The 71892-nt window shown below is 40.7% G+C and overlaps 1 protein-coding gene across 1 annotated transcript; it reads left to right on the plus strand.

Moving 5' to 3' along the window:
- The first annotated feature begins 1007 nt into the window (after window positions 1–1007).
- On the plus strand, window positions 1008–57619 carry WDR11 (WD repeat domain 11). Its single transcript, XM_027596166.2, has 29 exons — window positions 1008–1150; window positions 2126–2237; window positions 7120–7273; window positions 8201–8374; window positions 10416–10602; window positions 12715–12880; window positions 13561–13675; window positions 14535–14730; window positions 15206–15309; window positions 18337–18513; window positions 21940–22024; window positions 27412–27518; window positions 29407–29482; window positions 34050–34158; window positions 35957–36081; window positions 36772–36919; window positions 40982–41088; window positions 41717–41831; window positions 42133–42304; window positions 47909–48017; window positions 49107–49169; window positions 50374–50439; window positions 51225–51402; window positions 52433–52528; window positions 53044–53209; window positions 53692–53789; window positions 54240–54385; window positions 55341–55420; window positions 56660–57619. Exons 1-29 carry the CDS (start codon window positions 1065–1067, stop codon window positions 56815–56817), a joined length of 3675 nt encoding a protein of 1224 aa, XP_027451967.2. The 5' UTR covers window positions 1008–1064; the 3' UTR covers window positions 56818–57619.
- Window positions 57620–71892: the final 14273 nt, after the last annotated feature.

Below are 71892 nucleotides of genomic sequence, written 5' to 3' on the forward strand. Positions count from 1 at the left end.
CCCCCTCCTGTTTGGATCCTTGGACCACCAGGAACTTCCGACTTTTGTCAATTCCAACTCCACCACCTCCTGGAATGCATCCTTCTATTTTGAACTGAAATAAAGATAATATAACACCTGTTAGCTAAAGAGCTAAACATATATCAGATGGTCACTGTAAACTCTTCCAGCACCAATCTCAATTCTTTCCAAACAAGTATGTAACCTTGCGGTTTTTGCCTTTTTAAGACTGAGCTCCCGCTCCCTGGCAACTCAGAAAATACATTTTATTGCAGCAGACTCTGTGCCCCCAGGGATTACGATCCGTAAAACCCCAAATAAATAATTTAGTTGCTTTACACGCTCTTCTTATTGACCGACAGTATAGATGATGGGCTGAGCACAGAGGAGAGGGAGGTGGAGTCTGATTTGAAGGAGAGAAAACAGAGGAGAAACTGCAAAATGAAAGCTGCCCCCGACAAGCAGCTGGCCTCAGAAGTAATGTATTTTTTCAAGTATTTTCAAGACCAGATGTGGAGTGATCCCCACATTTAGAAATTGTTTATATTAGAGCCACTCATCTCATGCATTCTATCCATTTCACCCAGTCCTATTCCTATATTTGTTCTATAAACTTCTTGAGAGCGGAGTCTTCGCTACACGCCTGCATGCCTACAACAGTGCCTGGCATTTGGTCGTTGTCCTGAGCTAACAGATTAAAGTCAGAAAGGCTAACGGGGACTTTCAGCTCTTGCTTTTCACGATTTCCTGCAGGGTACAGAGGCCTACGCAGTCCCAACGTGAAGAAAACAGACCCAATGGAAAGCAGCACCGCTGCCCCCAAAGCACAGCCCTGCCCTCCTCCGACTGGCAGCGCCAGCTGGGCGACCAGACCTTGAGCTAGGCTGAACGGCTGAGCCCGGAACCTGCAGAGGGCGGAATCCAAGGTGGTGGAAACTTGCATCCGACGGAACCAAACGGCGGCGCTCACGGAGCCACCCGGACTCTTTTGGTAACGGCAGCGCAGTGGCCGCCGCTTCCTGGTTGCCGGTGGGCGCCGAGGGCCGCCGCGTTGGGCTGAGGCGATGTTGCCCTTCACTGTGAACTTCAAGGTGTCGGCGCGCACCCTCACCGGGGCCCTCAATGCTCACAACAAGGCGGCGGTGGACTGGTGAGGGCGCCGGGCTTCGAGGACACCGGGCTCGGCCATGAGTGTGTAGGGAAGGGGAACAAGAGGTTTCACCCCCCGGTTCATTTGGCCTCGCCGAGCCTGGGTGCTGCCTTCGCGCTGGAGGTTTTCTTTTAAATGCTGGGTTTTTGTTGTTACTATGAAAAGAGTAAATGCCCCATGTGTGAACCTTTCCTGTGCAAATATAGTAGCCCTGTTTCTCCCAAATGTGTTTCTCTTTGCTCGTTCCCCAAGCCTGCCTTCGCATCCCGTTCGCCGGTCTTTACCTCTCCCCCCACATCCAGGCTCCTCCGCCTCCACCGTCAAATTCCCCTGCCCAGTGTCTCTTTCCCGGTTTGTCTTTTCCTTCTCTCTCTTTCATCTCCCTGTTTCTTACCTTTAGTCATTCCACAACCTGCCAGACCCAGTGCTAGGCGCCTGTACCCTCACCTGTCATCTCACCTTGACCTTTTCACTGTAAACTAACACTGAACTCTGAACATTCGTACTTAGATATAAAGCGGAATGCTGTAGCTGGGGCTGCTGGGAATGTTGGCAAGAGGGAGGACACCTCCTGTCCAGTGTTTGTCTTTTTATCTGGTTGGAAGGACCAGGACTAGTCACAGATGCCTGCGGAACATGATCTCAGGCACTTTTTTTGTGAGTGCTCAGGATTCGAAGTTGAATAAGACAAATAGACGACAGGGGTTGCTTTGTACATCTCCAGGGCTGTGTATGCATGTCTCCTAGAACCTTTTTTATCCACATGAAAAACAAATGTCAACATTTTTAGTTTAGCTAGACATTTTATTTAAATGGGATAAGGTAAAAAAAAGAAAAACTGGCTTTTGTGCTTCAATAATGATTTTATTAATGGTAGTACATATTAGATTTGTGACTTATTTTAGCATGCCTCTTGGCAAGAGAGAAGTTAAGTCTTTGTTTTGTACTTAAATTTTAATATCACTGTTTTGTTAGGGGCTGGCAAGGTTTAATTGCTTATGGATGTCACTCGCTTGTGGTAGTGATCGATTCCAATACTGCCCAAACTCTTCAAGTTTTAGAAAAACATAAAGCTGATGTGGTCAAGGTAAGTCAAATCCCACTTCCACCCTATAACGTATTGCCTATTCTGAAGTTTTAAATATCACTAGATTCTCATTAAGTCATATATGTAAATGTTGAATAGCTTTTAAACATAATAATTCATTTGGGGTAGCCTAGCATTTCCATGTATATGATTTAATGGCAATCCAGGATGAGCTATTAAATACTAGCTCTTAGGTGATTTTAAAGATGATGGATAACACCCGTTCTACCATTTACTCATTCATTCATTCATTTTGAGCACTTAGCATATGCTAAGGCTATAGAGATGAAAGCCCTCAAGCAATTCGTTGTCTAATGAGGAACAGTGAAAACATACAAATACAGTATACTAAGTGAATGCTTAGGGACAAAGGAAGCTACCTAACACTAGTGGTAGGGATCAGGGGAGGGTCCCAGAAGTCTTTCCAGTTTAGGGACTGGTAAACAGTAGTTAACCAAGTGAAGAATAGGGGAAGGAGCACCACAGATTAAAAGAAGACTGTACACAACGGTGAGTAGTGGGGTATAAAGATGGCTAAAAGTTGGGATATGGCTAGAGGGTTATGGACGAGGAGGCAGCCAGAGAAATTCGTCTGTCCTGAGAGTGTTAGGTGGTTCTGAAGGAATTTGGATTTTTTAGTAGGCAATTGATAAAGTCATATTTGTATTCTATAAAAACTTACTCTGGCAGCAGTGGAGGGTTTCTTGGAGAAAGGCAAGATGAGGCAGTGAGATCATTTAGGAGACTTTTGCAGAAATTTTGGCAGGAAATTCTAAGGGCCTAAAATAAAGCTGAGGCATATTCAGGAGCTGCTGAAGAAGTAAACTTGATAGCCTGTATAGTAATCAGTTTAAGGAGAGTCAGGGAGTAGAATGATTCCAAGTTCTGTTTCAATAACTGAATGATAGTGTTGCCATGACAAGGGGAGTAGGTGTGAAATCAGTGAGTTTAAGTTTTCAACATGCAAAGTCTGAGACGCCTGGTGCAATTGATTTACAGTGATCTGAAATCTTAGAGAAGATTAGAGATCGAGATTTGGGGGTTTTGGTTTGTTTGTTTTTGATAAAAGCTTTATTGAGATATTCAGACCATAAAATTCACCAGTTTATAGTGTACAATTCCATGGCTTTTAATATATTCATAGAATTGTGTAGCCAGCACTGCAATTTCTTTCTTTTTTTTTTTAAGATTTTATTTATTTATTTGAGAGAGAGAATGAGATAGAGCGTGAGAGGGGGGAGGGTCCGAGGGAGAAGCAGACTCCCCGCTGAGCAGGGAGCCCGATGCGGGACTCGATCCCGGGACTCCAGGATCGTGACCTGAGCCGGAGGCAGTTGCCCAACCAACTGAGCCACCCAGGCGCCCCTACCAGCACTGCAGTTTCATCACTTTGAGAAGAAATCCTACACCTGTTAATAGCTGCCCCCCATCCCCTCATTCCCTTCATCCTTAGGTGTCCAGTAAAATACTCTCTGTCTCTAGATTTGTCTATTCTAGACATTTCACATAAATGAAATCATACATTAAGTGTCCTTTTGTGCCTAGCTTCTTTCCCGTTCTTTCACTCAAGGTTCATCTGTGTTTTAGCATGTGTCAGTACTCTGTTCCTTTTTATTGCTGAATAATATTCCAGTCTACAAGTATATCACATTCATGTATTGATGGATTTAGGCATTCCCAGGCATTTTAGGCATTATGAATAATGTTGCTATGAACATTTATGTACAAGTTTATGTGCGAACATGTGTTTTCATTTCTCTTGGGTACATACAGAGGAGTGGAATTGCTGATGCATATGGTAACTCTGTGTTTAACTATTTGAGGAACTTCCAGACTATTTCCGAAGAGGCTGTGCCATTTCCGTGTCTGTTAGCTGTATGTGAGAATTCCGGTTTCTCCACACCCTCGCCAGCGTTTGTTATTATCTGTCCATTCTAGCCATCCTATTGGATGTGAAGAGGTTCTCATTGTGATTTTGGTTCGCATTTCCCTGGTGGCTAATGACGTTGGGCGTCTTTTCATGTGTTAATTGGCCATTTGTATGTCTTCTTTGAAAAGTGCCTATTGAATCCTTGGCCCATTTTAAATTGTCTTTTAATTATTGAGTTATTAGAATTCTTTGTATATTCTACATAGATGTCCCTTGTAAGATACATGGTTGGTAAATTCTTTCATTCTGTAAGCTGTCTTACACTTTCTTGTTGGTGTCCATTGACACACTGAAGTTTTTAATTTTGATGTCCAATTTATCTGTTTTTCTTCTGTTTCTCCCATTGTTAAGATTTACACCTTTGTTTTCGTCTAAGAATTTCGTAGTTTGAGCTCTTACATTTAGGTTCTTGATCCATTTTGAGTTAATTTTTATATATAATGTGAAGTAGGGAAAAATGCAGCCAATTTTTGTGTATTGACCTATATCCTGTGGTCTTGCTAAACTCATTAGACCTAGTAACTTTGAGGGGATTTTTTTATGTAGACAGTCATGTCATTTGCAGATAATGGCAGTTTAGTTTTTTTCATTGATAATCTGTATGTCCTCTGTTTTTTTTTTTCTTGTCATGTTGCATTGGCTGGGACCGTTACTATAATGAATAGGAATAGTGAGACTATACTCTTGTTTTGTTCCTGAGCCTGGGGCAAAGCAGTCAGTCTTCTACCATTAAGTCTTGTGTTAGGTATAGGGTTTTATCTTGAAAAAATATGTTCTCCCTCCCACCCATTTCCCTGATCTTTTTGGCATTTCTGGCATTTTCATTTCTTTGTGTGGATCCAAGTTTCAGTCTGGTATTATACTCCCTTTGCCTGAAGAATTTCCTCAAAGTTCTTGAGGTTTATATCTAATATAGGTTGATTCTCTTGGTTTTTATTTGTCTATGAAGATATTTCATCCGTTTTTCTCTCGTGTAATACTTGAAAGATATTCCACTATCTTCCAGCTTCCATAATTTCTGAGAGAAGTTCTTGTCTTTATTTCTCTACATGCAGTGTATGTTTTCTTGTCTGACTGCCTTCAAGATTTTCTCCTTATCCTTAGTTTTCAACAGTTTGATTATGATATGTCTAGGTGATTAAAAAAAGTACACACACGCACTGCTTGGGGTTTACATAAATGGAATTCAAGCACTTATATACATAGATGCAATCAGTTCTTATCCATGATAGTTTTATTCTGTAAAGTTGCTACAAACGCTGAAATTAGCAAATACTGAAATGTTGATTGCTCAGTTGATTGAATTGTTGATTGTAGGGTAAATACAGCTTAGGTTCTTGTGAACCTCTTGTCACAACATTTTCATCAACTGATCATTATATAACCTTGTTTTATATTTGTTTTGTTGATTCATTAACATAGAACTCACAGCCAATAGGATTAAAACTCATGCCTGAACAGGGCTTATCTTCCGTGTTTGTCCCATAAGGCACATCACAACTTTTTGTGCTTGGGACCACTAGGCAGCACTTCAGCACTGTGCATGGGGACCATTTTGAATTTGAACAATGAAATCATCAATAAAAAGCACAAAAATGCCTCCCCCCAAAAAAGTGGTGCTGACTAGACCACGAGAAGGACACTCGTTTGCATTATGAGAGCTGAAATAAGAACATTTTGTTTCACCTGGGAATACACATGTATATTGGGTGACTCAAATTTTTCACCACTCTGCATGTGTCCGAATGACTGTGAAAGCACTGCAAGTATTCATTTTTTAAGTAAAATCACAAATTCCAGTGAGTGGGCAAACACATCTGCAAATAATGCAGATTGACTGTATATACACACACTAAGTATAAATATACACACATTCAAACATGTACATATATGCGTATACACACTGTTAACACATTTTATTTTAAAAAATTTTGGCCTGAGGAAAAGATGTATTACAACAGAATCTTAAGGCTTATCAACACTGAAGTTCAGAAAACTTTTTGTTTCTGTCTTTTTTAATGAATTCTTTAGGAATACTGTAGGGAAGACACACTTCCCTGCTTTGGCACTAGGTATGAGTTTGTGTTTATGTATATATACACACACGTGTCTGTATACATATGTTTATATATGTATATATTTGAAGATTCTGTGGTGTTTGAGTTCATTCATTAAACACGTATTTGTTGAGCACTAGCTTTGGTGGTCTGTTAAGATCTGGGAATAGAAATGTGAACAAGTCCTGCATGATCTTACCCAGTGGAGCTTACAGTTCACGGGTTGGTGATGGGTCAAAACGGGGTAAATAAAGCAATTACAAATTGTTGTTTGTTAAGTGCTTTGAAGAAGACAAACTGGTTGCTGAGCTAGAACAGAGGGGAGGTTGTGGCCACAGAAGGCCATGGCTTAGGTGAAATGAAGACGTGTGTTTTATTCATGACTCTGTCAGTATTTAGTGCTCAGGAGTAACCTGATTTGTGCTGGAATCTTGTGGTTTTTATTGTAAAAACTCCATTCTTAATTATGTTGCTAGAGGTATGAAGCGTATTTCTTTTTTAAGAAAAAAACATCTTTTTTCCAGTTTTATGAAAAGGACAGCTAGAGGGTTTTTTGCTTGCTTTTGTTTTTTTCCATTTTTTTCCTCTGCAAGGCTTTGGTAGTTCTAAGTTGTCTCCTTTTAATTAGGAGAGTAGAGTACAGAAAACCATTCTACTTAGTAATTTAGAATTTTAGATGTTTTGTCATGATTAGATTTTATGATTGTATTGCAACTTTAAAAAAATACCACATAATAAAAGTCTGACTTTCGAGATGGAAAACAGTTTCCCTTTTTTCTATTTTTGTAACATAAGTGTAGAATGTAGTTTGGGTTCTGGTTGATGTTTTACGAAAATTGTGTTTAGTTTCATCCAGTACAAGTATTTACTTGATTTGATTTCTTCTTGATACTAGGTTAAATGGGCCAGGGAAAATTATCACCATAACATTGGCTCACCATATTCCTTGCGCTTAGCTTCTGCTGATGTCAATGGAAAGATCATCGTTTGGGATGTAGCTGCGGGAGTAGCTCAGTGTGAGATCCAAGAGCATGCCAAACCTATTCAGGGTGAGGAAAGTCTGTGCTCTGCTAAGTGTTTATATTAATACACTTACTCTTAGAGTGATTTTTTTTCCCTTTTAATTTCATCACTTCCCAGTTAACTCTTGATTGTGTTCAGCGTGTTTTATTGATCTGAATCTAGCTTTCTTGTCCTTATCAGTATATTTCTGTGCATATTTCCTCAAATCTCAGATGATTTGTGCTTTAGGAAATTGCATTAATTTTAGCATTGGCCTCAGTCAAGCATGAGAAAAGTTAAGCTGCTATAAAAGTCTTGTAATCTAAGCTACAATAAAGTAAACTTGGCTGAATTGCTATTTTGAATTAGCCCTCAGTGCTTACTTTCCATTAATAGAGATGATCCAAATTTTATTTTCATTTTCATATAAATTGTGTGTTTATGTTACTACTTAAAACCAATACAGTATTCTTTCGACTCAAGGCTTTGACTGAGTGGCTGTCTTGACTGAGTGAATTTTTTAAATGACTATTTAAATATTTTTTGAGTACTTTGTACTAGGTACTGAACGAGATATTTGTTCTCTTTATTATCGTGTAAAAAACATGAAACTCTGCAAAGTCCCGTTAAGTAATTCCACAAAGATGTTAGGAGAGCCTGACGTTGATCATGGCCAGGATAGTCTTTGACGCAAAGTTTTAAGTAATGATTAAGTGAAAATTGTCTTGTATTTTCTTTGAAGTAATTTGAAAACGTTGATCTTGAGATTCTAATGTCCAGACAGCTCATTTTAATATAAAACTACTTTTCCTGTGCAGTCCTGACATATATACACATATATGCAACATAGGGAGAGGGGAGGTTAGGATTTTAAGGATTGTGGGGGGAAAAAAACAAAACCCTAAATGTCAAGGACACATTAACCAAGTCTTCTGAAGTGATTTCTGAATTTTGCCTTTATCTGGTTTTTACAGATGTTCAGTGGTTGTGGAATCAAGATGCTTCCCGAGATTTACTACTTGCTATCCACCCACCAAATTATATTGTGCTCTGGAATGCAGATACTGGCACCAAACTGTGGAAGAAAAGCTATGCAGATAACATTCTTTCTTTTTCTTTTGACCCTTTTGATCCCTCACATTTAACTTGTGAGTAATAGATTCTTGTGGAAAATGAGTTCTTTATAATATAGTTAATGCTCTATACATAAGATATACACAACCCGTATCATACATCTAATATGTTAAAACAACAAAGTGGAGAAGTCCATATATCTGCAGCATCTAATATGGATACTAAATCATAATCCCATATCATTTGCAAGTATTTTGATGGCTAGAAATTTAAATCAGCAAGCTGTACCTTCACTGTGTTGAATTTGTAAATAGAATTCAATTAGCTGGGGAGAGAGAGTTGCTGTGCTATTCTAATTTGGGCTTAATTAAATTTGTTTTTCTAGGAACATATAAAGAGCCTGAGTCAAAGGTTTCATTTAGTATGTGGCCAAATTCAGTTCTTCCTTCTTAAAAATCATTTAAATTCATGCATGTGTTTTGAGTGCCATAAATAGATGCATGTGAGGCACAGAATAAGCCCAAGGGAATTTTTTCTTGCCGAGGTTTTTGCTACTGTGCTTTTGGTGTTTTCACTGAGCTGCTAATTTAAAAATTTGATTTGTTTTTAGACACATGTTTTTGTGACTGAATGATTTAGGAAATATTCTTCATTCAGTTATCCAACAGATACTTCTTGAGCTATTACTATATTCCAGGTATAAAGGGAATGAAGGGGAATGCGAGAGATGGGAATGGGCAGGTTGTTGTATTAGATAAAGTGGTCAGAGTAGGCTTCGTTTTGATATTTGATCAAAAACTGGAAAGAGATAAGGGAATTAGCTGTGGGAAAGAATGTTTTCCCTGAATTTGAATGACTCAGAATTCTTTTATCTACCAGCATTTGTTATTACTGAGTGTGTATTTGTATGCTGAAGAAGGAAGAGAAGTGTGTACACGCAGAAACTAAAATGGAATACGGCTGTGCAGTTACAGTAGTGTGTGGTTAGGCGTTGTGTGGATATACACATACACGGTCTGTGTGTACGAACATGTGCATACGTGCACTCACTCCTTAGTGTGCTATGAATATGAAATGCAGTGCTGTGGGAACACAGAGGAGGGCTGCTTTAGCTGATCCACTGAGTGAGGGAGGGCAACACAAAAGAAGAGGAATGAGACCTTGGAAGGTGAGTCTGTCATCTGAAAAGGAGACAAGGCCTCAGGCTAACTTACTGCATCTCTGTAATTTGGTTGATAAAAGCACAATGTATTTCAAAGTGTCAGTTCACCTAACAGCTTTGATTTACTCATATTGAATGTGTTAGGGCTGTCATAGCTCTTGAATACTTCTTTGCTCCCTGTGCTTAAAGCAGCCTCACTAACTGCAGGGAGCCAGGATAGATGAGATTTCCTGTTTAGATATCCTTGTATTAGCGTTGTTGAGGGAGATTATTTTTCAGTCATAAAAAGGCAGAATTTGTATTGCTAAATATGGTGCTGCATTCTTGAATACTTCTGTTTCCTGTACACTTAGTAAGCCATTGTTGGCACTCCACTCTGTTTTTACCCTAGATATAAAGAGAAAAAGAACACTCTTATACTTCCTAAGGTTTAATCTGATGCTCCAAAAAAGGAAATATGTTTAGACTGAGGAGCTCATGATAATCATAAAAAATTAGTATCACATCACATATTTAAACTTAGCTGAGTGTGATATGCAAAGCCTCTTATATATGGGATTTTTTTTTTCTTTTGTGAATTTTATATTCTGAAAAGTCTTTGGATTTTGAAGTTAATGGGATATAATGAGGAAAGGTTTTTAATGAAAGTCCGTGCACTGAATTTATTTGGAAGAACAAACATTTGTTCTTTCTGCTTTCTGCCAGTAACCTTCTGATAGCTTTTTAATATAAAACATTAATTTAGAATGCTGAGCTTGGAGGCCTCTGATGAATTGTAATGGACCACCTGTTTCACTTCAACTTGGAGAACATTCCGGTTATGTTATGACTACATTACACTGCCAATTCTATATTATTAAGATTATCATTACCTTGCTTTCAAAATTGTATTGGAATAAAACTCTGTGCTAAACTTGATTAAACTTTAATCAGAGTTTTGCTTCTCAATATAGTACTCACCAGCGAGGGTATTGTATTCATCTCAGACTTCTCTCCATCCAAGCCTCCCTCGGGCCCTGGGAAAAAAGTTTACATATCCAGCCCACACTCTAGCCCAGCTCATAACAAGCTGGCTGCAGCCACAGGGGCCAAGAAGGCTCTTAATAAAGTAAAAATCTTAATCACTCAAGAGAAACCTAGGTAAGTTACAAGTATAAAACTAACCACGTTCATCTCTTTATTTATCATCCATTCATGAAATGTCATTTTTGAAGTTCTACTAATATTGATTTTATTCTTTACCTCACGCTTTCTCATTTCCAGTTTTGAATTTATATGGAGGAGAATGTTCTCTCTGTCTCTTCCCCAAAGAGGAGATTCCACCTTTGATGTGGCTCCTTTGTTTCTAGTCATCGTGCTAACCTCTCCCCGACTGATTTTTACAGATCACAGTTTTTGGCTTCTGATTTTTAAATATGAAAATATGAGATGAAGATTCCACCGTTGGCAATTGAATACATTAAAAAATTGGGGACAAAAGCTGGATTTTCATTTTAAATACACTTTCCTGACTTAAGTGCTGTGCAGTCTCATTAGCTAGTAAAGTATGGGTGTTTTTCTTAGGCATGTAAAGATGTTTCTCATACTGATTAAGGACCAGGATTCTAGGGGAAATAATAGCTACATGACTCAGAAAATTCTTTCATCTTGCTCAAATTTCACTCTCCCAATCTCTAAAACAGCATTTTATAGGATTTTATATGGTTGTTGTGAGGATTAAAATACAGTAGCTTAACTACTTAATGTAGTGGCAGATAATTTGGTAAGCGTTTATTTGGTAAATGCTACCTATTATTGTTTATTTCAGAAATTGCAACTGAATAAAATTTTAAGTAACTAATTTTGTGCATTGGAAAAATAGATTTCAATTTTTTTTCCTAGAGAGCTATGATTGTTCTTATTTTTATTGCGTTGGCAGTTTTTTGGCATTCATTTTAAAAAGACTCTTATTTTTAATATGCTAAGATTATTCTGCCTAGATTTTATGGGTAATTACCTGAAAAATATATGGTAAAATACAGATTGCTCTACAAATATATTCTGAATTTATATATAAATATCATTTTTATGTATTAAACCATAGGCTCGTTAAGTTCACTAATTTATCCCCCACCCTGTGCTGAAATAATTTGATTGCTCCTTACGTTTTTTAAGAGAATTTTCTATTATTTTTCATTGATTCTGTGTTATGGCTAAATCTTTTAAAGTCTGAATTGTTTTATATTATGATTTGTATGTGTTATATCTTCTTATGAGTCATAACGTTCATTTTGAGTTTTGGGGAAATGAATTATTAATCCCTTCAAATAGAACTGCCCCAGGTGCTTTTATGTACATTATTACATGTGATCCTGCTACAGTTCTGGGCAGTAATACTGTGCCTATTTTATAAGTGAGGAAATTGAGCTCCACATTGTTTTAAATATGTTCCTCAAGCTTACCCAACTAGCAAGTGGCAGAGCCAAGATTTTAATGCAATCCATGTTCCTCTTTGTAGTCCTCTAATCTAACTTTATTTTATTTTATTTTTGGTACAAAATGGTTTTATTAAAGCACGGGGATAGGACCTGTGGGCAGAAAAGAGCTGCCTAACTTTATTTAAAATGTAAAACTTTGTAATCATTATGTAAAAAAAAAAGTATATAATTATATGTTTATTCCTGTTGATTAGGAATAAAATGAGTCTTGAGACTCTTGAACTATCTACAATCTTTATAAAGTTTTATTAATTTTATTTACACAGAAGAAAATGCTGTGATAAGTGAATAAAATACCCTGCTTTGTTTCAGAAAAGATTTAAGACAGCTTAAAAGTGAATGAAGACAGAGGGGATGAAGTGACTTGCCCAAGGCCATACAGTATGATAATCCATTGACTCCTGGTCCAAGGGCCCTAATTACCCAGATTGTTTTGTTTTGATGCTGAGTCTTGATTTCAGCAATCTGTTTGGTACTTCTGATTGCAAAATAAAAATAAAACTACTAGTTTTGTCACTTACCATCTTATAGACATTACTTAAATTTTTCAAAAATTTAGAAACATTATCCAACCTATGCAATACTATTGTCATAGTTGGCACAGAGATCTTAGTTTTAGATGCTAGTCCCTGTTGGTCATTTCAGGAAACAATTGTACCTTCTTATTGACAAGTTAGGTGGAAAAGGACAAAATTCAGTCCTTTATTAGCTTCTTTGATATGAATAAAGTCTTTGACTCATTTCTTGATGCCTAAAGTGTGTTTACCTTTTTCAGCGCTGAATTTATAACTCTCAATGATTGCCTTCAGTTGGCATATCTGCCTTCCAAAAGAAATCACATGTTGTTACTGTATCCTCGAGAGATTTTAATCCTTGACCTTGAGGTGAATCAAACAGTGGGTGTGATTGCAATAGAACGAACAGGAGTTCCATTTCTGCAGGTATCTATGATTTAAAAATTACATCCCTCCAAGTTGATTATGAATGTTATAGAGAGAAAAAACATAATCTTGCAGAAGTCCTTAGTTCCACTTTCTCTTTTCTATTTATTTAAAAATTAACAATGTTATTGTATGTTCCTATTTTTCTGCACTTTTGATTGATTTGATTTACCCTAGAAATTCTTCTGATCTGAAGATATTTATTGAACTATTTAAGTTACCTGGATAAAGACAAATTTTTTATGATTATAAATGGATGGTTTTTCTTTGTTTTTTAGAGATTTATTTATTAGAGAGGGAGCATACGTGCGCACATGCACACGAGTGCCAGCAAGCCGCGGTTGGGGGTTGGGGGGGTGCAGAAGGAGAGAGAATCCTGAAGCAGACTCCCTGCTGAGTGCGGAGTCTGATGGCAGGGCTTGATCCCAGGACTCTGAGATCATGACCTGAGCTGAAATCAAGAGTTGGCTGCTCAACTGACTGAGCCCCCTCTCCCAGGTGCCCCATAAATGGAGTTTTTGAATAATTCATTTAGTTTTAAAGCTCGGGATTATGTGTGTATTTTTGTTTTTCTTTTTTTTTTCCTGCCCATATTCTCTAACTATGCGTTTATGAGCTTCCCAGCATAAACTTTTTAATCTATTGTGTTTTTTTTAAATGAATACATTATCTGTTTAAAGGTAATACCCTGCTTTCAACGTGATGGTTTATTTTGCCTACATGAAAATGGTTGTATAACTTTACGTGTTCGAAGATCTTATAATAGTATTTTTACCACTTCAAATGAGGAACCAGGTGAGTTTATATCTCAGAATAATGTTAATATATTTTTCTTCAGAATTTCATAAGTTTTTATGTGACAAATACGAGCCAGAGCTTGGAGTTAATGGTAATCCCTGGCCTTAGGAAAGTAGAATATGATTGTAAAATGGGGCATAAAAAAGCACAAGCCCATGGTTAATTTCATGGTGTTATAATAGTGCTCCTCCTATATGCAGCAAAGAAAGTAGTATTTTGTAATTCCTTAATTATATCCATGAGCCAAGTAGATATTATCTTTGTGACTTTTTCTTCAGCACAAGTGGAACCTTGTAAAATACCTTTATTATTACACCCTGGACTTCTCTGCTTTAGGAACTGCCATTATAAAATGACATAGGTTAATAAGTCTCCAGGGTATTCAATTGTCAGTTTCAGTCTTATCCTGGAGAATAAAAGCACTGTTTTGTAAAACGATGTACTACCTAAAAGCAAAAGTGACTTTCACATCTTTTGTAGAGTACCATTATTTTCAGGCTTACTATAGGTCACTATAAATTATGATGACCTGTAGTGTACTGTACATTATTTAGTCATATCACTGTTGATCCTTTCTCAAAGTTATTTTCTTTGTTTTAAAATATTAAAAAACAAACTATATTGATTGTAGTTTTTATTTTGGAAACTAAACTTGGTGTAGACCACCATTAAATGAATTATATTTATATTCTGAAGAAATTAGTAGTACTTGTAAAAGGAGAAGGCAGTTTTGACAAACTGTGCTAGTGAAGGAATGATGTTTCTTCTAGTTGAGGTTTTATTTAAATTAAAGCAAATAGTAGTGATATTGCTGTGTTGCTTTCTGATATTTAAAAGAAAACAATACTATGTTAAGATCCAGATCCTGTCCAGGAGCTTACCTATGATTTACGAAGCCAGTGCGATGCAATCAGGGTGACAAAAACTGTCCGTCCCTTCAGTATGGTGTGTTGTCCTGTCAATGAGAATGCAGCTGCCCTCATTGTGAGTGATGGCAGGGTCATGATATGGGAACTGAAGTCTGCCGTTTGTAATCGAAATTCACGGAGCAGGTAAGTGAATCAATAGGATTCTTTTCTGGTTTGCTTTGTTTCCTCTTTTAAGAAAATTACTAGAATCAGGGGCACCTGGGTGGCTCAGTCAGTTAAGCGTCTATCTTCAGCTCAGGCCATGATCTCAGGGTCCTGGGATCAAGCCCCATGTCAGGCACCCTGCTCAGCAGGGAACCTTCTTCTCCCTCTCCCTCCGCTCCTCTCCCCTGCTTGTGCTCTCTCTCTCTCTCTCTCAAATAAATAAATAAAAAATTTTCAAAAAAAATTACCAGAATCATATGAAAATAACAGGGACTTTAAACTTTAGATTATTAGGGAATTATCTAAACCTGCTAGAAATATTTCACTGTGGTTAAGATTAATAAATACTATAAAAATGGGTAGAATGCCATGATCTGAAGTTAGTAATTTGGGTTACTAAAATGTGACGTAGGTTTTAAGTGTGTAAAAACATGTAATTATTATGTCTTTGCAGTAGTTCTGGTGTATCGCCTTTATATTCACCCGTATCTTTCTGTGGAATTCCTGTAGGAGTGCTACAGAATAAACTCCCAGACCTCTCCTTAGATAACATGATCGGTAAGCTATTTTTTTCCTCTAACATTTATGTTAGGTATTCTTCTTGAAGGGCAAAATTAATAGAGTCACTGATTTGCAGTTGTTATAAAGTCAAAGTTAATACTGGAGAAGACTAAAATGGATCATTTTTTTCCTCAGTAAATCAGAGGGTATGAAATATTTAACATAAATGCATATATTGGCATTACAGTTATTGGAATTAGAAAACATTCATTCATGAGAGACTCTTGATTTAAATGAAGGAGATGACATTAGGCGTTTGAATGCTAGATCTATCCTGTGTTGGGCTATACCCTGCTCCTCAGGACTTTCATGCAGCCTGGTCCCTTGGCTTGGAACTGAATACACACTTCCTCTTTCTCCCTTTCTGCTACTCCTAATTTAAAATTCAACTCAAGTGTTGCTTTTTTTAGTCTCCTTAGCTGGCTTAAATGTTCTTCATTTGCAGTCCCTAGTAGTTATCAGTTGATTGTAACTGTGATTTTGTTTGTTTCCTCCAGTAAATTATAAACTCTGTAAGTGTGGGACATGCTTGATTCCACTTTGTATCCCCAGCACTCGGCAAAGAGCCTTGTATGTTCAAGATGTGCAATAAACATTTATTGAAGGAATAAAGTGAGCAGTATTAGAAAAAGTTATTTTAGCATCTTGATGTACATTTTTAAACTTTCATGTTGGGGATTCTTTCAACAAATTTATTTACAGATAAAATATTGGTTCAGAGTTGTTTAATTATTATAGGGTCAGTATTTATTAAAGGAAGAATGTGGATTTGTGATTTCAAATATTGTACAACTAGAAGTTGTAAATATGCCAAGTAATTTTGATGTCTTAATTCTTTTAAAATTGTGGCTGTGGCTTATAAAGGATTTTCTTTGTCATTATTTGTTCTTTCATAACGTAATTGAAGATCAGTATTTAGTAGGTTTTTTTGTTTAGATGCTAGATAGATGATAATACTAGGAAGAGTATTACTAATCTTAATCAGAAATGACATTGGTGCTTAATATTGTGTTAAGTACTGTGCTAAATGCACTGTGTATTACCTTAATAACCCTGCAAAGTAGGTAATATTGTTATTTCTATTTTACAAAAGTGGGAATTGAGATCCAGAGAGATTCTAAAAAAACTTGCTCAATACTACACAGCCAGTAAAAGGAAGAGCCAAAATGTGAGCCCAGTCACCCCAATCTTGAGCCTCCTTGGCCATGACCTCTAGTCCTGGCTGCCCTACCATGATCTTAGGCAAGACTTGACCTCTCCAGGGCCTTGGTTTTCTCGTGGTTCTTGTCATTTGTAAAATCCTTCTGTTCAGTGACACTAACTTGTATATTTAAAGTTCTTTCTCTTCACCTTCCAGACATAAATCCATATGAGGAAGTTTAGACACATACTTATTTTGGAAAATTCGTTTTATCAGTAACACAGTTTTCTGAGTTAATTGACCTTGGCTCCCTTTAATATAAAAATGTTAAAGTGAAAAGAATTATAAACACTCATGCACAGAACTAATCAGTAATATGGAGCCCATAGGAGGTTGAAATTTTGTGCTGTTCAGGTGTCTAAGTGACATAAATTACATTTTTTTAAAAGACAAAAGGATACAGATTGTATACAGTTCCTGACAATGTAGTTGATTTAAAAGCATTAAATAAAGGTTTGTTACTTGAAAACATTTTAATTAAAACTTTTAATTAAACTTTTAATTTGATATTCACTGTGTCCTTAGTGATAATTGAAAGCAATTCAGTTAAATATAGAGGCTTGATTTATATTCATTGGGTGAAGCCTGCTGCTTTTTAAGGCCTAATCTAGCCTACCTTGTGATTTGCCTCTTATGGAAGAAGTTTGAAGAAAAATAATGGCCATTCCCAGTAGTAAACATGGTACCTCTCTGTTGAACTCCATGTTCCTGTAGACTCCATCTTTTGTTACCAAATGTTGAAATCAATCATACGATATCATGGGGTCATCTTATTTGGATTAAATTGATGGCCATTTTTTCTGTACAGCTTATGAATTTTAAAATAACATTGTTATTAAAACAATTTTATAGCCTCAGAAGGTTACAGGATTCAGAGTCCCCATCACCCACTTAGGTAATTATTTACATTTTTCCCTTTCATGGGTGTGTACATGTTGTGTGTACATAAACACACACTCATGTTTCCTTTATTACGTGTTTTTGAAAACTGTATCTCAGTATTCTAGAGTGGTTTATAGGTAGAAAATTTGTATACTCTTTAGTGAATGGTCTGGATTTTGTTGTACTCTTCATATTCATGTAGAATGGTTTTACTAAATCCTTTTAGTTTGAAACTTAATAACCTAAGTACAAATGCTGTATCTGAAAATAATGTCCACTTAAGATTAACTATCAACAGTGACAGCTTATATATTCTTTGTATTATGTATTTGTATATTCTTATTTATATATAATTTATTATATGGTAATTTATATATATTTATTTCATATACTTATATATGAAGTATTTAATTATAAAGCTTAGATTTTGTAATTACATTGACACATTGAGAAGATTTCTGATTAGAAATCTAAATGAGTTCTTTGAACCTACAGTTGGTGATCACCAGTTTCATATGTACTTGAGGAAGTACATCAGATGGAAAAGCAACCCTTTAGAAAGGCAGGCAGTGAGATGGGAATGTCCTGCAGCATCCTGCTCCATAGAAGCTGCTCTCTAACCCAGGTCCCCTGACTTGCCTTGTTTGGTACCTAATAGCAGGAACTTTGGCTGAAACAGTGCTTCTTAGATGACAAAAGTCCCTGAATTCTGGACAGCAGTCCTCCAGAGTAATCTATCCTTTGAGATGGCAGACAGTGCGATTTCCATCCCAGAGCCAAGTACAGAGCCATTGTTCAGCTGCAGCCCCTGGAGTGCCACCTGGTACCTTGTAGGTGTGAAGAGTATTTCTTCTAGACTTGAAGAGTATTTCTGCTGAAAAGTTTCTTTAAATTTCAGCATACATTGTAATGAATATATTTGTACTTTTGCTCCCAATCAGGACAAAGTGCCATTGCTGGGGAGGAGCATCCTAAAGGCCCCATCCTTCAGGAAGTGCACCTCCGCTTCCTGCTGACAGGACTGCTTTCAGGGCTGCCCTCCCCGCAGTTTGCTATTCGTATGTGCCCGCCGTTGACCACCAAAAACATTAAGGTGTATCAGCCGTTGCTTGCGGTTGGTGAGTATTGGACCTGTTCTTTTCTTAATCCTTCATGCCTGTTTTACATTTTATAGGACATTTGAGTTTGGTAGTTATTAGAAAATCTTTTCGGTGGCGCCTGGGTGGCTCAGTCATTAAGTGTCTGCCTTCGGCTCAGGTCATGATCCCAGGGTCCTGGGATCGAGCCCCGCATCGGGCTCCCTGCTTCTCCCTCTCCCACTCCCCCTGCTTGTGTTCCTTCTCTCGCTGTGTCTCTCTCTGTCAAATAAATAAATAAAATCTTAAAAAAAAAAAAAAAAAATCTTTTCTTTGAGGATAAGGAAGAAGAGGCCCAGTGAAATCATATATATACTCATCTTAAAATATTTTTCTTCTTTTTGTTTTTTTGTCCCTTTAATCCACCCATCTTTTTATTAATTTATTTTTAATCACAGTGTTAACTCATCCACCTGACACTGGGTGATAGAGACCCTGACCACAATGGGTACCCCTTTCTGAAATGTTAGGAGAAAAATCCCTGTGTGATGCTAAATCCAGATTCCTTGTCTTTTTTTGGACCACCCAGGGCTTATTCTGTGCATGTCATTCTGTATTGGGTTTTTGGTAACTAATGATATACATAGTTAGTAGTTTAATAATAGCAATGTTCATTTGCCAAGAATTGTATATTAAACATTGTTTAAAGTGGCTATGGTCTCTTTAAACTAAGATTTGCCTTTTGGGTTGAAATTGCATAGTTTTATATTGTAGATAGAAAATTGGTCTGGGTTTCAACTTGCTGTCACATTAAATTCATAGTAATGTGAGTAATTTAATCTCCATAGGGAAAAAAAAAACATTTTAATTTGCTATTACGTATATAAGGTTAAAATGAATTTCTTGAAAATTTTAAAAAGTAGTATATTCATTTGAAATTGTCAACATTTTTTCTTAAGATGCTATTCGTTGGCTTCGGGCTTTCACTCCAGGTCTATAACATGATTTGTGATTTTTTTTTTCTAAAATGAAAACCTGACCCACATTTATTTTGTTGCTAGTAGGTCTCAATTAGCTAACAGCCTACTCATGAGTACTAAAGGCTCACTTGGAGTAATTGTATTTGGCAGTATTCTTATTTTCCCAGTTTTTCCATTACTGTCTTCTGAAAGTGGTTTGCATTTTAATGTTTGGTAATCTGTGTGTACATGTGTCCAGATTTATATAAATGCAGATAGTTTTTGTTTTAGAAACTATTGACATACATTAAACCTCTTATAGAGACTTTAATTGGAATTTGTCAATGTACATTATATGTACATGTATATATAGTGTCAGTATACCTAAATTGTCAATTAGGATTTTGTCAATTTCTTGGAGAAAATTACTTCTTGCCACAGCTAGATAATTGGAGCTAAGTCAGGGTCTGAGATTTCTGTTGTAGAATAAGCTGTATTTTACTGGTATAGTGTGATGATCAAGTCATTTATCGAATTTAGTATAATCACAAAGTAAAAGGAAAAAATATAAAATAAGTGCCTAAACTTTTGTAGTCACTAGGGAAAAGAGGCCGAGTTCCACTGTGGAATTACTGCTCGTTGTGGTGCCCCTAGAGTATTAGATCATAGGTTCAGCATCATTAAAACTTACAGAATGTAGGAGCGCCTGGGTGGCTCACTCAGTATCTGACTCTTGATTTCGGGTTAGGTCATGATCTCACTGTCAGGGGAATCAAGCCCTGTGTAGGGCTCTGCTCTGGGCATAAAGCCTGCCTAAGATTCTCCTTGGGGTGCTTGGATGGCTCAGTTGGTTAAGCTTCTGCCTTCAGCTCGGGTCATGATCCCAGGGTCCTGGGATCGAGCCTGCTTCTCCCTCTCCCTTTGCTGTTCCCCTTGCTTGTGCTCTCTCGCTCTCTCTGTCAAATAAGGAAATAAAATATTTAAAAAAAATTCTCTCTCCTTCCCCCTCTGCCCCTCCCTTCCACCCCCCAAGTCGTGCAAGTGCGCAAGTGTGTGGGCGCTCACTGTCTGTAAAAAACAAAACACCAAAACCAAAAAAAAAAAACCAACCAAAACACAAAAAGCTTGCAGAATGTTAAAATCATTTTATTATGATGATGATTTATTAATTGAAAAGTTTTAGTAATTCTTTAGATATTGTCTCAGTACTAGAAGGTATTATCATGGAATAGATGATAAGTGTAAACAAGTATAATATTGTATTTTTCTAGAATAGCTTTGTAAAATATTTAATGAAGCTTTATTCAGCAGGTAAGCTAAAATTGGAACTTGCTTAGTCTTTTTATTTCTATTATTATTCTGTCATTTCTACATTCTATTACTCTGCATGAATCCATTAATTTTTTTAAAGTCATGTGCAGTGAGAAAATGATTGTCCAACCAATTATACTGTTCACTTTCTTGCTTATAAAAACATTTTAAGGACTGAAACGTTACTTTTCCAAGTATGGCCATGTTTCTTCAATTTAATTATAGACACACACTCTACCTGAGGCCATGAAAAGCTTTAGGCATAAAATAACTACAAACCAAACTACAACAATAATAAAAATAGTAATAAACATGTGCTTAGTTTGTGCCAGGTACTGTATTAAGTGTTTAAAATGTGTCTTCTCATTTACTCTCCAGCAAGTAAATTTTCTATTATTCCCATGTTAAAGGAATTAAAAACACAGATTTAGCGTGGGCAGGTTATTTTTTTAAGAGTGTAAGACAGTGGGGTGCCTGGGTGGCTCAGTCGTTGGGCATCTGCCTTCAGCTCAGGTCATGGTCCCGGGGTCCTGGGATCGAGCCCCGTGTCGGGATCCCCGCTCTGCGGGAAGCCTGCTTCTCCCTCTCCCACTCCCCTTGCTTGTGTTCCCCCTCTCGCTGTGTCTCTCTCTGTCAAATAAATAAATAAAATCTTTAAAAAAAAAAAAAAAAGAGTGTAAGACAGAGCCAGAGCTTGAACTCAGGCTAGTTTAACTACAGGATCCACAGTTAACCACCATACTTGACCATCTCTATGATTTATGTAATATAAAAGACAAAACAAAACAAAAATCTTTGTAAAGAAAAATAGAAAATATCTGGTTAATGAGTTCTGCTAGGTTGCCTTTTTGAGGCCTGGCTATTGTAAACATTCCAAATCTCAAAAAGTATGAGTTCCCATGTGTAAAAAAGCTTATAGCAAAGTGCTTCTTCAAATATCATGTATATTGAGTTAGATTTTGAAGTCTTCCCGTGAAAATCTATCCCTGGATTTAGGTAAGATCTCAGAGCACATGAGATTAGGCCCATTTTTGAGAAGCGAGAAGACCCAAGAAATTCACTCCTTCTTAACACATAGTTTGGGTCCCTTTTATAAAAGATAAATGTTATAAAATTATTAAAATCTTGAGAAAAGACTTTTTGGACAGATCTGGAACTATGGCTAGATTAATACTCTTCTCTTACATCATTTCAATAGGTACAAGTACTGGTTCCGTCCTGGTGTACCACCTCACCAGCGGGCTGCTGCATAAGGAGTTAAGCGTCCACTCCTGTGAAGTCAAGTGAGTATGCGTTATGACTTTGAGATCACAAACAGAAAGCATACTGGAAAAAAGTTCTGGGAGACTTTAGTACATTGAATACTTTGCAGTGGTGATTATTTGCCTGAAACTTTTAAATAATAAATATTCATGTTTAAGTAATGGTTACGTTAATCAAGCCTAAGCACTAATTGTTTGCTTTGTAAAAGGATATTACGCAGTGGAAAATTTTTTCTAACTTTTATTGCTGCATCTGATTTCTCCTAAGGTCTAGGATATTTTCTCACTGACTATCACTGTGTTCCCCTGTTCAGATTTATATAGTTTGTTTTTCATTTCTATAAGGATCCATCAGTAGGACTATTCCTGAAAAATTTGAAGTCATGTTAATTGTTAACTAATCTCATTTGTTTTTTTTAGAAAAGGACCAAACTGTATAGCATTTCTTCTTTCATTTTGAGATGTGATGTGTTTTATGAGTGCTGTGCATTCAGAGGTATCTGAGGGAAGAAGGTTGCTTTGTTTTGAAGTGCATGCATACCTGCTCCATAGCATTATTTTGTTGATGACATGTCTGCTCTCCTTTCTTTGCCCTAGCAATGATGGATTGTGAAGTTATGTGTGTATAATATAAATTTATTACATTTCCAGTATTTTTTGATGATCTTTTAACAAACATATAAGAAAGGCCATTTTCTGTCCTCTGTACATTATATAATTATAGGTCTCATGCATATGTTAAAATTCGTAGTTAATCCTTCGTGAACACGTTATTCTGAGTAGTTGTATTTTCTCAATGGGGAAAGGTTAACCCTTTAAGTATCACAACTTCTGATTGTGATGGAAGTACCAGAAAAGTTTACATTGCCTTATTCTTTCGAGTACATTGTGGTACAGCCCAGGTAGCTGACTATTGGTCTCCACCTCATGCTGGGCCCTCCAGGAGCTCCCTAAATACCTTTACATGGTGTCCTAATGTTTTCAGAGTCACTAGACCGTTGGGTGCAATGACACGGGTCTGTGTTTGGACCATGTCAGGCTGTTGTTCATCTTTCTCTTCTTCCAGGAGATCCTTCTGCCACTGCTTCTACCTGCTCTCTCCTTCTTTCCGGTCTACATTTCTTCCCTTGACGTTTCCTTTCACCCTTGGCTTGATGTATAGTGTTTCCTTTTGTGGCTAACACCCACCAATCAAACTCTCCATTTAATCAGTACTTGTTCCGGGGACGTGTTAAGTATTAATACTTTGCATGACCATTTCTTTGAGTCCCCACCACAACTTTATGTGGTAGGCACTATTTTTATTCCCAATTGATAGAAGAAACTCAGTATTATAATCTGTGAAATTTAATCTGGGCCTTTCAGGCTTCAGAACTGACCTTTATACTTAGAGTACATGTGCTACCTCTCCAGCTAAAAAAATGCACATAAGGCACATTTTGGCAATAAGATGAAAATGTTGACTAAGCCAGGAATCGTGCTAGAAATTTATACCTGCTTCTGGAAAATCAAATACATTTTCATTTTTTTCTGATCACTGAAATCTTTAATAAAGACTCAATAGCCAGTTTATCAGCAAGTTATTAATTTTAAGTAAGATTTGTTTTCCTGGATCATTCAGATGGTAGATGTCACTAAATACATGACTTACTCATGCTGTGATAATATTTGTTATTGAGTAATACTTGAAATTATAGTGTTACTTGGGATACCAAATAATGGATATGCTACTCAGGCTGATGTTGTGAGTGATCACATGGATGTGCTCCATTTTTTAATATGAATTTTCCCTCTTAATTGCCATTTTGAAGATAATCCACATTTTATATTCAGAGATGATGCCCAGGAGGATGCTAAAATCCTGCCATCTTTGTGTTTCAATTAATGTGATTATAATAATACAATTAAAAGTCATTATGAAAATTTCACAGATGTGTTATAAAAACTGCTGAACTTACTAGCAATAAACCCGACACATTCTAGATATTCATATGCAAATTTAAGGTCAACTTTTAAAAGTTGCTTTTACCTTGTGCTAGATATGTTTTTTAAAAATCACGTACTTGAATCTTAAGCATATACATAGGCAGGGACTGCCTAACTGCAAATAGTTTTGTCTGTGGGTTGTTTTTAAAATCATGATGTTTTAGCCAGTTATACATTACAAATCCATATTGAGCATCTTCTGTATTCCTATAAACATAACCTTTGATCCTTATAATCTAATGGAAGATACCAAGGAATAAATAAATGGTACATGGAGGTTTTCTTAGATTATGAGATTTTTTTTAGATTATTAGTTTGTGTCTTTGTCTAGTAGGCTAAGTTTACAATAATATAGCACAATACTCTTTTCAGTGTCAAAACTTACTAAATAACAGCAGTTTATATGGGTGTCAGAACTTGGACTCAGTATTCCTCTGAGTAAATTGAGTGATTTGTGCAAAGTAAAATAATAATCTCTGTTTTGTCTGTAAATTTGCAGAAGTTAGTTTTATAGAATTGTAGAACTTCAAGGGCCTTCCAGAGGTGGGTGCTCCCCGCAGTCCCCCAGGGTGGAGAAGCAGCCTCTGCGGCGGCCCCAGGAGAAGTCAGCAGGCCCAACCTGGGAACCTGTAGGAGTCAGAACCACAAATACCTGCTGACAGATTCTACGGTTACAGTTGTTCACTAGTTAAGAATCCAACAGAACAATCCTAGATCGAGTCAGAAAATGAGCTGCTGTGCTTATGAGATTTTTATAGAGCTCAGTGTGTAGTTAAACCCAGACGATACCTTTCTAATCCTGAGAGCCATGGGTGCTTGCTGTGTTTTCATTCTTTTCAAATGAAAGATAATCCCATCCTTATCTAATATTCTTTGAAGTCCAACTTGACTGGATTCAGATATGAAAGCTGCTGCTGGAATCTGCTCAAAGGCAACATGCTCATAGTGCTGCATTACAAATAAGCAGCCACTCCACGTTCTGTTCTGTCCTCAACACTGGGATGTCTTTGTCTTGTAGACAGCGGGGAAAGCAGGCTGAATATGTATGACACTAATAATCTTAAGGAGGAGTGCTAGGCTTTCCTCGGACATCATTCATTTAATCCAACAGAATGTACTGAGTGCCTTGCACATGCCTGGAGAGGCACGATGTGGTGTGCCTCCCTTCCAAGAGAGTGCAGTCAAGTGTAGTGGTTCTTAGCCAGCCACACTATTTCCTCATGTTGTTCAGGCAACACCCTCCTTGCCCTTTGGGTCTCAGTGGGCCCCTGAGGCCGGATTCTATGTGATTCTCACAAGCTCCTATTGAACTCTGTACCAGTTCTTTTGTACTAGGGAGTCCAGAACGCACTTTTGTAATGTCTTTTTTCTGCTAGATCTTAAGCTACAGAAGGATAGCAGTCAGATCATTCACAGTGGCACTCCTAGTGCCTAGCACAGTTATGGGTATACACTGGCTACTTCACCGATACATTTTTAAAAATAAGAATGGGCGGATTGGGATTCTTAGTGTCCAGAGATCATGGCGTTACTGTATGGAGTGTAGGTGTTCAGATTGCCAGCAGCAAGCCTTGGAAAGTATGTCTTTGGTTTCTATGGGTAAACAGATCTGATTGACGCTACCAGACTTACATAAAGAGCACAATAAGTTCAAAATGATTTCTCACTTTTTTTGTTCACTCTAAGTAGAAAACTTACTGAATATTGTTACGTTAGGGGAAGGAAAGAGAAAGAAGAGACAAAGGGACTTTTCAGTGAGTAATTCATCAAATTTATATTGTATTCACTATAGGGGTGGTTTGAGTTTTAGTAAATGAGGAGGCCTCATGACAAAAATAGGGCTTGAGTTAGATCTTGAAATTAGAATAATAATGATGATGATGATAATTGCTAATACATGCAGTGCTTACTATGTGCCAGGCTTTATGTACACAGTGTTGTTATTCCTGCAGTAATAATAGATAAGGACACCGATAGAGAACACAGAGCTCGAAGTGCTGGAGCTGGGATTTAAATTCAAATAGTATTTGAAGAGGGAAGGAAAAAGGTCATTCCAGGCATGGAAATTCTTAAGAGTACTCAGTTTTCAGCAGCCTAATCTGAGTGTTTCAACACAACTTTACACTTAAAGAGTTATAATCCTTGATAACTACAGCAATTCCCTGCTCTAACATATTATTTTTAGTTCCTTTGGGATTATCTTTGCCTCTCTGAGAAAAGACAACTAGATGGATACACAAGGGTAAGTGAGGAAAGTTACTGCAGTTAAAATAGCAGACAAGTTTCAGAGGACTGAAAAGTAAGTTTGGTTAGGTAGGATGAGGCAGGTGACCGGCAGGCCTTGAAGGTCACCTGAGTTTGGATATGATGCAGGAGCATATCATCTTGGGCAAATGAGGCAGTATTTAATGCTAAATCTAGCAATAGCTTTCAAATTGAAGTAGATGTGGATAAACTAGATCAGGGGTTAACAAACATTTTCTATAAAGGACCAGATAGTAAATATTTTAGGTTTTGCAGGCCATAAAATTTCTGTCACAACTACTCAACTCTGCCATTACGTCATGAAAGCAGCTATAGACGATACGTTGTTAAAAATGGTCATCCTATAATTCCGGTGAGCAATTGCACGTAGAGCAAAGGTTTGGACTTCCCTCCCAACCAGCCTCTATTACCTTGTAAGCAAGGCAGGGCAATAGTACAGTGTTTCTCCTTCTCATGATGCTGATGGTCCACTTATCCTGTGTCTCCTTCCCTGCCCCACCCCCTGCCTCCATTCTCCACAAGCCATGGCGGTAACACTCTGTAGTTAGTGTCAGTGGGAGAAACTGGACTCATTTGCTATCAGTCCTCAAAAAGGAGACTCTGAGGCATCTGGCTGATAGGTTGCTTGCTGTCTTAATCATTTCTTTGAGATTTTTCATTGTGCTTTTCTCTGATACACCATTTGGAACTGTCAGCCACTTCCATATTTAATAGCTGGGTTCGAATTGTTTACTTCAAGAATTTCTGCCTCCTAACCAAATAGGAAATTTGATAAATTCCTCAGTGTACCCAACTTTAAGCAATCTGGCTCAGAATATTTCAGTACCACTCTGTCTTAAGCAGTGGAATTCTTGGACACTACTGTGATGTGTGTCTCTCTCCTCTGCCAGATTTTGATAGTCATTTTAATGCTGCTGTGAATCCTGGTAACTAAACTGTCTCGCCCACCATAACATTTGGAGATAAAGTTTTAATTAGAAATAATTTCACATATATATTGGAAATGTATGATAATTTAGTCTCAAATTAAAGGTCATATTAATATTCTTAATTACTTGAATGATAGAATTTAGGTCTCAGGAAAAACTTATTTTTCAAGTAAGTTGCTCAACCAAAAAAAGGTATTTGACTAAACTTTATTTAATTTCTCATTTTAGGGGTATTGAATGGACAAGTTTGACTGGTTTTCTTTCCTTTGCTACTTCAACACCAAACAATATGGGATTAGTGAGAAATGAACTTCAGCTGGTTGATCTTCCAACAGGTTTGTGTATTTAGACTATTAAAAGATTGAAAATGGTTGGTCATATTGATCAAAGATGTTGCTATTTATAAAACATATTCCAGAAAACTTTCTTTCAACTTGGGAGGTTTTTTTTAATATCCTATTTGTATATTCATTTTGTTGTTGTTTTTCTGTAATAATTGCCCTGGAAAGGCTCCTGGTTGTTGTTTGTATGCAAATTGTGTTAACACAAGTGCATGGTAAATGGAGTACCATTAGTGTGAACAGATGGATTCATAAGTACATATGGTATCAGTTCTACTTTTAAGTACATTGTTATGGATAACCAAAAGTATGGTTTTAAAATAAATCTTTGTAGTAGGCTTTATTCTAAAACGTTTGGCCTTTGTTAGGAAAACCTTTATAAATTTGTCAGTAAGGATTGTCTTTAAGTGCTCAAATTTAAAACTTTTGATAGTCTCTGACTGAGAGCTTAAAGACTTTATAAGAGGAAGCATTCCAGTAAAGTAACTTGTTCAGAATTGTTTAAAAACCTACAACTCAATGAGTTTCAAAATGAAGAACTTGAAGATAGGATAAAGTGAGAGTTTCAAATTATTTTATGACACATGCATGATTTCCAATTGAATTCTTAACAAAATTTTGGTGAGTTTCTTTAAAATGGTGTAGCAATAAGAATATATGTAGATAGTTTGAATCCTAAGATTTGTGTGTGTGCACGTGTGTGTAGTAAATTGAGTATTTTCTCAATATGTATTTCCAAGATATGGTTGTTCTTACTTATCTGAGTATGTTACTAAACCTCAAGGAGTTAGCCCCCCTGGAATCAGTCCATTGTTGTTCTGGTCTCATTTGGAAGTGACCTGCCCAGTAACCCCTGCCCCTAGATTGGGGTCTCTCTAATTACATGGTAGCCCAGGGGCGAGCTGCTGTTTTCTAGTATCATTCACTTTAAAAGAAAAAAAAAAATCCTGTTCTTTTTTTCCAGTCAGCTCAGGACTGTTAGATAACTTAAGTCTTTTTTTTTACAGATTATTTTTGAGCAACAAATTTATAAGTCATAGTTACTAACTTGATTAAGTGGGATATTTGAGTTTATAGATTATAGACTTTTCTAGCCTGTGTTCTAAGGAGGGTCAGGAAAGGATGTGGGTGTTTGGCAAATAAGAACAGGGGCCTCATTTGACAGCAATGAGGAGCAGGGAGGCATGCAGGCGCTCAATTGTCTCTGAATTGAATGTGCTCTCTTTTGCTTAATGTAAATAAAAACGTGGGAAATGTTATTAAAATGTATTTGTTCAGATATAAAGTAGAATTTGCATTTTTTAGTTACATAAAACCATTTAGCTTCTTTGGCAGTTAACTAATTCTTATCATTCCCCAGTTTCAGTGAATAGAGACCTTTTGATAGGAACAGGTCAAAAGTATTTCAGTTGAGCAATTTGTAACTGGGACTGGAAATCAAATACCTGTTTAAAGAGTGTTTTCCCCACTGGTATTTGTGAGCATGGGAGTGTTTATGTTACTTTAAATATACCACTAGTTTTACAGTAGACAGTTCTTTTACCATAGATGCATTGAAACTTTGGAAATTGATATTTTTGAATTTTGGGAATATAACTATTTAAAAGAAACCACCGAAAGTATTCAAGAAACTCTGTAACAAAAGTAAATATCATTTTATAAAAGATCTTTGAATACAAGTAATAGGTTATTGGTCTTCAACGTGTAATACTTTTGAGAATACGTTTTGAATTTAGATTACTTGAAACAGCTTAGAAGCAAGTAGAAGAATGAAAGGGAGAGTAGAGGCAGTACTGATCAGATTCCATTGGTGTGTATAGCTTCTTGTGTCTTACATGTTTCATCTGATATTTCACATTTTCTCTAATATTTGCAATTAAAGGTAGGAGCATTGCTTTTCGCGGTGAACGAGGCAATGATGAGTCACCCATCGAAATGATTAAAGTATCTCATTTGAAGTAAGTGTGAACCCCCCCAAAAAAAAATGGTGTTATCACAATGGAATCTTAAGGATATTTTTTTAGTCTTTAAGAAAGTAAGAATATGCTAGAATGCATATAGAACTTCTTAGTGATAGTAAATGGTACTTTGCAGCCATTTCCAAGAAAATATTTTGATCACAAAATTAAACTGCTGCTGCTTTTAGTTTCTACTTCGTAAAAAGATGAGATAACTTTTGTACGAGTCTTAATACTTCATTAGATTGGTAAAACCACTAATCTGTTTTGTTCTGCTGTAGCTATATTTATGTAAATGCCTATCACCCACAAAGAAAATGTCATTTGTTATCTAATTAAATTCTTACGCATTTCTATCTCAGCATAAGTTTTTTGAGTCAAAGAACTGATTTTCTTTGTTTATAATTTAGACCTATTTTAATTTCAGTAAGTTTTTGAGTTTTTTGTTCCAAGGGAAAATACGTAAAGTAAGATTATTAAACATAGAACTTGAATGAAAATCAGAAGAACAAAGAAAGGAGTAAGCTTTCTAAAATAGTTTTCAAAATTGCTTTAGCTTTTCTAGGATCTTTGAATTTCCATATAAATTTTAGAATCAGTTTATCAGTTTTACCAAAACTTCCTGGGATTTTGATTGGGATTGCACTGAATCCATAGACCAACGTGGGGGAAAGAATTGACATCTTAACAAGTTTTGTGATTCGTGAACACAGTCTATCGCTCCATTTATTTAGGGCCTTAATGCCTTTCAGTAATATTTCTTCATTGTCAGTGTCAAGGTATTACACATCATTTGCTAATGATTTTTTTTTCTTCATTGCTTTTACACATGTTCTTTTTTTCTTTTTTTAATTTCAGTTACTAATTATTCATTACTGGTATACTGAAATAGTTAATTTTTGGTAATGGCCTTATGACCATGCTAACTTAATTATTATTTCTAGAAGCATTTTTGTTGGTTCTTTAGTATTTTCTCTGTAGACATACCATGTTGTTTGCCAGTAAAGACTCTTCTGCATCTCTGTTTTCTGGACAATGGGCCTTTTTTTCCCCCTTGCTTTGCTGTACTAAGAGGACTTCCAGTACAGTGTTGAATAGAAATGATGAGAATTGACATCTTTGTTCTGTTTCTGGATCTTATGGTGAAGTGTTCAGTCTTTGAACATTAAATATGTTAGCTGTAGATTTTTTGTAAGTGACCTTTATTACATTAAGTTTTCTATTCCTAGTTTACTGAAACTTTGTATCATTGAATAGGTGATGGATTTTGTCAGATGCTTTTTCTGCATTTAGGGACATCATCATAATGATGGGTTTTTGTTTTAAGTCGGCTAATGGGGTGAATTACATTGACCGATTTTTTGTATGTTAAACCAACTGTATTTAAATCCCTGGCATAAATTCTTCTTGGTGATGATATATTACTGGATTTGATTTGCTGATATTTTATTACATCTATGCTCATGAAGCATATTGATCTAGTTTTCATGTAATATCCTTGTCTGGTTTTGGAATCAGGGTAATGATGACCTTGTAAAATGAGTTGTGAAATATTCCCTCCTCTTCCTTTTTTCTGGATGAGTTTGTGTAGAATTGGTATTTTACCTTAACTGAAATAGGAAGAATTCACCAGGGAACCCACCTGCGCCTAGAACTTCCTTTGCAGAAAAGATTTTAAATACATACTCAGTTCTTTCATAGATGTAGAACTATTCAGGGTTGGTTGGTTTGTTTCCTCACTGAGCTTTGGTAGTTAGTGTCTTTCAAGTAATCTGTCCATTTCATTGAAATTGTTGAATTTATTGATTAAAAACGTGTTCATGGTATTCTCTTAATCTTTTAATGTCAGTTTCATCTGAATGATGGCTCTTTTATTTCTGATATCAGTCAATTATGTTGATCAATTTTGTTGATCTTTTCAAAGTAACACTTTTGGTTTCTCTCATTTTTCTCTTTGGTTTTCTATTTTCTGTTTCATCAAATGCCATAGGTATCTTTTTTTTTTCTTGTTTACTTCGGGTTTAATATGTTTTTCTAGTTTCTTAAGATAGAACTTTAGATGATTGAATTAAGGCTTTTCTTTAAAATTTAATATAAGCACTTAATGTCACATAAGCACTACTCTTTCTGTACCCTACATGTTTTGATATGGTGAATTTTCATTTTAATTCACTTTATAATATTTTTAAATTTCCATGGGATATTTATAGATACATTATTTAATTTCAAAATATTTAGGGGTTTTCCAATATCTTTCTGTTAAATTATGATTTCCATTAGAGTCAGAGAGCATATTTTATATTATTTTCATCATTTTAAATTCAGCGTGATTGTTATTTGGCTCAGACTGTGGTCTGTCTTGGTGAATGTTCCATATGCACTGGAAAAGATTGTGTATTCTGCTGTTACTGATTAGAATATTCCATAAATGTCAGTTCACATTGGTTGGTCGTTATTCAGGTCTCCTGTTCATACTGATTTTCTGCCTGCTTTTCTTTTCAATTACTGAGAGATGAGTGTTGAACTTTATTCTGGACTTACTTATCTTTTGAAGAGCTCATGTTCTTGCTTTGGGTATTTTAAAGCTCTTACTAGGTGTAGACGTATCTAGTATTGTTCTGTCCTTTCGATTGACTTCTTTATCATTGTGAAATAGCCTCTATATTTTTTAGTGTTTGCATAGTGTTATCTTTTTCTTACCTTTTACTTGTGTCTTATCTATGTCTTTACATTTAAAGTTGGTATCTTCTAGAAAGCATGTAGTTGGGGCTTGTTTTTCTATTTGGTAATCTGTGTTTCAAATTGCAGTGTTTAAATTATTCATATTGGGTGTAATTATCAATGCAGCTTATATTTAAATCTACCGTCTTGCTAGTTGTTTTCTTTTTTTAATTTAAAATGAATTAATATGGATAGGTTTTAATTTATTAGACTTAATTTCTGATATGCAAAATGTCAGTTATCAACCACGTAAACAAAAGTTCTTTGGGGCAGTGTCCTCAATAATTTTTAAAAGTGTAAAAGAGGGGCTCCTGGGTGGCTCAGTCTTTAAGCATCTGCCTTCGGCTCAGGTCATGATCCCAGGGTCCTGGGATCGAGCCCCACATCGGGCTCCCTGCTCGGCAGGAAGCCTGCTTCTCCCTCTCCCACTCCCACTGCTCATGTTCCCTCTCTCGCTATGTCTCTCTCTGTCAAATAAATAAATTAAATCTTTAAAAATAAACAAAGTGTAAAAGAGTCCTGAGATTACAGAGTTTGAGAATTGCTCAAAAGTGTGTGTTGAGAGATGATCTCAGTACATGGAGAAAACTTATTTTCTTGGATGGGTTAAGCAAATATTGCATTACTGCAATTCCGATTAAGATTTTACTTCGATATTTTGAGGAACATGATAAACATATTCATGTTTAAACATGACAGACTATTTGGACTTCAGTCTCTTCTGTTTCCAGTCAGTCTTAACTCCATACACAGCTGCTAAATTAATACCTCTAAAACAACTGATCACTTTATCCCCCCTACTTTAAAACCTTCAGTGATCCACTATTCTCTGCAGAATAAATCTCTGTATAACCTAGCATGGCTTATTCAGGTGTTCTAAGTCTTTTATAATGTGAGCCAAAATTCACACTTTGATTTTCTTTCTCATGATGCTAGCTCTTTCATTCTCTACATTTCGAGTAGCATGTTCCCTCGCTCTGTGTCCTTTCTTGTCTTGGCCATTTGTCACATTTGTAACTCTGCCTAAAATGCCATTGTCCAGTTGTCAAAATAAATCTCCTCTTCCATACTGAATCTTTGTTGCATTCACCAGACTCTGTCTTACATTAGTTATTTATATATAAGCCATTAATGCCTTTATGTTAGATACAATAAAAAATGTAACATATTGCCTTTGTATAATCCATAATGATGTATAAAATTCTTTCATGTATGCTATCCCCTCCCCCCCTTTTTTATTCTTAGAGCATTTAGTAAGGGAGTAAGATACATGTTATTAACACCATTCTAAAGATAAGTAGAATAAAACTCAAAAAGATTACATGGTTTATCTGAAGCCACATAATTATCAAGTGGCAGACTTTGTCCTGAGCAAGAGAACCTAAGTCCTTTGGTACACTGAGTGTAGGGATTTTCTTGCTTGGTTACATTTCCTCATTGTCAGCCTAATAGAAACTTTGTGAAAACCTTTACTTTTCATTTAATTTTTTACCATAACCTGCATACCAGTGCATTGGGATAGGTAGTGGTATTCTCATGTCATGTGTGAGAAAATGAAGCCTTGGGAGGGTTACCATAAATTGATAAATTGGTAAAATATGAACTTGTGCCTTTTTTCATTCTTCTGAACTGGGCTCCTTGCTTAATTATGGCTCTATAGCTCTCAAAGTTCATCTTACGGCTTTACCTTCTTAAGGACTATTAATCATGAGAACTAAATGTTAATTTATATGGTCTATGTTTAGAATACATCATGTGACTTCTGATTTACTCAACTTTTTATTTGTATTACTTATGGTGAAAATGTTGCAAAAGGGGGCTTATTTAGTATTTTTGTTTATTTTAGGCAGTATTTGGCAGTCGTATTCAAAGATAAACCCCTGGAGTTATGGGATGTTAGGACTTGTACCATTCTTAGAGAAATGTCCAAAAACTTCCCTGCAATAACTGCTTTGGTAAGTTACAACTGAAGAACTAGTTTATCTAGGCATGTTCTGTATGTGGTGAATATTTTTCTTTTGCTTGAATTGAGATCATTAGTGTCATGTATTTTCCTTGCTAAAAATGTGTGTTGAGAGATGATCTAAGTACATGGAGATAACTTTTAGTTTCTTGGATGGGTTAAGCAAATATTGCATTAGTGCAATTCCAATTCAGATTTTACTTCAATATTTTGAGGAACATGATAAACATATTCATGTTTAAACATGATAAACATAAAAAATTTGTGAGAGAATAAAGGTCATGGTAGCTACCTCAACCTTAAAAAAAGAGGACAGTACTGGGAAAATGGTCTCACTTTATGGAGAAAAATACTGGATCTCTGCCTAATACCATATTCAGAGGTGGGCTATGGGATTAAAGACCTAAATGTAAAAATATAAAGCTATAAAATTAATATAGTCAAAAATGGAAGAATATTTTTCTGTTCTGGGGCAGGAAAGGACATCAGAGGCTCAAACCAAAAGGCAAAAAAAGAAAAAATGCTTTTAATTAATCAAGACTGATGCTTTCTTTTCAATGAAGGACACCAATGTCAAAGTTAAATAGAGAAGACAAACTGGGAAAAGAAATTTACCAATGTCTGAAGCCAGCAAAGGACTAACTAATCCCTGTAGGGAGTTAGGATTATGCGAACTCGTGCACATAAACAGTGAAAAGACAGGAACCCCAGTAGAAAGAGGGCCAAAGTATAGGAGCAGTTCACAAATGGTGGAAAAACCTAAAAGGCCAACAAGCATATGAAGAAATAGTCAAATTCAGCAGTTTTTAGAGATGGGCAAAATAAAATAATCAGGGTGTAACTTTTAGACTAACAAAAACTGGGAAGCCAAATGACATCCTATGTGGGTGTAGTATAGGTTGCAGGAATCCTTATGCACTGCGGGTAGGAATGCAGACCGGTGAGGCACTCTGCAGAGCAGACTGACAGCGCCTGGGCAAACAGACATCCCCTGGGCACCAGCTCTTCAGCCCCTGGTCAAAAAGGAGCTTCTGTGAGGATATTGACTGCGGTGTTGTTTGTCAGAGAGTTTGGGGGCAATCAGGGTGTTCTCTGCTGGGAGAACAGAGAGACTAAAGGTTGGTGGATGCACTGCGGAGTCTTTAGTAGCATGCAGAAACAATAGAGAGGGAATGACACTGTGCTGAATGAAAAGAGAAATGGTGAGATATGACAAAGTCCTATTTATGTAAGTTACGAATACATGCATGTAAAATAACTACTGTGAAGAATTGATGCATATGAGAGGATATTAGATTGAATGCATTAGAATAGGCAGGAATATAAAAGAATAAATAAATCAAATGAGAGGTTTGAGGTGGATCTGCGGAGGACAGTGAGCCATGGTTGGAGGAACATGATCATCTCACCCCATGTACCTGTTGGGGGGAGGGCTAGAGGTAGGGAAGAAAAGACACCATAATTGCATTTACTATTTTTGTTTTGTAAAAAAAAGAAAGCATCAAAAATTTAGACCTTTTTGAAGTTTGCCATTAAACTCTTCTACCTTAAGCTCTCATTAAAGATTAGAGGTAGAATGAGGTGGAGGGTAGATTATTAAAATCTGCCTTAAGCACTAATTAAAATGCATTTGTTTAGCCTTTCTATAACTAGATAAAACCTAAGAACAAATTGTGAATTCATGTGCAGTAATAATAAGTAATGCCGAGCAGTGGCTTGAGAATGCCCAGCTGTTCTGGAAGAATTGTTTGACAGCAGTAAGCTGAGGTGTGCCTGTCTTTGCTTCTCAGGAGTGGTCCCCATCTCACAACTTGAAGAGCCTGAGAAAGAAACAATTGGCCACCCGAGAGGCCATGGCCCGCCAGACCGTCGTCTCAGACACAGAGCTGAGCATCGTGGAGTCCTCCGTGATCAGGTGCAGTGTACTGTTTCCTGCCTCTGTCATTTGTGATACCAGTGTCATGGTGGGGAACTTGACAGGTGTCATCCAAAGGCATCTATAGTACCTTGTTGTGTTTCAGTGTATACCTGGAAGACTGAAGAGTTAATTTTATTTCATTGCTCAGTGCAGTCAGTAACACATACGGTAATACCCACGTGTCAGCCTCTGTTAGCGAGCGTGATCATTCTTACTACCCAGCTGTTCCCTATTCCCTAAACTTCAGCTTCTGGAATTCAAATGAATGCGGCATGAACATCCAGATAGATCATATTGTCATTTATATACACCAAAGAAAATACATAGAGAATGCTAGATTTATATGGACTGTCCCCATCTCCATCCCCACCAGTTTTACAAATAAAAAAACCTCGGAGAGAATGATGGGTCAAGATAAGGCCTCTCTTTCTGCAGCAGAAACAGTGAGCAAGTTTCTTGTGTGAAGTCTAGATGACTACATTCCTCTGTATGGGGTAAATGACCTGCTGGAAGTAATTTGTGTTTTCCTATTATAAGCTGGGCAAAGATTAGTATCAGTACTTTTTTTTTCCTTGTAAATAGTTTTGGACCTCCTGTTAATGCATCTGTATTTTGGGCAAGGTAATTAATGTGTGTGTCACTCTAGAGAAAAGAAATATCTTTATCTTATTCCTCTGTATTCCAAAGCTTGTTGCAGGAGGCAGAAAGTAAATCTGAACTCAGTCAGAACATCTCTGCCCGGGAGCATTTTGTGTTTACCGATAATGACGGCCAAGTTTATCATCTCACAGTGGAAGGAAACTCAGTGAAAGATAGTGCTCGGATTCCACCAGATGTGAGTCCAACTCTTGTTTACATCTTCATGAAGAGTTCTTATCAGAGATTTTGTTGATTCCATATCCAGTGAAGCCATAGTTAGGTTGTGAAGCTATTTTAGGAAAGTTTAATGTAAATAATAAACTTGACTATTTAAGGAGATACTATTCCATACTGCTAGAGAATAACATTGTAACTACTTAGATTAAATACTTACCATGTGCTGCTTACTTTTTTATCCCCTCAATAATCCATAAGGAATTCTTTCCATTTTAACTATGACAGAATCAAGGGAGAATAAGTAACTTTCCCAATGTTACCCAGCTTAGTGACATGGCAGTTTTAAACTGAGGTCTGTCTGTCTGTCTGATTCCAGTATATCTCCTCTTTCCACTTCAGGCATTACCTTGGAGGATTTGACTTACAGTCTAGCATCATTTTGGGGTAATAGTAATCAGGTTGTAAGTGTAATAGCATTATTGATATTTACTAACTTATATATATCCTTCTAGGACCTTGTGAAATCCTCTGACTGAGGTTCTGTAGTTCATGATTTGTGTCCGCATGCATCTCATAGGTTGTTTTTAACGGATAGATAAGAAAATGTTTTTGTTAAGTAATACTGTTATGGCTAAGTGGAGGCATGAGATGATTTCATAAAATATATTTATTTAAAATTGTTGTCTAAAAATAGACTGTTTTAGTTGAATGCCAACCCCTATATTTTGCAGGTGGCTCAGAGTCTTACAGGTTGTAGTCAGGATGGTGGCTGGGGTGGGAGGGTCCACTTCCAGGATGGCTAACTCACATGGCCGTTGCAGAGAATGCTGGCTATTGATGAGTGGCCTCAGTTCTTCTTCACAGGGACATCTCCATAGGGCTGTCTGAGTGTCCTCAGCTGGCTTCCTCCAGAGTGAGTGATCCAAGAGAACACAAAGAAAGCTGCAGTGTCTTTTAGGACCTAGTTTGAGAAAGTGCACTCCGTCGGTTCCTCAGTGTGCTGTTGGTTCATGGGTCAGTCCTGTTCATTTGGGAGGTGACTGCCAAGGGACATGAATACAACAAGGCAGGATCAGTGGGGGTCTCTTAGAGGCTGCTGCCACATCTTCCTTATAGATAACATGAGAAGAGTTGAGGCCATCCAAACCACCTTCTCTACTAAAAATGGAAACTAACATGTGAAAGTTTCATTTTTACTGTCTTTTTTTTTTTTTTACTATTATATAGAACAAGTCATACCTGAGACTTAGTAATGTCTGTTTTGAACTTTCTCTCATTGTCACTAGTTTGAAAGGGTGAAAGTAGTAATGCAAATAAGAAAGGTTAATAGGGGTGCCTGGGTGGCTCTGTCGTTAAGCGTCTGCCTTCGGCTCAGGTCATGATCCCAGGGTCCTGGGATCGAGCCCCGCATCGGGCTCCCTGCTCCGTGGGAAGCCTGCTTCTCCCTCCTCTCCCGCTCCCCCTGCTTGTGTTCCCTCTCTCACTGTGTCTCTCTCTGTCAAATAAATAAATAAAATCTTCAAAAAAAAAAAAAGGTTAATATTTGGTCATAATAGGAAAAGGAACTTAGTTTAAGTGTATCGAAAGAAAAACTGCTAGGGAGAGCAGACCTTAGAGTTGCAGTGTTAATGTAGCTGTCCTTTGAAAAATCAGTTTGCTGTCTTAGGAATATAAAGAGTTCCTCCTGTAGAAACCCAGAGAAGGCCCCATCTGAACTCTACTAGTGCTACTCACAGGCAGCTCCGTCTGTGTCTGATCACTTCACACTTGCGATTAGGATGTAGAAACAACCCAGTAATTTTTTGAGATGCCAGTTCCTCCTTACCCCAGAAAAAGTTTAAAGATTTTGGACATTAGACCCTAGTTTTCCTTTTTATAAGAGTTTTTTTCAGGATGGTAATTGTGTCTCACAGTTTTTAAGATTCTGTCTCTTTTTGTGAAGGTCCAAAGTCAGGGTATAGCAGGTCTCTATCTGCCTGCCAGATCCTTTTATTCCACAGCGAGAAGCAGCTTTCTCAGGGAATGAGCAGCCTAACACAGATCCAGCCTCCAGTGAAATTAGTACGTATTTTAGAGCAGGTTGGTTTTAGGAAAAGGTATCCGAGCAGCTACCGTATAATACAGTGAGAAACTGGCTTTGGTTCATTTTTTTTATTTTCTGTAATTTAAATATTTTCTAGGGACTGTCGTATAGTATTTAGGCAGAGGTTTTGTTTGCTCATTTTAATCCAATATTTATCTTACCGTCCTCAAAAATGTAACGTATTAAACATTTGCTTTGAGTTGAAATTTTCCCTCTGAATTTTGGCCCCAGAACTATAGAGTATATAAAAATGGTAAAAAGAAGAGGAAATCTTGGCATATTTTAAATTTTGGAGCATCTGTAGTTGACTGCCTTTATTCAGAAAACTGGAACAGTGGGAGAGAATGAATATCTCTGCTTTGCTGTCAGCCTTCTGAACATCGTATTTTGTATACAGGAACATAACAGTGTCAACTAATAATACTCTTGAGTTTTAATCTTAAATTGGTTCTCTTGGGATTATTTGGAGCCACAAAGCAACTTTATGCCACATCCTCTAAAAGCTCCTTGGTATCTGCATATGGCTTGTAGCCCGTCAACAAACTCTTAGGTAGAAAGGTCTGGATTATTTAATTATGTAGTTGTATTAATATGTTACTTATAATTCTAAGCTGATTTCTGAGCTTATTTAAGCTTTAATATTTTAATTTTAGAGGTTAGAAAGTAAGATTATAAAATGTGAAAGTTTTCAAGACTAAAAAAAGTAAACTTAAAAGCAAATGCTTAAACACTGTTAATGTGGTGAGGAAAATGGAAATCAGATCTTGAAGTGTGACTTCATATTATATAGAATTCTATTTAACGTAACTTTTAAGTTTTTTATTATTGAATTATTTAAAATACTCATTTTTAATCCATTTTTTTTTCTTTTAATTCTTAACTACCACTAGGATTTATGCAGTATTTGATGCATGGGCCAGGCTATTAATAGTCAATTTGGCCAACCTGGAGCTTTCCCACTATGAACTAAGCATGTGAATTTTTATTTTTATTTTGTTTTATAAATGCAAAAAACAAGATTCCTTTTAATAAGTAGAAAAGTAATTGAGCAATAATATTTAATAGTGAGCATTTATTGACTACTGTGTAGCAGGCATTGTTTTGAGCCCTTTCCTATATAAACTTATTAATGCTAATAGGAACTCCTCAAGTTTCATGAGCTTGACCTCCTTTATTGATGATAAGTCCAAGATGCAGAAAGTTTAAGTAAATGTGCCCCAAGCCACACAACAAATATACCTGATGAAGCCCAGATTCGAGCCCCAGCAGCTGACTCTAGAGCCCAGGCTCTTAAGGTAGTCTTTGTCACACTACCTCTGTGCATTTGTTAGATAGAGCTGCAAGCTCCTTTCTCCCTGTCTCCCCCCCGTCCCCACTTTGGAGTTACTACAATAGTGTTTCATTCTTCTACTTAGGTTTCCCTATGTACCTTCTTTGCAAAGCTTTCTGTTAATTCAGAGTGTGCAGATGCCTTTAATCTACAGTATCTCTTCACCGTCATTATCCAGAAGGTATCAATGAAGCTCTAGGTCCTCTTTTCAGTAGAAAAACTGCTGCACAATTAATTATGAAACAGCTATGAGTTTCCTCTGGAACAGATTGATTTATCCTTTTGCAGTGAGTGAGAAGTTGGAGACAAGGGCCCTTTGGAAAGGGTTTTCTTTCCTTCTCTTTATTGCTTTTAATTTGCTTTCTTTAAGGTATTTCTTCCTCAAAAACTACCTCTTCTCTATAAATTTAGTTCAGATAACTTAATGTCCATTGAACTGAAATCTCTCGTTTCTTTGTAGTTGAAATTGATAAGCTAGGTAGCTCTTTTAGTGTCCCAAATCTGTTCATTTTTGATGGCATTTATACCAAAGCAAAACCATTTACAGTTTTTATTAAAATATTTTTATTATTTTATCACATTTATTGAGTAAAAACATTTCTCTGCTATGAAGGCTTATAAGTAGTGAAAACTAGGTGCATCGTGTATCTGTTGCTTTTGTTTTCTAGGGAAGTATGGGTAGTATTACCTGCATCGCTTGGAAAGGTGACACATTAGTTCTTGGAGATATGGATGGAAATTTAAATTTTTGGGATTTGAAAGGCAGAGTATCCAGGTATGATTCAAGAATGCAGTATTATTTGGGGCACCTGGGTGTCTAAGTTGGTTAAGTATCTGACTCTTGGTTTCAGCTCAGGTCATGATCTCAGGATCTTGAGATTCAGCCCCTTGTCGGGCTCTGCGCTCAGCGGGGTATCTGCTTCTCTCCCTCTCCCTCTGCCCCTGCTCTTGCTCATTCTCTCTCTCTCTCTAAATAAAATAAAATCTTTTTTTAAAAAATACAGTATTATTTGTTTAAAAAAAAAAGTAACTTCTTGATATGGTTCCATTGGAGGCTTGTGACCTGCTAAGCAGGATCATTAAACATGACCAAGTATAGCTTGGACCCTTGGGTCTCTTGTCGCTGAACTTGGGAGGAAGAGCCTTGAGCCAAGCCCTGGGCCATTCATAGGAGACGCTTATCTGCAGGTGACCCGTGCAGAAGTGTTGCGATGTTATTCCATTGTCCTTAAAGGGCTGACCTTTTCTGTCAGATGGGACCCCTGTCCCAGATAGTAAAGTGGTTCTCACATCACTAGACCTTGTCAAAAGCAGACCTAGAAAGAGTTGTTGGACATAGTTTCCAGTGACAAGGTATTACCCTACTTTATATTGGTGTTTTGTTTTTGTTTGTTTTTCCGCAGAGGAATACCTACACACAGAAGCTGGGTAAGGAAGATTCGTTTTGCTCCTGGTAAAGGAAACCAGAAATTAATAGCAATGTACAATGATGGTGCTGAAGTGTGGGATACTAAAGAGGTAGGCCCAGCTCCATGAGGGAACACTTAAACCAAGCTGCTGGTCATAGGAGCTGTAATTTTTTTCTTCCTTCTGATTTAGAAATGAAGCCTATATAATGGGTTTGTCAAGCTTCTTAAAATGATTTTCTTGCTTTTAATGGTATCACTGTCTTTGGGATCTTCAAAATTCAGTCTGCATGTGGAAGAGAGATTGCCAAAGACTTTTGTTTTAACTTGCACTGGGTCTTCGCCACTGGCGCTGTCTGTGATAAACATCTTCCTTTTCATTCTGAAAATGACCACCAAATTCACTCTTGAAGGTTCAGATGGTGAGCAGTTTAAGAAGTGGAAGAAATGTGACCTTTCGGATATTGGATGTGGACTGGTGTACATCAGATAAAGTGATCTTGGCATCAGATGATGGGTGTATCAGAGTCCTGGAGATGTCTATGAAGTCCACTTGTTTTAGAATGGATGAACAAGAGTTAACCGGTATGGAGCGCCAATGAAAGAAAGGCTCTGTGACACCTTCTTTATTTTGCACAGGCTGCTGTCTTCTGTTTCATTTTAGTCTTACTTTCTAACAATCTGAGTTTAAGGAAATAGATTAACTTCATGCTTGAGTGTTTTACCACTGAGATGCTATACTCTGTAACTGCCGATGTCAGTCATTCTCCAACTCCAGGTTGGCAAGTGCCCCTTCTTTGACCCTTGGAGGAGTGCTTTGTCAAAAGATCAGAGATGTTTACATAAAAATGATTCACTTAGAGTTTAGGAGATCTCAGGGCTGCCTGGGTGGCTCAGTTGGTTCAGCGGCTGCCTTCAGCTCAGGTCATGATCCCAGGGTCCTGGATCGAGCCCCACATTGGGCACCCTGCTCAGTGGGAAGTCTGCTTCTCCTTCTGACCCTCCCCCCCCAGCTCATGCACACTCTCTCTTTTTCTCTCAATAAAATCTTTAACCAAAAAAAAAAAAAAAAAAGATTTAGGAGAACTCATCAGAGGACATCAGTCTAGTGGTAAGGTGCCACTGGCTTTTTAATAATGAGCTTTATATCTTTTGCAAACATATATCACCGGGTGTGCCTGGCTGGCTCAGTCAGAAGAGTGTGCAACTCTTCATCTCTGGGTTGTGAGTAGGAGCCCCACGTTGGCCACAGAGGTTACTTAAAGAAAGAAAAGGGTAAGCATATATCATTGAAAAGTCACTCTGGAAAGTGTTCTGAGTGTCATGAATTTAGATGCCTCTCAAAATAAAATAGATGATTGCGCTATTGTTACCTTTTTTGTAAGGTGGTTTTGAGATTGTTTTTTACCAGAATGAGGAACATTTTAGTAACTATAACCTCATATGTGACTTAAAAAAAAAAAGAATGGGATTGTGAATGCACCCATCAGTCAGTTCGAAAGTCAGCTTTCGTCTGATGAAATGCAGTGTTCATCCTTGCCAGATACTTTTGGGTGGAGACAGACATTCTGACCCTCATGGGAGCAAAGCAGGAACCTTCCTGCATTAAGTATTCTCCAGGCATCGCTTTGGTGTGCACGCCGGGCTGCTTACAATTTCAGAAGAGACTTGTTGAGTCACTGGGTTCCAGCATAGGGCAGGCCGCTCTGGGAACTGCTGGACCTTTGTAGGGTCAGCCTTTGGCACCGTCAGAGGCGGTCACGTTTTGAAAACCAGTGCTTTCACCTTGTGTTCGTGATCGAGGCACTTCCTAGTTGCTGCCGATGCTGACTGGGCCCCCTTGAAGTTGTGCTAGGTGTGCATTTGTTTTCTTCGCTGCCCCAGCCCTGCCAGTGGCTTCAGTACTGCCGCTTCCCCTCCGTGTGACCCTGACCGCCCTGTGCTGGAGCCCGAAGCTGTGCAGCGCTTTCCCGCATCTGTGCCCGGGGTGCTTGCTCACTCTGCACAGGTGGCAGCATCTCCTTCCTTCCGAGGCAAACTTCGTTATTAAGGAAGTGGAGGGAACTTCAGGGCTGGTTTTCCTTTTAGTTCAGCTACTGGTTCGAGGTTAAAGAGGTTTGCGAATGTAATCAAAATGTTTGGAAAGCTTTTCTAGCCTCCTTTAATTTAAAATTTGAATCTACCAAAGCCAGGGTAGCTTTTTCTTAAAGTGACTATGGAATTGGAGCCCATGATTAACACCATACTTGAACATCTGACCTGCAGACAGATTGTAGATTACATTTTCTTTTCAAGTTTTCAAGAAAAAAAAAGTCATTCCTACCCAGTCTGTAGTGCTACAGCCTCAGCCAGAAAGGGAAAATTTTTGAAATAGTAACAGGGAAGTTCAATATTAACCTTTAAAGTCAACAACATTCAATACATGTTAAAGAATAAAAATGGTGGTGTGAGTAACTATGGACTTAGCAAAAAGATGTCTATGTGTTTATCTCCAGTTACATGCTGACTTGGTCTTAGAAAAATATGTTTGATATATTTTTATTCTGGGGAATTAGAAATAGAGTTTGGACTTATTGATATGGGATAAAAATCATTTTAGGTCATATGCAGTGATATATTTAATAAATTTCCTTTAATTCTCCTTAATAACAAGTAGAGAATATCCTAAAATACTGGTTCAAATCTGTCAGTTTTCTTAGAACAGCTTAGATGGCCCCCTTCCTTCCCCTCCGCCCCCATGTTTGCATTTATCTCAGCCCTCCCCACCTCAGTAAAGGGGAAGTTCAGACACATGTAGAAGAAGAGGAACTCTGTTTTTGAGTTGGAGAACACTTCTTGTCTGGTGCCTTATTTATCAGGGTCATAAAACAGCATAAGAAAAGCATAATACGTTTTTTAGCAGCCTCTAGAAGGAGTCCAAGAGGGTGAGACTTGTTTAATAGCATTCCAGTTTATTGCAGTTTCCACATACTTTACATAGTATCCACAGGGTGTTCGAGACTGTCCAGTCCAACTTCCTCACAGCTGCTCGGGCCAGTGCCAAACAACACGTTTTTCGTAAGGGAGCACTCATAGAAAGAAGCTTTCTATAATCAGATTTATACACAGAACTTGCCTCTTATCCACCTCTGCTTTCTACTCATTTCCAGTGGTTTTCATCTGGGCTATTTGGAAATGTGTCAGGAGGTGCAGGTGTGTTTGGGGGCATCTGGGGGGTTACTAAACAGCATGCAGTGCTGGGAACAACCTGGACAATGAATAATGGTGTTGCCCAAAATGTCAGTCATGTCCCTTGTCTCCCTTCCCCCGCTCCCCCATTGCATCACAGTGATGAAATCACCCAAGCGGGGTCCTCTCCTTCCCCGACTGCCTGCTCACCCTGCTGTGGGCCACCAGGTGAGGGAGGAGCAGTTTTCCTACTGTTCTTGGCTCTTGGGTTCCTGATTTCCTGCATTGCTGTCATATAGGCAGCCAGCCGTCTGGGCGTGTTTCTGTTTAACACCTCAGACAGCTGTAGCCCAGAGTAAGCAGAACAAGTGTGAGAGAAGGAACAGTGATGCCAGCTGCCTTTCCATTCTAATTGTAATTTTCAGAAGTGAATGAGCTCTTGTAGGTGAGTTTCTTCAGCTGGGAGACGATCACCTATTACTTTTTCATGGTTGATCTTTGCCTTTGAGAAGAAGGATCTGAATTCATTTGAAGGTAGGAGGGAATAGAGTTCACTTTCAGTTTGTTCCTGTTCATTGGGATGCTATCAACAATGTTTGGTTTTGGAGAAATAAAAACATTTGTTTTTAAAAATCAAACATACAGAAACTAGCATTTAGAGGCTTCCACTGCCAAATCTGTGGCAGTCTGAGCATCGTAAAGAATAACAGTTGTATTGGTATCAGTGTTGGACTTTTTTTTTTAAAATCCATTATTCCATAGTAATATTCACAGAGAAAGAGGAAGGGGCCTGGGCAGGAAGGGAAAGCTCACGTTTACAGAAGAATGCCTATTGATAAATGTAGACAGAGTGATAGAATTAGAAAATCACCAATTCCAATTCCTAATGTAACAGTTGATTCAAGCCAGGATCATTAGTGGGTGTCAGATCACTGGGTGGAAGGGTGTTGGGAAATAGGAAATTCGGTCTCACAGTATCTTGCCATAATTGTGAAGGGGAGAAAGGTGCCCTGACTAAGGAGAGAGCCCGTGAGTTCACCTTAACTAGATAATCAGATACAGTGTTACCAGGAGGCCAACTAACATGCTCCCTCTGGTGGGATGCAGTAGGAAGTACGCAACATCCCCTCTGTCGTGTTCTTGCCCAAAATGTTTAGCCTGAGTCTGAATGCTCAATGGAGATCATTTCCTAGGACGTTGAACAGACCAGGACTTTTCAAAAATGAAACGGTTGTGTAAGACCAAAGACAAAAAGGTGAGCGGACTGTTCTAGATTGAGGGAGACTGAGGAGACATGAGAAGCCAGTGCAGGCAGAATATAGCTATCAGGATAGGGAGGTAACAGAGGACCTCTGAATACGGACCGCGGTTTAAGTGATTGTAATGAATCAATATTAAACCTCTTGGGTGCAAACAAAAACTAATATTAAAAATATTTCTGACCATTTTCTGACTCTGAAATTGGAAAGTCCACATAAGATATTTTATCTATGATTTAATACTTAGCTAACTACATAGAATGACGTTTCCTAAAGCAGTACTGTCTAACAGAAATGTAATGTGAGCCACATATGTTTACATTTTCTGGTACCCACTATAAAAAAGTGAAAAACAGATGAAATTAATCTTAATAAAAATTTTATTTAGGGGTGCCTGGCTGGCTCAGTTAGTTAAGTGTCTGCCTTTGGCTCAGGTCATGATTCCAGGGTCCTGGGATGGAGCCCCACGTCGGGCTCCCTGCTCAGCGGGAAGCCTGCTTCTCCCTCTCCCACTCCCCCTGCTTGTTCTCTCGCTCTGTCTCTCTGTCAAATAAATAAAATCTTTAAAAAAAATTTTTATTTAACCCAGTATATCTAGAGTTTTATCATTTCAACATATAGTCAGTATTAAGAATTACTAATGAGATATTCACAGTTTTGCATGCTCAGTTTTCAAAATCCAGGGTGTGTTTAATATCAGAACACGGATCATGGGGTGCCTGAGTGGCTCAGTTGTTAGGCGGCTCCTTCGGCTCGGATCCTGGGATTGAGCCTTGCGTTGGGCTCCCTGCTCGGCGGGGAGCCTGCTTCTCCTTCTCCCTCTGCCTCCCGCTTTCCCTGCCTGTGTTCTCTCTCTCTGTCAAATAAATAAAATCTTAAAAAAAACCCACAAAAACACGGATCAATTTAGGGGACACATTTTCAGCAGAAATATTTAAGCTGTATTTAGATTTTATAAAACCGACAACTGAAAAAGTAGTTATGTATTGCTGAGTAGACATAAAAGTTATCCAATGACTGAATCAAGTATTTTTAAGTTAGTTAAAATTAATTAAAGTCAATTAGTTAAAATTAATTAAGTCCTAAAGAACTCTTACCAGATTGAGTGTCTGACCGAGTGGGGCTATCTATGTAAAGTAGCCACAGCACAGCTGCCTGGGCACTGGGACCTTTGGGTCTCCTGCTTCCTTGCATTAGAACATATTGAAAAAGAAGCAAATCTTGTTTATTGTGTCCTAAGTAAGCCCACTGCTGCATGTAGAGGATGCTAGGGCCCATAGTCTAGGGAGATAAGAGCTGCCCTTATAAGTGAGACCTGAGGATACCTTTGATCAGAGGTGACCTGATCCCTCTAGTAACAAGCTCAAGGTTGATGGGCTGTGTTAGCTGAATAGTCTCAGAAAAGCAAAGATAACAAATGGTATAAGATGATACAGGTAAAAATAAAGAGCTTTATTAATATCTGTTGAGTCATTGCATTGAACCTTTTATTCACATAGGATCAGTGTTTTTATACCATACAGGACACTTAAATTTTAAAAAGGGGAAGAAAGAGCTATTAATCAGTTTGAATGAAGAGAATCTCTCCACTCTTAGCCCGTTTGTCTTTAAGCACTGATGACACTGAATACACTCAGTTGCCACCAGATTTATACTTTGTTCTCTGTTAACTTCTCTGTAAACTATAGCTGAAGCTTCACAGTAAAACTATAAAATTCTATTTTATTAAAAGAAAGAACTTAATTTTTTTATTTTTATCTAGAGCCTGTGTGGTGCCCCTATCTCCTTGTTCCAAGGGCCTCCCTTGCCTTGAAAGCTTTCTTATTACACCAGCCGTGGAATGGACAGTATTCTTTGGACATTTCTCAGGTGTAAGTTTTTACCATTTTTTTTCCTTTCTTAATTTGCTTGGGGTTAAAGGGCACCCATGAAAACCAGCAGGAGCCTGTACTTTGGGATTTAAAAGGATTGGAACCGTAAAAACAAGCTGAGGCAGAGACAGCAGACACACTGAAAGAATCCTTCATCTGCCTCTCTGGGGCCTTTGGGAGTGGGTGGGCATGGGGAGCTCGGGTACGTGAGGTACTCTCGGCGGCTGTGGTCTGAACGTGGGAAATGGCATGGTGAGTGTGAAGAGGGCCAATTAGGCCGAGAGGAATTTGAGGCCAGGCTTCAAATTCTTTTTAAAAGCAGTACAAGGGGTGTCTGGATGGCTCAGTCAGTTAAGGGACCAGCTCTTGATTTCAGCTCAGGTCATGATCTCAGGGTCCTGGGATGGAGCGCCATATGAGGCTCCACGGAGTCTGCTTGTCCCTCTACCTGTGCTCCTCCTCCCGTGCTTGCTCGCTCGCTCTCTCTCAAATAAGTAAAATCTTTTAAAATGGCAAGAATGAGCTTATTGCAGAGATATTTCCTGTTTTATGAATCTCACTGCCTCATTACAAAAATACATTCGCAGTAACTATTATTAGTTAATAATAGTTATTAGTTAAACCCACTAGTGTTACTGAACTTATGCCATGTGGAGAGCGCACAGATAGGCATGGGTTAGGGGAATACAAAAAATAGCGTTGATGAGGTATCTGTTTTCCAAGAAGTATCTACTTGGGGGAAATGTCCATTTTGCAGAGGAGAAAGAACCCCTTTTGTCATTGTTAGGTTTCTTATTAACATGAATCTAAGCATGATAGTTTTTAGAGCCCACTGATAAATTTTCTGGTTTCTTGAAAGCCAGAGAGACGTTCTTTACTCATTTCTTTGTTTTAACTAAATAAGATAAAAGCAGACATCAAAGGTGGTTGGTGGGTTCTTGAGTAGTTGCTGTTTGGTCTATAACTAGCTTTTTAAACCAGGGACTGCAAAGAGGTTATTTCTATATTGGTACAACTTTTTTTCTGGTGAAGAAATGCATGATTGTAAGTGAAGAGAGAATGAGCTTATTCAAAATCTTTTTTGTACAGTGATTATCCAGAAAATGAAGAAATAAAGAATCTCCTTCAAGAGCAGCTGAATTCATTGTCAAAGTAAGCACCCCAGCTATGTTTTAATAGAGGATACGACTATGAGAAAGAAAATATAATCATTTAGGCTTTTTGAAGTTAAAGTAAGTTGTGTTTTAGAAAATGTTAGTAGCACAGGGAGAGACCATTCTATTCAGAGGCTTATTTCCCTCGAGAATCTTTGTGTTGTAGAAAACGTAGATATTTAAAAGTTATGGTGACAGCATCTACCTTCACCAAGATCCTAAGTGTTAGATGGCTGTGGTCCCATGTCAGGGCAGGACTGGAGGCTGTGGTGTGAGCATCCTCGTACCTCAGCCTGCCTCTACCAAAGATGCCCCACGAAGCCTCAAGTTAGAGGCCATGCACAGCGTGGTTCTTCGGTGGCAGCTGACTTTTCTAAAATAAGTTCTCTGTGTCAGGTGCTGTGTGTGCACAATTCTAAGAAATTAACATGTTCCCTAGAGCCAAGAGCATTTAAAAGTACATATTGGGAATAATATTGCAAAGGAAGTAGAAAAATATGGGTCCATGAGTTCTTGGTAAATTAGAATACATTTTTTGCAGTCTTAGAATCTGTCACATGTAATCATAATATTTAATGAATTTACCATGTTTTATTGATGCCAAATTTAAAATAATTATTGTTTTCTGTATCCAAAAGTTAACATTTGTTGTTTAAGTGGAGAAGATTTAAAGAGCATCTTTCCGCCCCCGATTTATGAATATTCTGTATGTGGCTGTTTTAGGAATATCAATTTATAAAAATATGCCTTTCTTCCTTAAATATTTTATTTTTTGGAATAGTTTCTGAATCTGTCTCTTCTAAAGTATATACTGTTTCTGATGAGTAGCAAAATCATTTTCAACAGTGACATTCTTGTTCCTATAGTTAGGCAGCTATTCATGTTTTCAAAACCATGAGTTGAACTATTGCAAGACTGTAAGCCAGAATCAGAGCCTCACCCCCTGTACCAGTTCTCTAGGCCTAGACACACTGTACGCCTTTTAAAGTATTTGTCATTTCAGGGTCATGGCAAAGTAACCTCCTTTGTCAGTTCTAAGCATAGTAACTAGTTCAAAAAGAACAAAATATTTCAGAAATAGTAAAACTCTAAGTAGATTAACAATTTTGAGTAGATTTCCCCTTTCAAGAGTATATTGGCCTATATCCTTTATTGTTTGATTAAAAAATTTGGCTTGCCTTTGTCTGGATTCCTGTTTGCAGTGACATCAAGAAACTCTTGCTCGACCCAGAATTCACTCTCCTGCAGAGATGCCTGCTTGTTTCAAGGTAACAGAGTTCTGTGTAAGAGACAGAGAATTTCAGATGAACTCATTTCTCTTATTGAGTGTTTTTAGTTAAGACCAAACAAATCCTTTTAGATTTTAGAACAACATATCAGTTCATCCTTTAGATTTGCTTTACAGTTAATTTTGAAACTAGTAATACAAATAGGAAAAAAAAATTTTGAATATGAGATCTAGGCCTTCTCTACTGAAAAGGCTGCCTCCTACAGACAGCTTTTTAAAATTTGTGTTTTAAAATATCAGCTACAAAGGGCATATCCTTAATTACACCAATAAGTTATATTTAGAAGCAAAAATCTGTACTTCCTCACCAGACAGTAGTGTTGTCACTTACAACAAAGACATTTCCGTCCATTCCCCAGAGAATAAATTGCAGTTATTTTCATACCTTATTTAGCCAGTTTTCCCAGAGGAACTTCTTCCTTAGTGTGAAGCTCTGGTCCAGATTGAAAGGTGTGTGTGCTGATGACAAAGCGGGTAAATCATTGCGCAGGCCTTGGAACCATTGTGTTGCTCTTAACACAGCACAGAGGGGGTTTGGGTGTGAAGGGGCTGTGCTCTCAGGTGCCTGGATTGTCTGAGACCCAGTAACAGGGCTGTAGAATGGCCTGCTTCCTCCGTCACCCTGCCAGGCACAGGCCAGTGTCCCAGATGGTCTTTCATGTGACAGTGCTGTGCTCCTGGTCCTTGAGGTTTCTGTGGGGAGCCCTTGTCCACACCCAAGTCTGCTGTGTGCGCTCAGTGGGACTTTGGTGTCACCCTTCTCAGGCTTTACGGCGATGAGTCAGAGCTGCACTTCTGGACCGTTGCTGCCCACTACCTGCACAGCTTGTCCCAGGAAAAGCCAGCAGGCACCCCAGCCTCTAAAGAAACCATGCCTCGGGACAAAGTGAACAACCCGCTGGATATATGTTATGATATACTCTGTGAAAATGCCTATTTTCAGGTATTATATTTCATATATTAAACTCTTTAAAGCTCTCATCTTGGGGCACCTGGGTGGCTTAGTCGTTAAGCATCTGCCTTCAGCTCAGGTCATGATCCCAGGGTCCTGGGATCGAGCCCCACATCGGGCTCCCTGCTTGGTGGGAAGCCTGCTTCACCCTCTCCCACTCCCCCTGCTTGTGTTCCCTCTCTGTCAAATAAATAAAATCTTTAAAAATAAATAAATAAATAAATAAATAAATAAATAAAATAAAGCTCCCATCTTGATGACTTATGTCTTTATAAGTATCTTAAATTTGGGAAACTTTCCAGCTAAGTGAAGGTCCACATAACAGAAATGAGTCCATTGGCACCTCTGCATAAAAAAGGCCTGACTCAGGACTTGAAAAGCTCATAAATGCTTATCAAGTTTTTTAATACACATTAGAATTTTACTATTCTTTATTTTTTTGTCTTAAAATTGTTAACTTAGAAGGTTCATTTTTATTCCCTCATTTTCTATAAATAACAAATATTTCTTTCATTCGGTTTGAATTTTTGTATAAAAAGGTACTTTCACAGTCTTTTCACAGCAGGAGAGTACTTTGGTACGTGGAGGGCCGGCTTCTGCAAGTGGGCAAACTCGCACAGAAATGAGAATTCATTTCAATGTTTTTTCTAATCAAAATCTTTTTTTTTTAAAGATTTTATTTATTTATTTGAGAGAGAGAGAATGAGAGATAGAGAGCACGAGAGGGAAGAGGGTCAGAGGGAGAAGCAGACTCCCCGCTGAACAGGGAGCCCGATGTGGGACTCGATCCCAGGACTCCAGGATCATGACCTGAGCCGAAGGCAGTCGCCCAACCAACTGAGCCACCCAGGCGCCCTCTAATCAAATTCTTATTACATTGTTGGATTTCTGTGAAGTTGATTATCTAATAACCTCAGAAATCAAAATAATCTTTATAAAAGGATTTTATTAAATATAGTAAATTTTAACTCAAGTCTTAAAATCCGGACTCAATTTTCTCCTCTTTTTTTTTCTACTCTAGAAATTTCAGCTGGAAAGGGTTAATCTACAGGAAGTAAAGCGGTCAACTTATGATCATACAAGGAAATGTACAGACCAGCTACTTCTCTTGGGTCAAGTATGTCAATTTTTACAACTCTTTTCATGTTTCACAGAGTTGCTAGTTGATTTAGTATTTCAGAGCATCATGTAGATCATGTGCGCGCGCACACACATACACAGATGGATGGGTAGATCATAGTATTTCCCTGAAAGTATACATGTAAATTTAGGCTTTATTTCAAAATAAGATGAACAGACCTCGTGAGAAAGCAAAAATCTATAGTTGACTAGCTTGGAATTTTGGCTTATGTAATGTCAAGTGAGACCTGACTGGTTTGGTTTGGTTTGGTGTCTCTGAATTGACTGATGCAAAACTAGAGTAAGCAGTTTCTTGAGCATCTGTGTAAACCAGACTGTGGTTTTACCTTTGTCCCAAGGAAGCGGGAGGACACTGTTCAAAGCATTAGCAAGCAAGTTTTGAAAGTGAAAGTCTTGTCTAAGCTGTAACTTCAGTGTTTCAAATTATGAGTTCAATAAGATTATGTTGGAAGAAAATGGTCTCATAATTAGAAGAACTGTTCCTCTCATTAGACAGACAGAGCTGTGCAGTTGCTATTGGAAACAAGTGCGGATAACCAGCATTACTACTGCGACTCCCTGAAAGCCTGTTTGGTCACAACTGTCACGTCCTCAGGTCCCTCCCAGAGCACCATTAAGCTGGTGGCAACTAACATGATCGCCAATGGCAAACTGGCAGGTAAGGCGTGCTTTGTGGGTGCATTGGTCGGTCCTCTGGAAAATCAGGCCCCTTCCCTGCAAAGCATTTGATTATTAAGATAGTTCTTTTCTTTTTTCTGCGTGCTGGACAGAAATAGGACGATTGTTGCTAGCTGTTTACATGATGACCAAATCATTTTATCATCTGAAGCAGAACACGTGTCACGTGTGAAAGGGGCAATAGTCAAAACCACCAGGACTGCAGGCCCGCATGGGACGACGCCGGGCCTGCGCTTTCCTGGGCTGCGGGCTGGACTCCAGCAGTGCTACCTGTCCTCCTGCCTCCCCTCCTGACTAGAGGGGCAGCGCTCTAAAACTCTGCTGTGGCGTTTTGTTTGAAAATTTCAGTCAAGAGCGTCTGCAGTGGGTCAGAAATGCACAAGAGCGGGTGCAGTCACACAGTGGTGGCTTGTCAGAGAGGGGCCGCGGCGTCACCTGAGGGGCTGCCGTTCTGTCTTCCAGAGGGGGTGCAGCTGCTCTGCCTGATAGACAAAGCTGCAGACGCCTGCCGCTACCTGCAGACGTACGGCGAGTGGAATCGGGCGGCGTGGCTGGCAAAAGTAGGTCATTGCCCAAGGTGCCTTGAGTGTTTGGGGTAGAGAGTTCAGTCTTGAACTTTGGACTCATGATTTAGCAGCAGTTTTTTGGCTGCAGAGTTGCTATGCAGATATTTTCTTGCAACTCTAAGGCTCCTGTTCTTTATGAGTGTAAATTACATTCTTATGGAGCAATGGATTGCTTTGGTAGCAGTTAAGTGAAAGCAGGTGGCCCCTTGCCCTGCTGGGGAGCTGGGGTGTGAGCCCAGACTCCAGCCCCGAGGTGTTGCCAGGTCCCTAGCTCCGCAGGCCTGGGTTGTTACCACTGCTCTTCATGGTAAGCAGCAAGGTCAGGGTGTGTGCTAGCAAAGCCGAGCCTAGCGTTGGCTTCACAGGAACAGATTCCATTTTGATTACATTAGAGTTTTCTTTATATAGTGCAGGATGGCTTTGTAACATGGGCATCTTTCTTAGGTCCGTTTAAGTTCTGAAGAGTGCGCCGATGTTTTAAAGCGGTGGGTTGACCACCTCTGCTCTCCACAAGTCAACCAGAAGTCAAAGGCCCTCCTGGTCCTCCTCTCCCTGGGCTGCTTTTTCAGCGTGGCTGAGACACTTCACAGGTACACCCAGAGTGCTTCGTGGCTGGTCAGGGGGACGAATACTTCATGCTCTCTTGAGACTCTGGTGGATGGATGGAACACTCATTGTGTGGAGTGGAAGGAGAAGCCTACCGTTTAGGTTTATAAAAAAAAAAAAAAATCCTACAGGGCAAGGAACAGTCCATAATCCATGTTTAGTCATCTACACTTGGTCTAGGAGCTCTATTTTCCTACCAGTATACTCGCCAAACCTAACAGGTATCTATTTAAAAAGAACATAAAAGAAGTCTTCAGAGAATCAGCTTTGAATAGAACAACTAAGATGAAGGCCAGAGAATAGTAGGAAGGATGGCAGAGAGTGTTGCCTGTGGGGATGTCCCCTCCAAAAATAATACCTATCACTTAGGGGACATTTTATTTATTTAAAACTAAAGGGGGTTGAGGCAAATATGGCAAAAGACTCCTTGTTAAATCTGGACAGTGAGTATGTGGATACTTGTCCTATCTCTGTAGATTTGTGTGTATTTCAACTATGTTACAGTTTTTGTAAATATTAATTAGAAAAAGCCTGGGGCTGGGGCTCCTGGGTGGCTCAGTTGATTAAGCATCTGACTCTTAACTTTGGCTCAGGTCGTGGTCTCAGGGTGGTGAGATCTAGCCCCGCATCAGGCCCTGCACTCAGCATGGTGTCTCTTTGTCCCTCCGCCTCTGCTCCTCCCCCTGCTCTCTCTCTCTCGCTAATAAATAAATAAATGAAATCTTAAAAAGGAAGAAAGAGCCTGGGGTTAGGGACATGAGCATTGTCCTCTGCTTTCCTCTGTGAGCCAGGGCTTGGGAAGGTGCTAGGGTAACTTACTGGCACTCAGATTTCCAGGGAGAATGGGTGCAAGTCTTTATACAGAAATACACCCTTGGGTGGGTCTACCCCCAAATGCTGTAAATCACAAAGCTTAACTCACTTTGTTCTCTTGAGCAGCATGAGATACTTCGATAGAGCTGCCTTGTTTGTGGAAGCCTGTCTCAAGTATGGTGCAGTCGGAGTCACTGAGGACACAGATATCCTTTGCTGGGATGATTATGTCAAGGAGGAGACAGATGGCACGAGGGGGTTCCTCTCAGTCGTACTGCCTGGGCAAGAACTATGTTATATCAGGAATGATCCACACTCAGATTGGCCAAAGTCAGGAAAGAGGGAGGAATGAGAGAGAATCGGGAAGAAGATGAGGGCATCGCTGGCATCAGCTCTAAGATGGATGGAGAGGCACGTGGGCTGTGAAGGGATGGGACTCTGACTTTTGTGAAGATTTGTTTGAACGTAAAAAAAGATGAAATAATTCAGGAAAGGTGTAGGAGCCTGCTACTTTAAAAATAGTACTATTTAAAAGAATGTACTCCATGGAATAAAATTTATATATTTATCTGGAATATACATTCTGGAATAAATAAAAAAGACATTGTTATCCATAGTGACAGTCTAATGTGGAACCAGACTAGGCACCTCAAAGATGCATGTCATGCCGGCAGGTCACAGTGGCCCCCTGCCGACACCACTTGAGTCACATGTTTTTCTTTGAAAGGATTGGGCCTGAGGATACGGGTCCCAGTTGCCCGTGTTTGCTGAGCTCTGCTTGTTCTCATCACATCTTCTCTTGGACTTATTACATTGTGGCCTCATTTCTACATGTCGGATACTCGGTCTTCTCTGTGTGTGTATATATTTTGTTTTGTTTTGTTTTATCTGTTACTGAAAATGAAACTGAACTTGAACTTAGTGCCCTATGTCCAGACACTGGTGAAGTTGCCTCCCGTTGGAAGGGGCCATTTGGAATGTCAGAGCACAGGGAAACAGGGCTGTCTGAAACCGAACACCTCCAGGAAGGCTTTGTTAGTGGAACCTCTCACTAAGCTGTGTCTGCCCCCAAACCACCCACCACTCAGCCTTTCAGATGCCACAGGGTATGCACTTGAGTCCTCTTTCTTTTTGTAGTCTTTAGTTGTGTTAGGCTTTGAGGTAGTCTAGGAGAATGTTAGCTACATCTTCCAGAAGGAGATGCTTTGCACTCAGCTCTTGCAAAGGGTAGTAGTGGGGCACACTGCAGATTGAGACCTCGCCTCCTCCAACCAGGAGTCGCCCTCCCACAGGGAAGCGTGTCTGTGCGCGTCCCCTGCTGCCCTGCTGTGGGCCCGCTCATCCGTCTGAGTAGCCCCACGGAGCTGGTTTCTTCCTGCCTATAGGATCTTGGTGGAGTGTAATCACATCTCTTTCTGCCCTTCTTTTCCTTAACTGTGGCTTACAGAAACTCATCTCTGCTATATATGCAGATTATGCCCGAAGTTTGAAGAACCTCGGTTTTAAACAGGGAGCCGTTCTTTTTGCTTCAAAAGCTGGAGCGGCTGGCAGAGATTTATTGAATGAGCTGGACTCCCCCAAGCAAGAATGGACCAAAGAGTGACAGACCAGTATGTGCTGGGGAGCCTGGCCTCGCAAGCAGGACCGGGGGCTGGTCTGGCAGTGCTCATGCTTATGGCCACAGTCCGGACTGCTGAGGATGCCGTCCTCCCAGGGTCCCCAGGAGCTGCTCACCACTTCTCTGAGGCTGCAGGTGCACAGTAGCCAGTGAGCATTTACATAGTCAGGAGCAAGTTCTTCGTCCTGTGTTTATCTCAGAGAAAAACCGCAAATGCTTCAGACTTGGAAAGGGTGTAACGTTTTATACTTTTGGAGACAGCTTTAAGAGTCCCTGGAAATACTTTTAATTTTTTTAAAACTTAAAATTCAAGTGACTGAATTGTTTTTCTCATTAACTGAATGGAAAGATATTTGAAAAATCTAATAGTAAGAGAAATTTGTGAGACTTATTCCCAAATATGTGCTGTGCCTGTGTTTGTATACAATCATTCAAGAGACAGAGCAGAGATATTTCAACAGTAAAGATGACTTACCAAAGCATTCCTTGTTTCTTACCTTGAGAACATAGAACTCTTGATTCTCTGTTTTAGGCAGTTGCTACATTTTGTAATTTCAAGCTCATAGGGAAATTTTAAGCTTTATGTTTTGTTCTAGTATGTGGGGTCTTGGGTATTCTGAATTTTAACTCCTCTGATGTATTATATAACCTCCTTTTTGAACTCTGTGCTTTAATTTTCTGTCTTTGCGTTTGTCCAACAACTGAAATATGAGATGTGACTATTATAAATTATTGCTGTCTGTAGCTTACCAAAATGATAAATAAAAAGGAAATTCCAGCCCCCGAACTGCTGTGCCAGAGGCCAGGGGCTGTGCTGGCTTCTCAGGAGTCATTTCAGCTACTTACCCTCCAAAGCCCAGGCCGCTTGCTGAATCCAGAGAAATTAGAGCGTAGGAATTCCAGGTGTGCGGCCGAGGATTGGACCAAACGCCCTCACCCTGCACGGATCTGCCTCAGAGTTCCCGAGGGAGCAGGGCTCTCGGAGGTAAGGTGAGGAAGTGGCATTCCTGTCTCCCCTCCTGGATGTCTAGGGTGGCACATCTCCTCACACCCTCCAGGTAGAGTCATAGCCTCTACCCTTAGGTATCAGCTATCCCCTCCGACAAGGGACTGAGATCCATGGAGAGAATGGGCTTATCCCAGGAATGCCTGTTCCCAGGCCAGCACTTTGGCTAAAGTTCTAAAAGAAATCCGGGATGCATTCAATAGGCCTGTAACAGGCTCACTTCCCTTGACCTTTCTGTGCCTGGGCAGGTTTACATTGGAATTCCTTAAGGCCATGGGCAAACACAGCCCTCTCTATATTGCCTGTGGTTAAATGATTGCCCACATACATTTTGTTTATTCAACCGTCAGCTACCTAAAGGAAAAAAATATGCTGGCCTTAATAAGCAGAGGGGAAAAAAGAAATCTCACTCTAAGTGGGACATTTTGAAAATTAAATATGCTTTGGATTTGAGGCCAACAACTAAGTGATGAGGCACTGCCTGACAGGGGGAAATGGAAGAGGGAGAGCGCCTGAGGCCAAGGGCCTGAAGTCTGTCACAGTCCAGTTACCCTTCAGGACAAGATGAAGCCCGGTCTGTCAAGATACAACCGAAAGTCCCACCAAACGACCTGGGAGCCCCCCTCCATGGTGACCTTGTGGGCCGGAAGCTGACTGTTAGCTGTGCTCACCTCTGGTGAGCGTTCGGGGACAGGAACTGACGAGGATGAATCACGCTCACAGCCTGCACTTCCGTTTGTCTTTTCATGAAGGATCGTTAGGAACCTCGTGTTACTGGTGTGTGAGCAAGAGCGGCTTCCCAGGGTGAAACCCACAGCCAGAGTGGGGACGAGAGTGACAGGGACTTTGGGGCTGCAGGGCCTCCCTGTGCCCGTGCCCATGGGAGTGCTGTCAGGGCCCCGGCCCCTCCCTTGGCAGCCAGTCCAGCAGAGGTGGGAGACCTGGTGTGGGGGGCCCCTGGGTGACCCCCTCCTCCTGGCTGGGACCATGGCCTGTCTCTCACTCGTACTTTTTCCTCCTCTGTTGCTCATGTTCTGCCAATGATGGTGTGCTTTAGGCCTCTCCGCCGTCTTGCTTTAAGTATTTTCATTGCTTTGAAAGTGGTAGCAGGACATTTTGTTCTAAAATAGTTATCCGAGGGGCTCCTGGGTGGCTCAGTCGTTAAGCATCTGTCTTCGGTTCAAGTTGTGATCCCAGGGTCCTGGGATCGAGCCCCGCATCAAGCTCCCTGCTCTTCAAAGAGCCTGCTTCTCCCTCTCCCACTCCCCTTGCTTGTGCTCCCTCTTTTACTGTCTTCTCTGTCAAATAAATAAAATCTTAAAAAAAATAATAAAATAGTTATCCAAGCAGCATCTGTGCACGCCTCCTGTTCCGCACTGCTATTCCTGCTCAGAGGTCGTCGACGGAACAGACCCTGGGATAAAAACAGTGCGCCCCCAGCTGTTCAGTGCTTGGAGACGTCCGCCGGCACGAGGACAGTGTCAGGTCTCGGTGGTCACCCACAGCATCTCGTTCTCCTCAGCCCTGGCACGGGACGGAAGTGGGGTGCGGAGGCGCAGACTTGCAGGATGTGCAGCAGGACGGCTCTGCCAGCCTGAGGCGCCGCAGGAGTGCATTCTACTGGCCAGTAGGCTTCTAGTTCCTGTCCTGCTTGGAACTGATGTGACGATGCCAGTTTGTGCAAGAAAGAACTCTCTCCAGTCAAATGAAAAGGCATTTTGAATTGACCCTTGAAGGTGTTGCTGTTTTAAAAGAAGGGAAGGGAAGAAGCTGGGCTCTGGGAATCCTGTCTGAGAACTGCTGGACCAGATGGTCAGGCAAGACGGAACTTGGGGAAGCAGATCATCCTGCGGTCTTTCCTGTCCTTAAAGGATCCTTCCATGTGTTTGCTTTTGCAGCCGTGCAGGACCCACTGAAAATAACCCCCGGAAAGCCCCTCTTTTCTCTCGCTCAGGATGTCCAGTGATTCTGAAGCTCTCAGGCGAGTCCCTTCAGGCAGTTTCAAGAAGCATTTTCCTTCAGCTTTTGGCTCTCTTGCCTAAAAAGACCAAATAAACACCACCACCACCCCTTACTTTTTTTTGGGGGGGGGTACACTGAGAAATAAGACATAGTCAAGGTAATAGTAACTGTTCTAAATACCAGAGAAGGAGAGACATTCTGGGTTCCACAGGCAATTTGGGTTGGTTCTTAGCTTTCCCTTCTTCCTTATTTATTTATTTGTTTGAGTGACAGAGAGAGTGAACACAAGCAGGGGAAGCGGTAGGGAGAAGCTGGCTCCCCACTGAGCAGAGAGCTTGATCCACTGAGCCACCTGGGCGCCTCCCCCACTTCTTGCATATTTGTATTTAGCACAGCCAAGTGCAGTTAGGGAAGAGGGTTGTTCCAGACCCTGTAATGTACTGCTTCAGAAAGACTGGGCTGGAACAGGTAGTTGAGAATTTAAGATCAGATAAAAAGACATTCCTCAGTCACTGCCTTAAAAATGTAGTCCCGTTTTCTCTGCATTTATGGTATTTTTAAAGCTGAAGTGAAGTGGGCTGATGTGGGGCCAGAAGGAGGAGGGAGAGTTGCCCAGGAAGGGGCCTCTTCACTGTGACCGTCCCTCTAGGTTAAGGGTCTGCAAACTAGCCTGGGGAGCTAATCCCACGCACTGCCTGTTTTGTAAATAAAGTTTTTCTGAAACACAATCCTGCCCATCTGCTCTTTGTCTGTGGTCGTTTTCATTCAACAGAGAGATGCAGCAGAGACCATATGGTCTGAAAAGCCTAAAATATTTAAATGTCTGGCTCTTTACAGGCAAGTTTACCCACTCCTACTCAAGATCCCACCTGCTTGCTTGTGATGAAATTTCAGGTGTCCAGCTGCCCTGTTGGGTGCAGATCAGTGTGAAGCCCTTTGCGATCTTCCTGTGACCGGGTGCACTAGAACCAACCTCTTTCCAGAAAGATGTTGTTTCAGCTTCATCCCATCTGGCTCCTTTAGAGGCCCAAGTTCCCATGGTGGTGGGTCTAGGAAACTACATACCCGGGGTGACCTTAGTTGTATTCCTGACAATTCTGAGGTAAAGGGCATCAATAGATGGTAGAAAAATTTAAGCCCAAGAGCTGTTTCATATTAACATTTTAAAGCTAATCTGTTTTACTGCAGACACCTCCTAACCTGTTCTGCTGTAAAAAAAAAAAAAAAAAAAAAAAAAACAACCCTCATTGTATTCCAATCTTTTGACATCTGCGCATCATCTTTAAGCCCTACTACTTCAGGCAGGGTAGAAGCTGGAAAACGCTTTCGTCCTAAACCAGTGGCGGGCACTGCCGTTGCTGATGCGAATCGCAAATCCATAGGGTGCACACATTTCTGACCATCCCACCTGGGGAGAGAATCCTGGGTCGGGGGAACTGCAGTGACTGATGGCTCAGGCTGCATCTAATCCATGTGGAGGACCCGGGAAGTGGAACAGTGACCAGAAGTGAAGAACGGACGAGTCTGCAATACGATCAAATGGAAGAGCTCGGGAAGAAACTGGCAAACCGCTAAACTTGCACAGACACATGGAAGGGAGTGAGGAAAGGCGGAGGCCCAAGAAACAAGATTTCTCAGGCTGATCTGTGGGAAATGACCGAGAGTTTTCTTGATAACTACCTGTCCAACAACATTCAGTTCTACAGATTGTTGGCTTCCTAGTGGTCTTCTAGAATGCATGTCAATCGGGGATTTGAACAACACGCCCTCGCTTGTCTTAAATTGCTGATCTTTGCCAGGAGTCTGCCAACGAAAAGACAGGGTGTCCTGTCAAGCAGCTAGGAAGCTGTCCCAAGAGGATAGTGTTCTAGCAAGTTGCCAAGGCAGGTCAATCCAAATGGTGGTAAGAATCTGATCTAAGTTCGTGCTTTGGGGAATGCCGATGCACATTGCAAAGGGTCTGCTGGAGCCATACTCTGGCCAACAGAATAATTCTGCCGAGTCTTGGGTTTTGCCTTTTGCCTCTGAACCCACTCAGTGGTGCTTGTGAACAAACACCAGCGTCTGAAATGTGGAGTCAAGGGGAGAGTGGAGCGTGGGACAGCGTGTCCTGCCGTCAGGCTGCCTGGCCTCACCTGTAAGAAGGTAGCAATGTTGCCCACCTCTCGAGGTGGTGGACAGAAGGACGACAGATGCAGGGGCTTGTCAGTCTAGAGGGTGCTCCAAACCCCAGTCATGATCCAGAACGGGTGTGGTCTAACCTCCTCCCCACTCGCTGGAGATGGATGGGGTGGTCGCTTTTGCTCACGATCCAGAGCCCTGCTGCCTGGCACTGCAGGTCGGAGCTGGGATTTGGACACAAAGAAGGAAAGGTGGACTCTTCGCTTCTCGAACCTCACCCGCTCTGGCATTGTGGAAAACTTGGGAGCAGAAAGCACTTCATCTGGAGCCCAGTGTGTTGCAGTCTGTCTCTTGAGGCAGCTCTGGAAACCTCCAGCAGCTTCCAGCATTTCTGAAAATCTCCCCCATGTAGCACATCTCCTGCCTGAGACTCAGATTCCCCTTCCTACATCCCCATCTTTGTTGCTGCCCCATCGCTTACCTGGGAGAACCACCACACGCCAAGTAGTTCTAGAGCCACCACCGAGGCACTTCTGGGAAAAGAGGTAGGACTGGGGCTGGAGGGGGCAGGGGGTGAAGAGCAACCCCGGGGCACAAGGGGAAGTTCACCCTGACCAGAGAAGGGCTGAACAGAATCCACTGGGGGTGACCATAAAAGGACACTCCGCAACAATAGGAGACAGACCGGGGATGGCGCACCGCAGAGATGAAGGGGAGCAGGTTGACACGAGGTGGTATCAGCCCTGTAAGGTGGGCAGAATAGGGCCAGCAAGCATGAGCCTGGGGTGTCCAGGCAGATGAAACAACACAGGAAAAGGTGTGGTCATAAGAAAGGGCCTGGGGCGCCTGGGTGGCTCAGTTGGTTAAGCGACTGCCTTCGGCTCAGGTCATGATCCTGGAGTCCCAGGATCGAGTCCCTCATCGGGCTCCCTGCTCAGCGGGGAGTCTGCTTCTCCCTCTGACCCTCTTCCCTCTCATGCTCTCTATCTCTCATTCTCTCCCTCTCAAATAAATAAATAAAATCTTTAAAAAAAAAAAATAAGAATGGGCCTGGAGCCAACACCAGCAGTGGGTTGCCTCTTTCGGGAGTGCTGGAGCACGTCCCCTGGGGCAGGGTGGGCCCCCGTATGCTCCATGTGACTGGCTTTTTGGGAAAAGCCAGAGAGGGGGCTGGATTTAAGTCAAAGCTGCCCTCCGGCACAGGAAGCCTTCCCACCTAGCTGTGTCCTCAGGTGGCCCCCTTGACTCTGCAGAGTGTTCTAGAAGGGTTACCAGCAGGCGTTGAGCAATCACATTGGAAAGTTTCCACCTTTCCTGACATGCTGCGGGACTAAGCTCTTGACACGCGTTCTTCTCATCACTTTTCATTTCCTTTAGCAAATGCACATGGGTGTTTTACTTAAAGGCAATTCTCTGAAAACTTTTCTAAGTGGAGTGTTTAGTCTGATGACATCTTCTATTGTAGTTAATGAATACAGAAAAAAAGCACTTTCGAGAAAGAAAAATGACGTGTCCTTGTTTTGTATTTTCTTTTCTGAAATCTGTATTTTCTTTTCTGTTCTCCCAAGAGACAACCTCTGTCCTGCAAAGCCAGTATTTCAGTTTCTACGGGCAAGGGATGGGGAAGGTGGGGTGAGCTCTGTCACCTGCCCCCTCTCAGCCGCTCTGTTCTACCAGAGCCTGTCCCGCCCCAGCCCACCCTAGCTCTGAACTCCAGCTCTGCCGTTTGCTGGTTGTGAGACCCTAACATGTTAATCTAGCAGTCCCGTGCCTCAGTTTCCTCATTGGTACAGTGAGCTTGATGACAGTGCTTCCCTCATGGAGTCCTAAAGCTCTTGGGACAGAGCTTGGCATGATGAATATTGGGTCTCATTATTGGTGCTGTTTTGGAGAAGACCATTGTCAGCGGGAATGTGGAGGCCTCTCATTTGTTGCCCAAAGCCCAGGTCCCTAAATCAAACAACCCTCCCTTTTGGATGGTGGCCTCTCCGGGGCCCTGTCCTCATTCCCTGCTCACATTAAGATCTAGTAACCCTGAACCCCACATGGAAGGGTGGTGGCTCTCTCACTGCTTCCCCCTCTCCCGAGGACTCTCTCATCTGGGACAAGGCTGGGTTCAGTCTGTAAGCTAGGCAGAGGAAGAAGGCCTGGCAATCAGCAGGAGCAAGATTTAAAGAACTGTCTTAGCATTGGCTGTTGGAAAGAATGCTTTTTCAAAACATTTTAAATGTTTTTTGTCGTTGTTTAAAAAATGTAAATTTTTAAATGCTTTTTGAATGCTCCAGGTAGATTTATTTGCAGCACTGGAAGAGGTTATACCATTTTGGTTTGGAGTACTCTCCTTTCGTAAGGAGACTACTGAACAATGCTATTGCTTTGTTTTCTGTCCTTATTTTTAATGAATAGCAGGTGCTTTGGGGGAACTGAAACCCCACCTGTGGGCTGAAAATCTAAATGTCCGTGTGCAGCGCCTGCTTCATCCCTCCATCACGGGCCTTGGGACAGACGTGGCTTCCTCCCGCCACCAAGGAGGTGGCTTTGTTCCCAAGTACGATGTGGGAAGAGAACAGTGCTTGCTCTCCGTCCTCACGTGGGCAGGGCCTGTGACTGCTGGTCCTTGGAGTCCTGGCCTCGGGGATTCTCCTGTTCAGGCCGGCTTGCACTGCTTCGTCTACGTGGGAGTCCTGGTGGGATGAAATTCAGTCGACGAATCTCCAACAGCCTCATGGGCCCACACATTATGGACAAAGACTAAAACCAGGCAGGGCTTCTGATGTCATGAGTGGTGGGGATGCCGCCTGCTCTTGCAGGGGGAGGAGAGGGGGAGACCGCAGAGACAGGTCCAGAGAGGCTGCTCCCTTCGCTTGCATTTGCCTCCAGGCCCACCCCTCCCCATGCCATCCCCCTTCCCCCTTTCCTGTCCCCAAACCCCAGCAACTTGGCAGCTGGCCCTCCTGGGAGAAAATTGATCCTCAGGAGGCCACTGGAGGCTACTAGGACACTAAACGGAGAAGCAAGTCCCTACTAAAGCAGAGTGGCTGGAGCTCACTGCCCCGTTCCCGGAGAGGGGTAAAGGCTAGTCCGATCATCCATAAAGACCCAGCTCCCATGTGAAGACACAGGGCGGGAGCAGCTCACTTCTGCCCTTGGAGAACCAGTGGCCAGATGGGGGCCCGGGGAAGATCACCCTTTGTGAGCCTGGATCTGGCCCGAGCAAATGCTGCTTTATCCCTCTGATCATGAGACTGATCAGTGGTTGCAGCAATTTGATTCTAATACCGTGGTTGTGGTGGAGGGAAATGGAAGCGCCATGCCTGGGAGGTGAGTGGCCAGTAGCTTTTTACAAAGTAGTCGCCATGCTTGGAGAGTCTCTGGGCTGCGTTGGGCAGCCCAGCCCCTGGGCTCCCGGACCTTCGGACTGTGATCCCGGCAGAGAGCGAGCCCATGGCCATCCTCCCATGTCCGAGCCACGCACAGAACCTGCTGGGGGACCGCTGGCTCTCCTGTAGGGGCTGAATGGTGTCTCCCAAAATTCATGTCCCCCTGGAACCTCAGAACGTGCCCTTCTTTGGAAATAGAGTCTTCGCAGACCTTGGTGATTAGATCATCAATCCATGTCTGGTGTCTTTACAAGAAGAGGAGAGGACACACAGAGAAGGTGGCCCTGGGAAGAGATTGGACAGATGCAGCCGTCAGCCGAGGAACACCAAGGAGGGGCAGAAGCCTTTAGAAGCCAGGGAGCCTCCAGAACTGTGAGAGAATACATTTCCACTGCTTTCAGCCACCAAATGTGTGGTGGTCTGTTACGGTGGTCCTAGGACTCGAACATGCTGCCACTGACCAAAACCGAGGACCCAGAATCCCTCAGGGACTCCCCGTCACAGGGCCCGCACCCCCTCCTCCCAGAATAGTAGGAATTCCGACTCCACTCTCCCGGCGGAGGGCCTCTAGCTTGCTTTTGTTTCTCTCAGAGTCTGCTTTCCAGAAGGAAAAGAAAGGCTTCCAGTTGTACCTCTGGAGCTGGAAATTTTATTTTCAACCAGCTTTCCCGAGCCGGGCTCTCCGCCTTCGGTGTTCAGCGCCTTGGTCTCAGCCGCTCTCACCACGCACTGCGGGCACATCTTTCTGCTGCTTGCTGCTGATCGGACCAACTACAGGCAGCAACAAATTCCTAAGCCCACAGCCCAGGAAAGTCTGCTTGGCCGTTGAAACCATCCGGACCCATGATTGTGGCTCGGGGAAGATTCCACAGGTGGGAGGGACTCTGTGGTTTTAGCTTTCTAGGCTTCTAAGGCCAAGAATTTTTTTTTTTTTTCCAGTATATCCCAACCTGTGTTCCTTGGAACCATAATGTCCTGCAAAATATTAACAAACATTTTTAAAAGCATCATCACCAAATTAGTTTGGGAAATGCCAAAATAAATAGAGTTAAATAAGTTTTTTATTGCAGACCTTCCCAAGGCCTTTAATATGCCAGATACACGTTGTGTGCCTCCAAGCAATGGATTATGGAATTTGGGATTCCTAAACCTATGTGGCCACGGTCCTTACCGTGCTCTGCGTGCTCCTGGCTGGTTGTGCTCTTTGGCACTTCCCTCCCTTCCTTCTTTCCTGCCAAGGCTTTCTCTTCCAAGTGCAAAAAAAATACCCTATCCCTCTAGTCTGCCCCCATAAATCAGTGGACAATGCCGATTTCCAGCCCGGAACCCTTGGCCAAGTCTCCCCGCAGACCATTCACTTTCAAATGACATAGAAGGTCCTCGGTAAACCAGGGCTGGCCCACCTCTCCCACTCAGCACCTGCCATTTGTGCCGTGTGACACACTGGTGGTTTTTGACCATGCAGTGTCATCATGGCGTTGCTCTTGCTGTCTCCCACGCCTCCCCTGCCTCCCCTGCCCCCCACCACGTCTCATGCCTCTGAGCTCAGCGCAAGACCTCCTGCTCAATTCCGTAATGCCCCATTCCTCAGTCTGTTTCCTCCACTGGGCTGGAGGCCCCAGGAAGGCAGGGCGGGTCTCACCCAGGCGGCATCTCTAGCATTTTCCACAGGTGTCTATACACCTGCTGCTTCATGATGGGTCAGGGTCTGGGGCATCCACAGGCCATGTGTTACTAGAGGGCAAGGTTCCTGCCACGACAGGCTGTTGGGTCCGTATCCCACTGGTTTGGGGGCCCTTTGCTTCTTGCCTTACGGGTCCGCTGTGCTTGCGATGAGCACAACCACCTTGTTTGTCGTGTCCCTTGAGCCTGGAGTATTTTATGTTTAAGGGGTATCCCTTCTAAGCACCATGGACTTGGTTTTTTTGTTTTTTATTTACTCTTTCAGTTAGAGTCCTAGACCACTTACACACAACGTAGTGACTCCATGCGATGTGGTGGAAATCTGCAATCTTTACTAACTGTTTTCAGTTTTCCCTGTTCATTTAGTATCCTTTCCCCCCACTCCCTGGTCTTTCAGATGAGTATTTTTTAATACTGCATTTCCCCACTATGATCTTGTTACTTATACATTCTGTTCTATTCATTTCACAATTATCTGGGGGATTACAACACTCATCCTGACTCATTATTAAAGTCTAACATAAATTAGTACTTTTACCACTTTCCGGACAGTGAAAAGGACCTTAGAACATGCTAATTCCGTTTACCCCTCTTCTGGCTCAGGAGCTATTGTTATCATGTATTTTAATTCTATGTATATTTCAAACCTCCTCAAGACATAATTACTGTTTTACGTGGTCAGTATCCATTTAGACTTGCCTCCGCCGGGATGGGTCCTTCCTGTCTTACCCAACTGCCACCTGGGACCCTTCTCCCTCTGCCTGAAGAACACCTTCCAGTGGGGGCTTTATTCTGTGTCTCCTGGTAATGAATTCTCTCAGCTTCCATCTGTCTTCGCTGTCTTTGTTTTGCTTTCATTTCTCTTGTGGGACATTCCAAGCATACAAAAGTAGAGAAAGTAATGTAATGAACCTCTATGTACCCATAACCCAGCTTAAACAATCATCTCTCAGCTCCATTATTTTAAGGATATTTTCACTGCATAGTCTAGCCTGGTAATTAGTTTCTATTTTTTTCTTTTTTTAAAAAAAAGGTTTTATTTATTTATTTGTCAGAGAGGGAGAGAGACAGAGAGCAAGCACAAGCAGGGGGAGTGGCAGGCAGAGGCAGAGGGAGAAGAAGGCTGAGCAAGGAGCCTGATGCGGGACTCGATCCCGGGACCCTGGGATCATGACCTGAGCTGAAGGTGGACTCTTAACTGACTGAGCCACCCAGGCGTCCCTAGCCTGGTAATTATTTTCTTTCTGAAGACACTCCATCATCTTCCCACAGCCACTGTTTCTATGGAGAAGCCAGTTGTCAGTCTTACTGATGCTCCTTTGAATATGCCTGTTAATCTTTGATTCTTGGACATTCTATATAAAAAACTTTGATAGAATTTGAAGCCTTGGATGGGGCTGTCTTCCTCCAGAGGTTTCCTTTTGCCTTTTGCAGGCAGCCAAAGGGAGATGCCCTAGCAATCCCAGGTTACCTTGATCCAGTTGGGAACGGAGATGATCCCAAACGGGCTTTGAGGCTTGGGAGGGCTGGTCTATTTCTAGTTGACTCTTATTTTTAGAGCGTAGGGAGCCTTTCAGGGCCCCTAACCCCACTCTGTCCACTGCAAGGTCCACTTAGGTTCACAACCTCTCCATCACCTTTCTTTTTCTCTCTCTCTTTTTCTTTCTTTCTTTCTTTCTTTCTTTCTTTCTTTCTTTCTTTCTTTCTTTCTTTCTTTCTTTCTTTCTTCTTTATTCTTTCTTTCTTTCTTTTCTTTCTTTCTCTCCTTTCTTTATATCTTTCTTTCTATCTTTCTCTCCTTCTTTCTTCTTTCTTTTTCTTTCTTTCTTTCTTCTTTCTTTTCTTCTTTCTTTCTTCTTTCCTTTCTTTCATGTAGTGTTCCATGATTCATTGTTTGAATATAACACCCAGTGCTCCATTCAATATGTGCCCTCTTTAATACCCATCGCCAGGCTAAACTATCCCCCCACCCCCCTCCCCTCTAGAACCCTCAGTTTGTTTCCCAGAGTCCATAGTCTCTCATGGTTCATCTCTCCCTCCGATTGCCCCCCTTCTTCCGTAACCTCTTTTAAACACAGAAAAAAAACATTTTGGACACTTCTTGAAGAAGGCGGTAAGTAAGTCTCCAGTATCCCTGGTGCCTCTGCTGAGCAGGTCACAGGCCATAGCCGGCTCGGTGGTAACTGCCAGATAAGGTACCTTCCTCCCCATTCAGTGAAGAAGGCATGTCGTGATCTGCCCTGCCACCATTTCCCACCATGCTCACCTTCCATTCCTGAGCAAATGGCCAATAGTGTCGAGGTCCACAGTTGTTTTTTTTTTTTCCCTAGATTTGTGGTTATCATATTTGAAGATGAAAACATACAGTGTCACTGGCTCAGGGGTAGAATGAAATGTACACACATTTCTAGTGTTGCACAAAGAGCCCATGAGCAACTTGATTTGTGTTGCTTGATTTTAATATAGTTTAAGTTCAGGTGCACCAAAACTTTTTATTTTACAGATAACAGGGACCCACAGGCTCTAGAACAAATCAGAAAGGCAGACATTGCCAAGGCGGGGAGCAGTCATAAGTGTGAGTGAGACAGGCAGGGTGCAGTGCTCCCGCCCACCCTGTGTGAGGGGGTCCGGGGCCCCAGGCTCAGGAAGGAAGAGCGGGAGCCACCACCCAGCACCCGCTGCCTATTGGCACAGGAGACTAAGGCCCTGAGTGTCAGATCTGATCTTTCAAAAGAAGCTGAAAGTCCAAATAACTTCACAGAATATCCAGATTTTTAAATGTTGGCTTGATTAAAAAAAAAAAAAAAATCCTGTACAAGCCAAACAAAATACACCTCTGGGCCAAAATCGGCTTTCGTGCCGACAGTTTGTGACTCTCGTAATCATAAAACCAAGAAAGCACCAGCACCACGCTTTATTTTGTAGCTTCACTATGTTCACAAGCAAAGAGCCAGAAGATGCTCAACTCTTGGGAGCACCTTGGTCTTACTGCGCTACCTACGCCCCCCACCCCGTCCCCCCTCCCCTCGCCCCTGGCACGCTTGGGTTCTAGCGTGTGTCCCAGGTGTTTCTGCCTCGTTCCTGGTCACCTGAATTGTAGGTGCAAATTTAACAATATGCATGACCCCACGGCCTCGTTCTGGTGGAGGACCGAGGGGTGGGGTCTGAGCATCAGAGGTCCGCACAGTGCCCCAGACTATTTTAATGTGCAGTCAGGGTTGAGTGCACTTGGCTTATCCCTCTCCAGTCCTGTCGGAGTGACGGTGGCCGAGAGCTGATGTGCCCAGGACAGCCACTCCATTCCTCAGAGGCCCCGATGACTTAGAAAGGGCCATCTTCCCAGCATAGGGGAGTATTGGCCTCGCCACAGACTCGTGGGCCCATTCCCCAGACTCATCACAGGGATGGGGCAAGAGCATGGGATGTGGGGCATCGGGAGATTCAGAGCGGCGTCCTTCCTGTCCCTTGTTGGCTGAATCGGGCATTTTGCTCTGCCATCTGAAGTTCCCCACTTTCAACATTTTGGTGAAGCTAATGCTGATAAAATGGAAAATGTCTGCAAGCAGCTAGGAAGCTGGAGGGCAGTGCATACCCCGACGCTGGCTTTCTGAGTGTTCTCCCATCCCCAGACAGTTCTATGTGTCCTAGCTCGGCCCTGCCCTCAGCTCCCAGGCAAACGCTCCCACGCTGCTTCAAGCAGGTCCTTGCCCCGGGGGCGATCTCCGCTCTCCTCATGCCTGCCCCGTTGTCACCAGAGCCTTGGCGGAAGGCCACGTCTGGTCCAGGGCACACGGCTGGCACGTGGCTTCACTGATGACTGGCACAGCCTGTGGGGAGGAGGCTTTGGTCCTTGTTACCAATGTCGACCCCTTGAATGCCCCTCAGAGAGGTCAGTGGTCAGTGAACGCCTAGCCCCCACCTCTCTGCTCCCCTCCCAGGCGCCAGCCAGCCCTGGCTCTCCCAGTGTGACCCCATCTCCCTGTCCCTCCTCCCCCAGTCTCTGCCCTCCTCCTGCCTGGACCTCTTAGATCCCAATTCTATGCTCTCCTGGCCCTCGGGGCATTGTTATCTCTGAGAGTGTGCGGTCATTTTCATACAAAAGCCCCAGGACACTGCCACTGTCTTCTTAAAGTGACTATATTTTCTTCTTTTTTTAAAGAGATTTTGTTTATTTATTTGAGAGAGAGAGCGAGCGAGAGAGAGAGAGAGAGAGCGCGCGAGCAAGGGGAGGGGCAGAGGGAGAAGCAGACTCCCCGCTGAGCAGGGAGCCCTCCACAGGGCTCCATCCTTCAATCCTGGGACTCCAGGATCGTGACCTGAGCCAAAGGCAGACGCTGAACCATGACTGAGCCACCCAGGCGCCCCAAAGTGACCATACTTTCAATAAGAAAAATCCCGTGAAGGGGCGCCTGGGTGGCTCAGTTGGTTGAGCATCTGCCTTCAGCTCAGGTCCTGGGATCTGAGCCCCACATTGGGGCCAGTATCTTGGGGTCCTGGGATCGAGCCCCACATTGGGCTCCCTGCTCAGGAGGAAGCCTGCTTCTCCCTCTCCCTCTGTGGCTTCCCCTGCTCATGCTCTCTCTCTGTCAAAGAAAAAGAAGGGAAAGAAGGAAGGAAGAAAAAAAGAAAGAAAGAAGAAAGAAAGAAAAGAGAAAGAAAGAAAGAAGAAAGAAAGAAAAAGAAAGAGAAAAAAGAAAGAAAAAAGAAAGAAAAAGAAAGAAAGAAAGAAGAAAGAAAAGAAAGAAAGAAAGAAAAGAAAAAGAAAGAAGAAAGAAAGAAAAAAAGAAAGAAAGAAAGAAGAAAGGAAAGAAAGAGAGAGAGAGAAAGAAAGAAAGAAAGAAGGAAAGAAAGAAAGAAAAGAAAGAAGAAAAGAAAAGAAAGATCCCTCCAGTGAGGGTCCACTTGGGA

Source organism: Zalophus californianus, chromosome 15 (assembly GCF_009762305.2).
Source record: "Zalophus californianus isolate mZalCal1 chromosome 15, mZalCal1.pri.v2, whole genome shotgun sequence".
NCBI lineage: Eukaryota > Metazoa > Chordata > Mammalia > Carnivora > Otariidae > Zalophus > Zalophus californianus.

Coding starts and splice junctions, on each gene's coding strand:
- WDR11 (XM_027596166.2), top strand. CDS start 1,065: ATGTTGCCCTTCACTGTGAACTTCAAGGTGTCGGCGCGCACCCTCACC. Junction 14,731..15,205: donor AATCGAAATTCACGGAGCAG/GTAAGTGAATCA, acceptor ATGTCTTTGCAG/TAGTTCTGGTGTATCGCCTT. Junction 53,790..54,239: donor GGGCGGCGTGGCTGGCAAAA/GTAGGTCATTGC, acceptor CATCTTTCTTAG/GTCCGTTTAAGTTCTGAAGA.